General features: G+C 43.2%; 1 protein-coding gene and 1 pseudogene across 1 annotated transcript; both read right to left on the bottom strand.

The window, feature by feature from the left end:
- Positions 1 to 19,328: 19,328 nt before the first annotated feature.
- Positions 19,329 to 20,224, bottom strand: LOC122106296 (annotated as a pseudogene).
- Positions 20,225 to 21,935: 1,711 nt separating this feature from the next.
- On the bottom strand, positions 21,936 to 53,754 carry LOC122106225 (plakophilin-2-like). Its single transcript, XM_042677517.1, has 3 exons — positions 53,532 to 53,754; positions 27,522 to 27,699; positions 21,936 to 22,301 (listed from the first exon to the last, which is right to left on the bottom strand). Exons 1-3 carry the CDS (start codon positions 53,752 to 53,754, stop codon positions 22,286 to 22,288), a joined length of 417 nt encoding a protein of 138 aa, XP_042533451.1. The 3' UTR covers positions 21,936 to 22,285.
- Positions 53,755 to 72,089: the final 18,335 nt, after the last annotated feature.

Raw genomic sequence — 72,089 nt, 5'->3', positions numbered from 1 at the left:
CAGGATTAGAAGAAAGGTGATTTATAGGAAAATTATACAATGTTTTACATGTCTTTTCTCCAGGTGTAACTTGAACAGGAGAGTAGACTGCCACTGGCACCCAGGGTGTTGGCTTGGCAGCTCCATTGTCCCTTGAGCAGGTGACACACACACAGCACTGTCACAACCTACAGCAGTACAGTGGAGTGGGGAACTGTCCCCAAGGGGATCACAGCAACACTGTTAGAATGAGGCAACAGTACACACAACAAAAAGGAAGAGGAAACTTACAACATTTTGCTGGCAGATGGAATCTGTGTAAAAGGGAGCTGAATAAATATAAAGTGTTCTGTCACATAGACTTCTTTTTTTATTTTTTTGTGTTGGTTGTGGGGCTTGAACTCTGGGCCTGGCAACTGTACCTCAGCTCTTCAGGTCAAGGCTATCACTCTACCACTTGAGCCACAGCAACACTTCTGGTTTTCTGGTGTTTTATTGAACATAAGGGTCTCACAGACTTTTCTGCCTGGGCTGGCTTTGAACTGCAATCCTCAGATCTCAGCATTCTGAGTGGCAAGGATTAAAGGCGTGGGCCACCAGTGCCCAGCACACATAGACTTTTAATGAATTTGTTTATATTTGTAATCTATATTTTGAACCATATAAAATATTTACTGTTCTATCGTTTTTGGTCACTGATATGTAAGCATGAATGCTTCTTTGTATAACTTGTAATTATTTTAGAATGTGTAGTTGTTTAAAGTTAAGGCATTGTTTGAATGTTTGAAATAGGTCAGACATCGAAGTATAGACAAATTTCAACTGATGGAAGGTAAATCAATATTTAGAATATACTTGAGATATTTCAAATTTAGGGAGTATGTAGTTTTAATTAGTATCTGAGTTTATTTTGATCTATATTATTCACAATAAATTGAAAGGAGACTCACTTGCTTTTATGTAGTTTTTAAAGAAATAAGTCACAAGGAGAAAATGAACATTTTTAACTAGTGATTTGGAAAACATTATTACTTGCTTAATACATAAAAATATTATATGTATGTATATATATATATATATATATATATATATAATCAAGTAGTCATACAAATTGGACATGTCAGTTTCCTACTTGCTTGAATGTGTTTAAATGTCCAGCATTCCAGTTTTTAAAATAAGAAGCTGTGGAGGAGTTGGCTAAGATCTCTTCATTTTTGAATGGCTGATTTCACACAGGTACCTAGTAGGGGCTACTTCCCATGTCTAGCGTGGTTAGGTGAATAGCACTGCATCTTATTATATCGCCCTCTGGTGGCTATACATAAAAAGCACAGCAAAGAATCCCAATTTCTCCACAGAAATGTCATTTAGAGAAGCCAAAGGGCCAGGAATGAAAGACAGTAAATGAGCTAGACAGTGAGAGGAAAATTAAAAGAGGGTGCAGGGGCAGACTGCAGGAAATACATAGATTAGTGGCTCACGCCTTTAATTCTAGCTACTCAAGAGGCTAAGAACTGAGGATTCTGGTGTGAAGTCAGTCCAGGCAAGAAAGTCCATGAGTCTCTTCAGTAAACTACCAAAAAGCTGGGAATACAGTTGTGAAGCACTAACCATGGGCCAGAAAAGTTCAGGGACAGTGCCCAGCTCACCCTGAGTTCAAACCCTAGGACCAATGGAAAACCCAAACTACTGACAGTCAGTATTTCCTGAGCAGGTTGTGGGCAGTGAGCTTTCATGTATTTGCCCACTTCATCTTCACAAAAACTCCATATAGCTACTATCATCCCTATGCAGAAACAAAAATTAAGGAAAAAGAAAAAATAATGTGCAAATAATATAGTTAAAACCATCCATGAAGGATTTTATTCCAAAGTTAATTCCCTTTTAATACCAGGTTATAAGTGAAGTTGGGAATTTGAAGACAAGTTGGAATGAAGTTGTCCTTTATTCCTTGTTGGGTTGCAACCTCTGGCTGGATCAACAACTGGACAAGCAGAGCATGATGATGTGACAAGGCTGCCACTCTACTGCACACCTGTCCACCTTCTTAGGGTTCTTGTGGAACTGGAAGGAAGGGATGGAGTTTGCCGATGACTCCTAGGTTTGTAGCTCACTCTTTCTAGAATGCATTAACTCAAATGTGTAGAGGGGGAAAACCTGGAAATACCGTTACAATTTTTCTGAAAGGAGTTGTCTTTGTAGCCTGAGTTCTGCAATACATACCATCTACCTCTAACAATTCTTTGTCACCTTGAGTAGAGAAAGATAGTTGCTTTATTTCTTCCCATTTTCCTTTATTTCAGGGCCTGCAATAGTGTATCTATATCTAAAGGCTATGGATGGGCTATGTTTGGTAAAGTATTACTCTAGTTTGAGGCAATACATCAAAACACTGAATAATTTTAAAGGAAGTACTTAGGCAATGAAACAAGAAATGTGACAGGGAATGCCTGTTAAGTTCTAGATGCTGTCAATTTCTTTTCAAAACCACTCTTCTAACATCATATACATATTTTCATGCACTGGAGAACAAACCCAACAACTTGCACCTGGATGGTAAGCACTCCATTATTGAGGTATATCCTGAGACTTTTCAAAGTAATACATAAGAAATGCATGAATGGCTGGGCAATAAGAGAAAGCTCACAGATTGGGAGAAGACCCTCACTAACCATACAACAGACAAGGGGCTCACATTGAAAATATGCTTAGAACTCAAAAAATTAACTCCTCCAACAACAAATCCTCAAAGAAACAACCACCTGATTAATAAGTGGGCTAAAGACTTAGAGACTTCTCTGAAGAGGAAATAAGAATGGCCAATAGACACATGAAGAAATGCTCAACTTCTCTGGCTATAAAAGAAATGCAAATCAAAAGAACATTGAGATTCCACCTCACCTCAGTTAGAATGGCTACATCAAGAAATCTAATAACAACAGATGCTGGAGGGGTTGTGGCCAAAAGGGAACCCTACTGCATTGTTGGTGGGAGTGTAAACTTGTCCAACCAATTTGGAAAGCAGTATGGAGGTTCCTCAAAAGACTACACATAGAGCTCCCTCAGCAATCTCTCTTCTGGGCATTTACCCAAATGACCACAAACAAGGCCATACCAAAGCTACCAACACAACTCTGTTTATAACAGCATTATTCACCATAGCTAAGATATGGAACCAACCCAGATGTCCCTCAGTAGATAACTGAGTCAAGAAAATGTGGTACATATACACATATATTGGAGATCTTCGCCGCCATCAGAAAGAATGACATTGCCCCATTTGTTAGCAAATTTGATAGACCTGGAAAAACTCTATTAAGTGAAGTAAACCAGGCCCAAAGAAACATAGGTGTTATGGTTTCCCTTATTTGCAATAACTAGTATATGTCTAGGACAAGCAGAAATGCTCAAAAGCTATGTACATATGACCATATAAGATGATGCTAAGTGAAATGAACCCCAAGATAGAGACACAAATCGTTGTATCTTTCTTGCTGTTGTTTTTAAATGTATTTCTAATGTACCATGTGATTCTTTTTGTTTCTTTTGTATGTTCTTTCCCCATGGTATTACCCTTATTTTCACTGTATTTGATTCTGGTGCCCTGAATCTTGTATATACATTGATCTAATTCAGGGAGGGGAAAGGAAAAAACAAAATAAGGATACAGGTTGGCCCCTTGTAACAATGAGATGTACAAGACAGTATGTTGAAAATGAACTTTATAACTTCTGGGAGCGGGGAGGGAGCATTTCAGGAGGAGGTAAGGAAAGGGATGGTAGGGGAAAAACAAAGGAAGAGGTAAATGTACTCATTATCTTACTCATGTAACTGTAATTCCTCTGTACAGTATTTCTACAATACAAATATATACAAAAAAGAAAAATTCTTGAAACTTATTGCAATTTTATATTATGTTCTCAGCATATCACTATTTCTTATCTCTTTTCAGTCCCAACAACTATCCTGCCTCTTGATACCGTTTGTATATTTATTTTGTCTCATTATATACTTGTACTTTGATTTCAGGAAATAGGTTGTTTTACTCATCATGATAGTTTTATCTTTAAAAGTAATTCATAGACATTGTCAGGTCTCTTTCCAACAGATAAGGGCATTCCTTCCAGGAATGTATTGATATATATGTACTTAATTTGTCCCCAGAGTATTTTATTATTAACTATTATTATTATTGTTGTTGTTGTTCATTTGAAATGGGGTCTGGCTATATTTCCCAAGCTGATCAGTTGAAGCTCAGCTGATCTCCTGCCTAATGTATCAAGGAGCTGAGATTAGAAGGTCATATAGCCACGTTTGCCATTCAATTATATTTTGCTTTGCACTTTCCCGAGTACTGGAATACTAGATATCTTTTCCAATGTCAGGTTCTCTGTTCTTTTGTTCTATTGTGCAGGGCAAATGAATTGATCATCAACCAGGTAAGGTAGGCAACTTACCTGAACCCTAATTCCCAGACATACTTGTAAAAAAGTTCTATGACCCAACACTTTCCTACTGTCCTGTCCTAACATCATCCCCAGCCTTTTTAATTAATGGATGAACCTATTCTTTTCCCTCACCCCACTCTTTTGTCAATACTGAGGTTTGAACTAAGGCCTCACTTGTGCTAGGCTGGTCAGCTCTACCACTTGAGTCATGACTCTAGCTCTGTTTTCTGTTTTTGACATAGGCTTTCTCAAATGTCTCTGTCCAGGTTGGCCTTGAACTATGATCTTCCTATTCTCATCCTCCCACGAATCTGCAATTACAGGTGTGGGCTACTGGGCCAGAAACCCTCTTCATTTCTAAAGATATTCCTCGTCGCATATGAAGCCATGTATTTCTACAGCCACCATGAAATCTATGATCCTCTAAAATTGCCTGAACTTCTGAACTCAAGATTCACACATGCCATTCAGCACACATCTAGTATTTGTTTCTCTTTCCTCTGGGTTCCCCCAAAAATGTGTTAATCTACCTAAGTGATATTTCCAGCCCTCTCTGTGCAGTCTCTGTAAGTTGTTCATCCCAAGTCATTAAAGAATCATCCTGGGCTGGGAAGGTGGCTCAGTGGTAGAATACTTGTCTTGCATGCATGAGGCCCTGGGTTAGATTCCTCAGCACCACATAAGCAAAAAGAAAAAAGCCAGAAGTGGCGCTGTGGCTCAAGTGGTAGAACACTAGCCTTGAGCTTAAGAGCTGAGGGACAGCGCCCAGGCCTAGAGTTCAGGCCCACGAACGGACCCAAAAAAAAAAAAAATCATCCTGAAATGAAGCAAATATAGCTTAAGAAACAAAGTTTTCAAATCTTCTTTCAGATTATGTATTATTCAGTGATTTTCAATCCAAAGGACTCTGGCCAGCATCTGGTGTATGGAAATTACATTGGGGGTTAAAAAGACTAAGAAGGCACACTGGGTTTTTAACATGCAGGTTTCTGAGGATGCCATGAGTCCTTCAAAACCTGGACCTAGTAGCACTGCCTCCCCCTCATGTAAACAATGGCCCATGGGAGAAACACTGATGCTCTTTAACAATAATCTAACCACAGCAAGGAACACAAACACATATAAAATCCTGTTTCTTACTTAAGGCATTCTGATGAGCCCTGAAGCCCATCCATAGAGCCCAGAATTTAGAACTCCTGCTTGCTGTTGCTGATGGGAGATGCCTGTAATCCTAGGTACTCAGGAGCCTGAGACCTGAGGATCAAATTTCAAAGCCAGTCCATTTAGGAACATCTCTGAGACTCTTATCTCCAATAACCACCAGAAAAGGTGGGAGTGGATCTATGGCTCAAGTGTACAGCACTAGCCTTTAGGAAAAATCTTCAGGGATAGTGCTCAGGCCTAGAGCTCAAGAGTGAGTATGAGCACATACAAAAACAAAACAAAAAAGACCTCCTGCCTATGGAAGTAGAGCTTCCTCTGAAATGGTAGAATGCCAGCCTTGACCAAAAACGCCAAGTAAGAGCATGAGGTCCTGAGTTCAAACCCCTAGTAGTGGCATGCACACACACACACACACACACACACACACACACACACACTACTGTGTGATGCACTTCCCTTTACCTTTTGAGGATACAGGAAGAAAACTGACACTAAGCAAGAGATGATGAGGCCTTGGACTTGAACTGAGAGAAAGAAAATATACATTTTTAAAAAGTTGCATGAGGTCCTTCTTATTCCTCATAAAATTGGGTGGAGTGATTTTTCCCTTTCTCAATTACAGAAATAAAAACTGCTTTTAGTCCTGCTAGGCCTAGGTCTATCTGTGAGGTCATCTTGTTTTGTTTTCTCCATATCCATCTCTTCCTTTGCCTCTAGGTATGAGATGACTCATCATTGCCTGGACCTGAAATATCATTTCTCTCTTTCATGCCTCTTAAATTCTTTTTACTCAGAATTCTATCAGTTAGCAATACAACACCTACCCTGAAAAACCCATTGAAAATATTATTTTGTCCATAAATATGTGTGAAATAACTCCAGTCAGAATTACTGTTATTATTACTCACTTCAATATTGTATTACTTTTATCTTTGACATGTCAAAGATAAAATTCAATCACATGTAGTACTAAGTATTGATATTTGTCTAATTGTTTTTATTAGGAATATATATTTTTATTATTCATCTTTGGATCTGTGTTCCATAAGACAGAACTCTTTATGCTATTTTTAAACTACCTGCCCCTAAATTTCTTTTAAGTACCCTATTTGTTTTCCCTTCTTACAACTATTACAACCTATAATGATTTTACTTAACTATATAGTTATTGTCTGAAGCTTTCTTCAACAAAACGTAAATGTACACGATAAGACCAAAGTAATGCTTCCATTGTTGTGTCTCTCTCTTTTTTTTTTTTTTTTTTTGGGTCCGGTCGTGGGGCCTGAACTCTGGGCCTGGGCGCTGTCCCTCAGCTCTTCAGCTCAAGGCTAGCAATCTACCACTTGAGCCACAGCGCCACTTCCGGCTTTTTTCTTATGTGGTGCTGAGGAATCGAACCCAGGGCCTCGAGCATGCAAAGCAAGTGCTCTACCACTGAGACACCTTCCCAGCCCCCCATTGTTGTGTCTCTTGTGAGACAAAAGTATCAATAAGTGATTGCTTTTGCAGTAATTCAATCTCCAGACTGTCAATTCTTTGAAATTCTTGAAATTACTGCATGATTCATTTTCTAGTGTCTCAATAATTACAAAGTACATGCAAGTTTGTGGCACGGTACCAACAAGACCAGGCCAAATATCAGCTTCTGGCTAATGCTCTACAGGATTCTCCAAGTGTTTCCAAGACCAGCTTGCCAGGTCTACCTTGGACAAAGCCTTCAGGGCCCTGCTTTAACTGTTCTTAGTCTGGACATTGTGCTGAGCCTGCTCAAAACCCCAGACCACCTCCTGGATTCCTGGGCCACGCCCTCACTACTGCCAAGCATGACACTGGGGGATCAACTCTTCCACTCCTCAAAGGGTCAAAGGACTGGTAGACCACCACCCTTTCTAGGGAGGGCAGCTCCATTTCCCAGAGAGGTTGGGAGCCTCTCCCCAGCCTGGGTTTTTAGGCCTAGCCCACGAAGACTCTGCTGAGGGTCCCCAGCCCCAAAGCACATCAGGGGCTCAGAACCCATCGTAATGATATTGGTGTCAAGTAAGCTGATTTCCTTTGGAATAAATACTGGGGCCACCTCTTTTTCCTTGCCTGAATATTGAGAACCACCATGCCCTATTTGTAACGGTGGTGGGTATTGATAGCATCATCTAGCATCCTAGCATGATACCCCTCTACTCTACCTTTCAGGGCTCACAGTTTTCCCATTTGTTTTTAGTTATTTCACACTGCTCCATGCCCTTTTTGGACTGCCATATTCTCTCCAGATTCAAGGCTACGCTTACAACTTTCCCTCTGTGACTCTCTACCTCACCCATAATGTCCCTGACTTGCTCCTAAATACACATCCTTCATTCCCTCCTTCAGAAGTAAACCCTGCCATGCAGAATATCAGGACTTCCATTATAGCCACTCCCCTCATACTGGTATTGGTCTCTCTTCCTGGCCTACCTCACCTTCCCTCCACCCCCAAACCTATTGCTCTTAAGCATCTTAGGGGCCTTAAGCTCATTATTACCAGGCTTCTCACCTCAGGACTCACCAACTTTCTGTGCAACACCCCATCCTTCCTGTTATCACACTGAGGGCTCCTTTCGCCTTGTTCAGGACCTACACCTTCTCTATGAAGCTATCCTTCCCATTGACCAAATAGTGCCCAATCCCAACACCCTTTTATCCACCATCTCCCACAAGCCAAATACTTTTCCAACCTAGACCGTAAAGATGCTTCTTTCACTGTTCCCCTACACCCACAATGTCAGGACCTTTTTGCCTTCACCTGGACAGATCCGGACATGTCATTCACAGGAGCTCACCTATGTAATCCTTGCTCAAGGCTTTTGGGACAGTCCACATTTCTTTGGCCAGGCTTTTGTTTCTGATTCACTCCACCTTGCCCTGTCCCCAAGTTTTCTCCTCCAGTACATGGATAATCTTCTCTGTAGCCTTTCTTTCCAACACTCCAGCACTGTTTGTCTCCTTAACTTCCTGGCTGACCATGGCTATTCTGTTTCTCCAAAAAAGCCCCAGATCTCTTTACAGTCAGTTACCTTCCTGGAGGTGTGTGTGTCTCACTCCAACCACCTGTTCTACCAGGACAGACCACAAAGCCCTCCTTTCTACCCTCCCTACCCCAACTTCTAAATTGGAGCTTCTTTCCTTCTTAGAGCTGGCAGGTTACCTTTGCATGTGGATTTCCAAATTTTCTCTTCTTGCCAGGTCCCTCTAAGAAGCATGTAGTGGCGACCTTTCTGAACCCTTAGACTGCACAAAACCTATTTCAACCCCCTCCCACACCCTCATAAAGGAACTTCCCTTAGCCCTGGCCCTTACTCTGCCTAACCTGTCATTATCCTTTATTTGCTGTGTGACCCAGTCATGAGGCTTTTTTTGTTCAAGTTCTGTTCTTGGGTTCCTTAGCCCCAGTATCATATCTGTCCAACTGGATATGTCCATGGACCCAAAGTATGCCTTCCTCATTTTCTGCTCTTGTGCAGTCATCTAGCAGGAACAAGGATTTCTGATCACACAAGGGGGTTCCATTAAAAATGGATTCCTCACTAAGTCTCTCCTGGAGGCAGCCCAACTCCCATCCCAGGCTCCTTTTTAAAGGACACCAGGCCTTCACAGACCACATTACCAAGGGGAGTAATTTTGCAGACCAGATGGCTAAACTAGCAGCCCAGTCCATACCCACACCTACCTCCATTCCAGCTCCTCAGCTTCTTGAGTTTCCAACTCTTCTTTCTACATACTCTCCTCAGGAACATTGTGATCTCACTACCCAGGGGGCAACTATGTCAAAGGGCTGGTTCATTCTTAATGGGTTATATGTCCTCCCTGACTCCCAGGCCCATTTCTTACTGACATTCACACCTCTTCCCACATGGCCTTTAAACCCCTGCTTTACACACATCACACAGTTTACACTTACCCCTTATCTCAGCTACTATGATCTATTGTCCATGCCTGTCTCCTTTGTCAAAAATGCTCCAGTCAAGGGGGACTTCATGTTCACCCCTTCCTACCCATCAAGCCCAAAGCCATGTGCCAGGTAAGGACTGGCAAGCTGATTTCACACAAAAAATCAAATACCTGCTTACAATGGTAAACACCTTCTCAGGATGGATTGAGGCATTCCCCCCACGACAGAAGATGCTTCCAATGTCGCCTCTATTTTATCCTCGGGAATCATTTTCCATTTTGTTGTTCATACTTCTCTCCAATCTGATAACGGGGGCTGGTTTTCCTTCTAGGCTCACCGAACTCACAGCTGAGGCCTTCCACATAAAATGGAACTTTCACATCCTCCAATGCCCTCAGTCTTCTGGCAAGGTTGAGAAGGCCAGCCACATCATTAAAACTCATCTTAGTAAACTCTTGTCTCTTACCCTTTGCACTCACTTGCATTAGGGCAGCACTCCTCTGGCCTTAGCCCTTTTGAGCCAATGTATAGCTTCCTCTTTTTATTCCTTTCTTCTGCCCGGCCATCAGACTATTCACCTCTAGCCTCATAATCCCTACCTTTCTGGTCTTTAGATAACTCCTCCAGAAACAAGTAGATTCCTTCTCACCCCAACCTGTTCTGACCAGTCCAAATGACCTTAAGGTCCACCCAGGCAAAAGGGTCCTCCTCAAAACTCACTCTCCCAAGTCCCTACAATCAAAATGGGCTGGTCCCTACATGGTCACCCTAATTACCCCACCACTGTAAACCTTCCAGGAAAGTTCCCCTGGTACCATCTCTCTCTAGTCAAGCCCTTCCATGAACTACCACTCCCTTTTCTGACCCATACCACTCCCTCTCTCTCTTCTCCTACTCTCCCACCACACTGTCCCCAACCTAGCTTAAAATTTCACACTCCTCTTCTACTCTACCTTTTATTCTGGAGTCACCTAGTGACTCCAATCTCATCTCATTTTCTCCCACAGGCCCATTGCCAGCAACCTTGGTGGATAAACAACAGCCCACCAGCCATGTCAATTGTCACCCTTTTTTGGCCTTGTTCTCTCTTCTTCCCTCCCTCTCAAGGGAGTAGCAGGCAATCCTCTCCTTCAGTCCACAGGCCTGAAAAGATCCCTCAGCTTCACTTTATCTCCAAGTCACAACATTTCTCATATGCAGATGGAGGCTGGATTTGTTGGTTTCACTCCTCATCTGCTTACTCTGCCCTCCCTATTCCCCTCAATGCCTTTCTTACCCAGCACATCTGCCTAGCCTATTCCAAGATTAAAGGCTCCTCCTTCTTTGTTCAATCTAATGCATACCTCCAATACTACACTTCTCCCAGGGAAGTGCAGCTTACCTTGCACTATTCCTACTTTGACTCCTTCTATCACTTGCACCTAATTCTACTCCCACTTTTGGACCCATCACCGGTAATACTCCTTTATTTACCCCAGCAGCCCTCTGCTTCTCTTCACTTCCTACCCCTCTCTCTACCCTGGTAGGAATCTTGCTGCCAGACGCCTGTAACTGTACCATTTCTATCCATTACCACCATCATCAAAATATCCAAGTAGATCAACTGTGTTCCTGGAGGCCAAGGGCAAGGTTTTACAAACCGGCTACTTCCTGGGAACCCCCTCCCGTTCCCCCTGACAAGATTAATGCCTCTGGCCTAAACTGTTCATGGCTGGTGGACAGATCCTACCTTCCTTCTTTTCCCTGGGCAAAGTAACACTATGTCCTGCTGGCAAAGTCTCCAATCTTCTTTTGCCTCCAACTCAATGCCCTTCTCCCAGGCATTGCTCTGTTGTCCTCATTCCCTGTGTGCAGGGCTGAGCCTGAATGTCAAGGTGTCTATCCTTTGCTCCATTTGTTCTCTTTTCACATGTCCTCATGATTGCCTGGAGATGGCTCCTTTTTCCTTTGTGGCTCAAACTCCTACTTTTACTAGCCTACCAACTGGATGTGTGCCTGTGCCCTTATATATCTTTCACTGTTTTGTCTTTTCGGCCCCTGCAGATGCCTCATTTCAGGTCCCCTCCATCCTCCCTCTCAATCCAACCCCTCCAGCAGGGCTGTCCAGCTGGTGCCCCTTCTAGCTGCCTTGGGGATAAAAGTAGGTACTGCATTGGGCTCAGGGGTCTGGCTACATCTCTTACCAATTACAAGACCCTCTCCATTGAGCTTGGAGACTCTTCAGGAAATTGCAAAACAATGTATTGAGGTACAAGACCAATTGGGTTCTCTAGCAGGTATGGTTCTCCAGAACCTCTACCTGCAGAAAAAGGTGCTGTGTATCTGGCCCTTGGGAACAATGCTGCTTTTATCATAACAAGTCTGGCCTGGTGAGGGAGGGGACCAAGAGACTACTAGACCAAGCTCCAAAACTTGATTAATTACAATCACAGTCCCTGCCCTGCTCCATGTGGGAGTCTCTCCTCCTGTGGATCCCACTACTCATGGGAACCCTACCACTCCTCATCCTGGTTCTTCCTTTTGGATCCAGTCTATTCAAGTGTGTCAGCTGTTAGTGAAATAGCTCCCTTCCCATAGCTTAGTACACTCCTTTCCCTCTCTACAGCTTAGCATGCTCCCTTCCTAGGCAACACTAGGCCCATTTTGTAAAGGCAGTAAATATTCAGCCTCCAACCTCCTTCACCTTGGGGTGGCACTCCTCTGGGGGCAGCTACCACCATATAAGTAAACAAGATCCCCTTAGAGTGACCTTCAGGTTTGGGCAGTTGCAGGACCCCTTATCTACTATTTGGACAGCAGCCATAAATCCTAGTCTGCCATGATGAAGCCCCTGGCCCACATGTCCATATCAGGGTCTCTGCCTCCTAGACCTTACTAGCCCCTCCTAAACTTCCTAGGTTATATAGGTCACCTCAGACAATAGCTAGTGCTTCTTCTCACTTTTCCCTGTGAGAAGTGGTCTTGTCAGTCCTTTCTCGGCAATGCAATACACCTTTCTTTCTTCTCTGTACCTGGATGTCTGTGTGGTGTTTTGGCAAAGTCCAAATAATCTAACAGTAGCAATTTCTTAAAGGAACGTATGGAAGCTTTCACCAACCAAAAGTTCACCGAACTCTCCATGGCAGGATACCAGGTCCTGAAAAAGGAGAACCTCAGGACACCTCCACATGCCCCCATGTTTAAACCCTAATGCCCCAAAACAACAGGAAACAGCTAGACAGTGTCTTGCCCACCCTCTGCCTCTTACTTTTAAACCTATGCATAAAAAGCATAGGAATCAGGGGTTGGGGTGGGGGGAGGATGGGAAGGGATGGGAGGGGAGGAGAAACAAAGGAGGAGGCTACAATGCTTGATAAGAAATGTACTCATTATTTTGCCCATGTAATTGTAACCCCTCTGTACAGTACTTTCACAATAAAAAAAATAAAAAATAAAAAAAAGCATAGGAACTAAGGACTTAGAGTTAGCTTGCCCATCCTGGCAAGTCCTCTCCCTGCATCCCTTCCTGTTTACAAAAACCTGCTAAGTGTCTATTTCCTGGATGCTATACACTTTCCCTGTGGGACACAAGAATCCCTGTCCCAGTTGCATCAGTCCCCCTACACCTCTTCTCCTACACCTCTTTTCCGAATTTAACTCTTCCCCCAATTCCCAAAGCCCACTTAATGTGACCCATGACAGTCCCCTGAATTTTGCTTAAATTTTGTCCATACCTGTCCAGCTCTACTGCCTCCATTCCCAGTAGCAGCATTCCATTTCTGCTTGGAGCAGGCGGGCAGATCTGATGCCCACTAAAGCCTTGAGCCTGTATAAGTTGCTGGGCTCTCATTTCTTAGAAAATGCCACCTTTCAAACTAGACATCAATGACCACTGCGCTGTTACTATCTGGTCCGATGGGCAGGGATGTGTGCACTGCGCAGGACCGGAAGTTCGGGCGTGTTCACTACCCAAGCGGAGCTGACAAGCCCAGGCCTCCACGGCCCACTTCACTCACCCTTCAGAGTAGTCTTCCTTGGGTCCTCCTGTGTGGTCCTCCCCCTTCAGGCCAGGCTCCCCGCGTCTCCTTGTCTGTGTCCTCCACACTGAGAGGAGAGCCCGGGCAGCGGCGGTGACCAAGGCGGCAGCTGAGCCTCCGCAGCCGCCGGGGTCCAACATGGCACCTATGTCGCACGCGCTGGGTGACCTGATGACGGCGGCCGCAGCGTCCAATTCCTGCCCGCGTTTCCCGAGCGTCAGGCCCCGGAGGCTCCCACGTGCTCGCGTCTCTCCAGGCCAGCAGAGCACAAAGCCAGACCAGAAAGCCAACCTCGCCTGTCAGTCCTGCCGGAAGCCCCGCCCCCCGCTCCTCGAGGGCCTCAGGCCGCTGGCGCCTTTGGAGGGACGCACACATCCTCACACACATCCCCATGGCAGAAAGGAACCCGGCTTTCATTACCTCCTAAACAGACAGGCCCGCGCTCTGCACAGTAGAGAAGCCCAGCCCATACACCTTCAGCTACAGAATGAAACCCCACAGGCTCAGAGATTGTGCTCATTGAAAGGAAGTAGGAAGCGTGTTGAGACAATGTCTTGGGGTGGGAGCGCCATGAATGTATCTAACAATAGATGTGGTAAAATGGCGCCTGTGTCCATCTGTCACATAGGAAGGGGACTGAAGTGATTTTACACGCGCTGCCCACGTGAGCATGTGAACTTGCTCATAGACTGAACTGTATAGATCTAAAACCCACCGGGACGGGAGACATTAGTCACTCACCACAGTGAAACCAAAGGAGGCGACTCTTCGAAGGACCACAAAGGCTAAATGCCTCTATCTTCTGATCAGATAACAGGGTATCCATGAAAATGAAAAAAAGAAGGAATGGTTTTCAGTTAACTCATTTTGGTGGTGTTGTGCAGGTACTAGGCAGTGAAATCAGGGCATGAATGCAAAAAAGTCCACACTAAAGCTACCAGCACAACTATGTTTATTGCAGCATTATTTACCATAGCTAAGATATGGAACCAACCCAGATGCCCCTCAGTAGATGAATGGATCAAGAAAATGTGGTATATATACACAATGGAATTCTATGCCTCCATCAGAAAGAATGACATTTCCCCATTTGTTAGGAAATGGAAAGGCTTGGAAAAAATTATATTAAGTGAAGTAAGCCAGGCCCAAAGAAACATAGGTCCCATGGTTTCCCTTATTTGCAATATCTAGTATAGGTATGAGTCAAGCGGAAAAAGTCAGATAATGTGATGTTAGGAAAACGAACCCTCAAATATGTATTTTAAGGTTTTTGTTTCTTTCATGCATGTGTTTCTAACGCATTTATAAGATTATTTCTTTGTTGCTTTGTATGTCCCTCCCCCTCAGTGTAACCCCCGCTTTCACTATATTTGATGTCAGTATAACATGTGGAGGAGACAGGGACAAACAAGTCGTTTAAGGATTCAGGTGGACCTGTTGCAACAATGAGAAGTACAAAATGTCATGTCAAAACCAGCTTTACAATGTCTTTGTGGGGGGGGGGAGGGGGGTATGATTAGGTGGGGGGGAGGGGGGAGGCTGCGAAGGGAGGTGAAGGGTAAACAAAGGAGGAGGCTGCAATACTTGGTAAGAAATGTATGCATTATCCTGCCCATGTAATTGTAACCCCTCTGTACAGTATGTTCTCAAATAAAATAAAATAAAATTTAAATACAAAAAAAACAAAAAAAACTCACCAACATCCTTTGTATATTTAGGTTCATGCATGGTTAGAGAATGCCTAGACCACAGAACTGCTTCAATGCAAGCCATTTGCAAAATAAATCAGGACAGAGTCTGTAGGAGTGGTTTCCATTCTCTGATAAAGAGTTCCTTGACTGGCAGACAGATACTTTTGATTTGGGTTGTGAAAAGTCTTTTTCTTGATTCTCTGAAGCCTTGTGTCGTGACATATCCATCAGGCCACTGGCAACAGCAAGGCCTGGGGGACACCACATGATCCTCATGGTAGAAAAAGAAACACAGTCAGAACAGCAGCACCCTTTCCAGCATATGGTTAATGGCTATTGGTCTGGGAGCCCCCTCTAATGGCCCTGGCAGAAAGCTTGTTTGTTTAGCTCCTACTTCAGGTTCTACATCACCAGAAGCAAAGGGACAGTTCGCTATTAGAGCAGCTCCTTTAAATAATATCATGGACACCTCTTTTTTTTTTTTTTTTTTTTTTTGCCGGTCATGGGGCCTGAACTCTGGGTCTGGGCGCTGTCCCTCAGCTCTTCAGCTCAAGGCTAGTGCTCTACCACTGGAGCCACAGCACCACTTCTGGCTTTTTCTGTTTATGTGGTGCTGAGGAATCGAACCCAGGGCCTCATGCTTGCAAGGCATGCACTCTACCGCTGAGCTACCTTCCCAGCCCCATGGACACTCTTTCGATGGAGAACACAACAAATTTGCTTGATCTTCTATACCACAGGCGCTGTAAGTAATAAAGATAAAACACAACTGAAAAGTGACAAAAAAAGAAAAAAGACACAAGATCTAGGATTGTCTTGTGTTGTGAGAATTTTTGCAGTCTGTATCTTAATAGACAAAAGTTGCTGACATACACATAGAATGTAATATTAGGGTTGCATCTAAGTTAAATTTTTCATAGGAAAATCTATTTCTGTAATCCTTTTGATTAGTCTTGGAAGCTCTACGAGTCTCTTCCCCATGTATTGTTCTACCTGCTGAACGCATTGATCTTGGGATGTTGAGATTAAAGCTGTTTGATGTGTTCACTGAAATATCCACATTTTGGCAGGCTTCTTCTGGATTTGCTATGAAATTTGTGGCAGTGTGGTGGCAATCATCTTCCTACAATAAGGTAAACTGATAGTCCATCAAAAGGCCGAAGTAACTTGTTCCTCTAAGTGGATTGCCAACCCAATAATTTTAAAGTCCCATAATTAGCATAGATCACCTTTTATTCCTCGAGATGTACAGAAACATTTTTTTTTTTTGCCAGTCCTGGGGCTTGAGCTCAGGGCCTGAGCAGTGTTCCTGAGCTGCTTTTTACTCAAGGCTAAAACTCTACCCCTTGAACCACAGCACCACTTCTGGCCTTTATTATGCACATGGTACTGAGGAATCAAAGCCAGGGCTTCATGCATGCTAGGCAAGTACTCTACCACTAAGCCTCATTCCCAGCCTTACAGAAACATTCTGCTGTGTGCTCATGAGAAATCATTGTATGGCCACTACATGCACAAGCTATACAGTGTCCACCACCAGTTGGACCTCCATAATAACTTAGCATGTCATCTTGATATTGTTTTCCTGTGGGGAGATATTTTACACTGTTCAAACACACTATTATTGATAGAAATACTATGTCCATTACACTGGCAAGCTTGACATTAGATAAGGGACCACTCATAGTTCTTTACTTTGGGGCAAAGATTGATGTCAAGAATTTTCTCTGGGCTGGGAAGGTGGCTCAGTGGTAGAGCGCTTGCCTTGCATGCATGAGGCCCTGGGTCCGATTCCTCAGCACTACACAAGCAAAACTAAAAAAGCTGGAAGTGGCACTGTAGCTCAAGTGGTAGAGCACTAGCCTTGAGCTGAAGAGCTGAGGGACAGTGCCCAGGCCCAGAGTTCAGGCCCTGCGACCAGATACCCTCCGCCTCCCCCCCCAAAAGAATTTTTTCATTGAGCATTCAACAAACCTCATTAGTCCTTGCCAAGACCATTCAATGCAGTGTTTTCTTCCTGCATCACTAGGATAAATGCATAGGGTTCTAAACAATGTCCACAGGTTTTTTTTTTTCTGCCAGTCATGGGGCCTGAACTCTAGGCCTGGGCACTGTACCTCAGCTCTTCAGCTCAAGGCTACTGCTCTACCACTTGAGCCACAGTACCACTTGCAGCTTTTTCTGCTTATGCGGTGCTGACGAATTGAACCCAGGGCCTCATGCATGCAAGGCAAGCACTCTACCACTGAGCCACCTTTGCAGCCCTGTCCACCAGTTCTTAATGCAGAACAATTTTGAGGAGAGTGGGTGACAGTTTGCCACTCCAGACATTGCCCATATGGAAAAGAGATTACATAGGCATTATGGTCAGCACATGGCTTTGTATTGCTGCTGTATATATACTAGTTTGTACAATTGCTTGGATAATTGGAAGATGATGTAGACCATGGATCTTGACATTGCCTTACATTTTGGTTTGGACTATTGACAGGCCTTTCATAGACATAGATGTGTAAGAATTGCTCTTAAGCCTACCTCAGCAGCCCTTTCTAAACAAGCACAGGACCCAGAATCCTTTAGCTCTCCAGCCATTTGTTATAGGGGATATATCTTCCCATACCCAGTGGGATATATTGATGTAGCCCAGCCCAACCCAAGGTGATACTTTCTGTTGTGTATATTTCTGTTGTTTATCAGTACAAAGTCTGCCTCCTTTCAAGTTGTTAATGAAGCAAGATTCCCACTGAGATTATAGCAACAAAGATGAGCTGGCCAAGCCTGTCATTGCTCTCCTCACTGAACCCACTGGCAATTCAAGTTTAGTAAATGGCTTTTACAGCTTGTGAGTTTGTTACAAATCTGCTCACAGGACAATTGGTCTCTTTTTCTGACAGGCACACTGCAGTTACTGCTTGCTGAAATGGGTTTCTTGCCATCACATTATTGGCTCCCTTTGTATTGGCAGCACAGCTGGCACACTCTGCTTATCTATTACATCTGTCATCAGAAGCAGCTGTTTTAGGAGAGCATTTGCCTCTAAAAATATTATTTCCAGATTCCCAAGATTCACAGTGAGTATTATTATTCCAAAATACTTTTTACCCATGGCCCAACATTTTACAAAGTTCTTCCATCTCTGAAACTTTGCAATTTGGAGGTTTGTATACAAGGATATAATTAGGGAATACACTAGAAAAATCCACCAAATGTAAATGTGGACTCATTAGGGGCTATGGCAGAGTGTCCAAAATCTGTTAACATCTCTGAAGATTTAATTACAGTAACATTTTGCTGTCATCACAAGCTATGGGCAGAAAAACATTTTGTACCATTACTCAAGTGTCATTATGGATATGTCCTCTAAAGATAAGCATAGCTCCATTGATAAGAACAGTTAATGAAGGTATCTGGAAAACACACTTTTTTAAAATAAGTTTTTTTATTGTGAAAATACTGTACAGAGGGGTTACAATTACATGAGCAAGGTAATGATTACGTTTGGTTTTCCCCTACCATCTCTGCCCTGCCTTCCCATTTCCACGACTACACTCCCCCCTCCTCTCCCCACCAAAGTTGTAAAGTTCGTTTTTCAACGTAGCATTTTGTACATCTCATTGTTACAATGGGTCCACCTGTATCCCTATTTAAACAATTTTTTCCCTTCCCCTCCCCAAATTATACCAACAATTATATTAAGTGAAGTAAGCCAGGCCCAAAGAAACATAGGTCCCATGGTTTCCCTTATTTGCAATAACTAGTATATGTCTAAGACATGCGGAAAAGGTCAGATAAGGTGATGTTAGGTGAAATGAACCCCAAGATAAGGACACAAGTGGTTTTTTCTTCCTTGCTATTGTTTCTAACATATTTATAAGGTGATTGTTTTGTTGCTTTGTATGTCCCTCCCCCATGGTATAACCCTTGTTTTCACACTTTCTTTCAAATTAGTCTGAGTCTTAGTGGTAACTTCATACATATCAAGATCATCTGTCAATCCATCCCCATGGCCTGCTAATGCTTTATAACCCCCATGAACATAAATGGAATTTGGTATTTCATTCTACACACTCATGTGGCTGCATCCACCTGGTATACCAGTTCCTTTCATTTCTGGACAAAGCTAGGTGTTGGATGATATATGATATTCCTGCCTGCTGCTCGTAGACACATACATTGCAGAATATCCAGGTATTAGGATCATTACATCTCTCCGGTCCAGCTCCATATATGTACTGAAAGTCTCTCCATAGCAAACTGCTGACCAGGTCCAAAAACAATGGGAGTTGTCCTCTAAGACTGACTTGTATATGTTGAAAGCCCGTAATTTATCTGTGATATTGCTATCATTTGTTTCAATTCTGCCTCCACACATTAAAGACATTTTCCTACAAGGCCAGACGGTGTCCCTGTCTCTGGAGAGAATCCCTTGCTAGAGCTCTGATATTACATATGCTCCTTTCTAAATTGCAATTCAAGTCCATTTGAAAAGAACCATAGTTAAGGTATATAAACCAATAACCTACATAAATTTCCCAAGCAAAACTGCTTTCTGTGAAGCCCTAGCTACAGAAGGGCTGAAAGGTTTAATGTTCAGCCAAATCCAGTAGGACTCTGTGGAAGGAACATGCAAAGAGCAATGGGGACCTTGCCAATGATCATTGCAGACACACACTTTTCTCTGGCCATGATCTGGGCTGCTGCCACTGGAATATCACATGCTCCACCCTTCCAGTATGTATCACACTCACAATACACTTAACTTGTAACAAAGATGCCAGTGGTACACACCCCAAAAACAGAGCAATTGCTAGGGCAAGAACTGATTGAAGGCAACATATGGGAACCAGTTAGCTTATAGGCAGCCTCACTAAAAAAGTATAACAATAACAATGCACAGCCAGATATTGTAATAACTTTGGGCACAGTTTCATTTCCCCTTGGTTCAGGGACTATCAACTCACTCAGCACTGCTATTAAGGGTGCATATGTTGAATCTCCACTCATTACCTTACTCATGTAACAGTAACCCCTCTGTACACGGTTTTTACAATAAAAAAGCATAAAAAGAATTCAGCAATTAACTCTCAAAGGCTTCACTAAATGAAAAAATTATAGGGGCAGGGTCCTTTTAAACAAATTCAACATGCTGCTGTGACTGTTCAATTGAGAGCTTGAAAAGGGCTAAAACAAATAATCCTGGTAATCCTGATCAGTTTCATTCTGTTGTAATTTACATCAAATTCTCTCAGGAGCCTATTAACCAATTTATATAGATAACTTTTGGTGTCATGAAGCAACAGGCAAGACCAGAGCTGTCCAAACAAAAAGACATCGTAAGTCACAAAACATGTTCTGCATGTAACCTTCAGTTTTCTTATAGCTTAAATCAGGAAATGGAAAAGATAACAGGAGAAATAAAATTTAATAGTTTATTTTAAAAACACATGAAGCAGTACATTTCAGTGAAAAATATTGATTTACATGATATTCTATAGATGTTCTATAACAATATTTTGTGACGAGGACAGTTCTGTACCCCATTTGTTGTTTTGTAATTCCAGCACATCTCCAATTGGTACACTCATATTTCCTTTTCCCCAAACATTGAGCATTAAGACCCCTTCTCTTGTTTTCAACAATCTGTCTTATTTTCTTATCTCAATATTCCCATCATGGCATTTTAATATTCAAACAAGAAAGTTTACCATTGCTGAAGCAGATTTCAGAACATTTTGACTGTACCCTGAATATGCCAACATATAACCTGAAACGAACATATACAATATTGCAATATCAAGATTTTATCTCAAAATGAAGGTAATACCATGTATTGAAATTCAGATATTATCATATTATGAAATTATTCCATAACATATTTACCATCGCCATCATCAAATAGTAATATGAAGTGATGGCGTTGCTGCCAGCTTTCTTTGTAAAGGAGTTAGTTCTTGCACTAACTTTTGCCTGGGTCCCCTTCCTGGACCCCATAGACTCTTAGAGGTCCCTAGATCCTCTGCTCTGTCTGGCTTACAGGTACCCTTTTTTCCCTCCACCCCATTATAATGAAACTCTCATGCCCCAAAGTATCTTTTGGAGGACAGTAGTCCAATCTTTAGATAGTAATGATCTCGAATGCATCCTCTGCTGCTGGCTTGTAGAAGAAAGGGAGGCAGGACTCTTCACTCCAGACTGCAGGCTCTTGGTGGGGCTGGATGGCAGACAGCAGTACCACTTGAGACACACCTCCACTTCCAGCTTTTTGCTGGTTAAATGGATATAGGGTTTTCTTGGATGTGTCTGCTCAGACTGACTTCAAACGGTGGTTGTGATTCTCAGATCTCAGCCTCTTGAGCAGTTAGGATCCCAGGGATGTGCCATCAGTGCCGGCTGGGCACAGACTGGCAAGTGCAGACCAGTGACAGTTCTCAGTTGTCTTTTATCAACTGAACTCAATTCTTAATAATAATCCTTGTTTTTAGATATTTGACACTTGGGGTGTAGCTCAGTGTTAAAATAGCTGGGCTTGATCCCTAGCACCCAGAATACAATAATCTATAATTCTTCTTTTTGCCAATCCTGGGGCTTGAACTCTTGGTCTGGACACTGTCCCTGTACCTATTTTCCTAAAGGCTAGAACTCTATTGCTTGAGCCACAGCAGTCCTTCTGGCTTTTTCTGTGTATGTGGTACTGAGGATTGAACCCAGGGTTTCATGCATGCTAGGCAAACACTCTACCACTAAGCCCCATTCCTAGCCACTCACTGACTTTTTGTTTGGTTTTGGTTTTTAAGAAGTAGTTTTGACTATGAAGATAATCTTGAAATTTTTGGAAAAAGACTTCTGGTGTCATAAAACACAGTTTATAACTCTCACTTCCAATTTAAGCTCTTCCAGGTGACTTTCTCCAGAAGTTTTCCAGTTCTCAAGCAATAAGTCTGGCAGCCCTGAGCCTCCACATAATCGTTCCAACTTCTTTTACATGTCTCATCAAATGCAGTCATTACCTCTCCAGGTAAGGTCTCTTCTACTAAAACCGGAATCCCTCCAGGGCAATGACAGATCTCAATCTCCTTTGAAACTGCAGAAATGTAAACAGTATTTGGCCAATAGTAGGCATTTAGTAAGCACACAATGGATAATGAAGGGGTTGGACAAGAGCAGGAATCAAGGCCTAACTGTGGTCCAGACCCACTGGACTAACTCCCGATCTCAACTTCACAAAGATAAATGGTTTATAATGGAAGGATAGGCTGTGGGGCTTAATTTCTTCAATGAAAGAGTGAGGCTGTTAGCTCAGGTTGCCTAGACACATTTGTGTTTGGCCTGAAGTGTTTTCCAAAACTCTGAATCTCACTGCTCTTGGGGCAAGCATTTTTTTTCTATTCTCTAGTCAGATGGAGCTGACTCTATTCCCCAAGGACTAGGACTTATCTACTGAAGTACCTGCTGAAGGGAATTTTAATTTCTTACCTTTGAGTTTCTTCTATCTCCTGTCCTTTAAGAGAAGAAAAAAGACCAGGGCAGAAGGATAAAAGAATGATTTAGAGGACTAAAGGAGAAATAATACATCTTTGGTAGAAATTCCAGACTTAAAGTAAACAGGCTGAGAAAGAAATCAGAAAAAGAACTGCATTCACAACAGCCTCAAGGAAATATAAATTTAGGCATTTTTTATAATCAAACATACTAAAGACTTCTATAAATCCAGCAAACACAGAAGAAAGAAATTAAAGATACTAGATGATGGCGAGATTTCCCATGTTCATGGATAGGAAGAATTACATAGTCTACATGGCCACATCAGCAAAGACAAACTCCAGACTGAAGGGAATCTTTATGAAAACCAAATGCATTCTTTACAGGTAACAAATTCCTATGAACTATGAGCTGGGGACTGGGGACTGACATTTGTAATCCTATTCAGGAGGCTGAGAGGTGAGGATGGTGGCATGAAGCCAGGCCCCTCGACCGAAACTTCAAGAGGTTCTTTTTTTTTTTTTTGTCGGTCATGGGGCTTGAACTCTGGGCTTGGGTGCTGTCCTTCAACTCTTCAGCTCAAGGCAAGCACTCTACCGCTTGAGCTACAGTGCCACTTCCTCCAAGAGATTCTTTTTTTTTTCTTTTTGCTTATGTGGTGCTGAGGAATCGAACCCAGGGCCTCAGGCATGCAAGGCAAGTGCTCTACCACTGAGCCACCTACCCAGCCCCTCCAAGAGATTCTTTTTTTTTTTTTTTTTTGGGTCCGGTCTTGGGGTCTGAACTCTGGGCCTGGGTGCTGTCCCTCAGCTCTTCAGCTCAAGGTTAGCACTCTACCGCTTGAGCCACAGCGCCACTTCCGGCTTTTTTCTTTTTGCTTATGTGGTGCTGAAGAATCGAACCCAGGGCCTCACGCATGCAAGGCAAGCGCTCTACCACTGAGCCACCTTCCCAGCCACACTCCAAGAGATTCTTATCCCAATCGTTTAGCAAAATGTTGGAAGCAGAAGTGTGGCTCAAGCGGTAGAATGCTAGCCTTGAGATAATAAGCAAGTGTGCAAGAGTGAGTCTGAGAAAGCTAAACAAGAATGTGAGGCCATGACCAACACACACACACACACACACACACACACACACACACACACACACACAGAGCCAACAACTTCACCATAAATGACTGAAGTCATAGTAAAGAAGAAAGTTCAAACAATGGGCTTGATACAATGATAAAAATGACTAATGAAATGAGAAGCGATATGTAAACCTGAATAAATTGCAAGAAGACACAAAAAATTGAGCTCAAAGAGAATTCAAGCAATCCACTGATGAAATAAAGAAAACAATGCAAGAGTGAAAGAAGGGATGACACTGTCCTTAAAGAAATACATTCATAACTTCACTCATAAAAGTGTAAACTCTCTGTACATCTCTCTTTTATAACAACAAGAAAGAATATTTCACTGGATGTTGGTGACCCATGCCTGCAATCCTAGCTACTCAGGAGGCTGAGAGCTGTGGATCACTATTCAAAGCCAGCCTGGGTAGGAGTCTCCATGAGACTCCTATGGCTAATAAACCACTCAGAAAACTGGAAGTTGCACTGTGGCTCAAGTATTAGAGCGCTTTCTTGAGCTGAAGAATTGAAGGATAGGGCCCAGGCCCAGAGTTCAAGCCACATGACCATCACCAACAACAACACAAAACCAAAAAAGAATATTGGATTAGAAAAGAAAACAATGAGGATATGAAAGAGGAATTTAATGAAGATATAGAAATCTTGGAGGAAAAAAATCAAACTGAGGGCTGGGAATATGGCTTAGTGGTAGAGTGCTTTCCTAGCATGCATGAAGCCCTGGGTTTGATTCCTCAGTATCATATAAACAGAAAATACTGGAAATGGCACCATGGCTCAAGAGGTAGAGTGCCAGCCTTGAAAAAAAGAAGTTCAGTATCAGTGCCCGGGCTCTGAGTTCAAGCTCCAGGACTGGCAGAAAGAAATAAAGAAAGAAGAAAGAAAGAAGGAACAAAGGAAGAAAGAAAGAGAGAGAGAAAGACAGACAGAAAGAGAGGAAGAAAGAGAGAGAGGAAGAAAGGAAAGAAGGAAGGAAGGAACTAATTACCTGAGTTATATAACTGTAACTCCTTTGTACATCACCTTTACAATAAAAATGAAAAAAGAAAATTTTTAAAAAGGAGAAAACATTGAAAACACACTATAAATTATGAATGTAATTTACAAGATTATAATACTTGTTGGATTTCATCAAAACACTAAACAATAATTCATGGGCACCGAGGGAGAAGATTAAAAGTATGGCAAGTCTATCCAATAAAATAGCAGAAAAGTTCCCAAGCCTTGAAGAGAGGGCAACCCATGCAGAGGAGGTTTACAGAATACCAAACAGGCAAGATCAGAGGAGAAACACCTTTAGATATAGTATAGTTAAAGCACTAAATATACAAAAGAAAGAATATTGAAAGCTACAAAGGAGAAGACAAGAAAAGATATACAATGGTAAGCCCATTAGTATAATAGCAATTTGTGTGTGTGTGTGTGTGTGTGTGTGTGTGTGTGTGTGTGTGTGTGTACTTGTGCTTGAACTCTGGGCCTCATAGTCTTGCTTATTAGCCTTTTCTCCTCAAGGCTGGCACTCTACCATTTGAAACACAACTTTACTTCTAGATAGTAGCAAATTCTATATTCAAGGAGGAAAAGGACAGACATAATCTAAGCCCTGAAGATCATAATTCTCAATTTAGATTAATATACCCAGTGAACCTATACTTCACAATTGAGGAGAAAAAAAAAACTTCCATGATAAACAAAAGCTAAAGAAATTTCTGACTCCTACAACAACACTTAAAGGAATCTTACCTATAAAAGAAAACCAAAAATAGTAAAATTGCTGAAAGACTAAACCCTACTGGATGAGTAGATTACTAGCAAGTGACTCCCCAAAGCAGGAAGGAGAAGCCATCCTTTAGACATCTGACTTTAAGCAGCCATCATTGAAGACCTAAAGGAGAAATAAAAAAGTTTCTGGAATTCGAATGAAAACAAAAACTCAATGGACCAGAACCTTTAGGACACAGCAAAGGCAGTTATGAATGTCTACATCAAAAAACAAAAGCAAGCTGGTGCTGATGGCTCACGCCTGTAATCCTAGCTAGTCAGGAGGCTGAGATCTGAAGATTATGGTTTGAGGCCAACCTGGGCAGGAAAGTCCCTGAGACTGTCATTTCCAATAAACTACTCAGAAAAGTCTGGAAGTGGAGCTGTGGCTCAACTGGTAGAGTATTTGTCTTAAGCAGAAGAAGCTCAGAGACAGTGCTCAGGCCCTCAGTTCAAGCCCCAGGACCAAAAAACAAAACAAAACAAAACACACAAAAACGCCAAAACATAATAGAGTTCCCAAACAAATGATCTAATTATGCACCCCAAACTTCTAGAAAAGTATTAACAAGCCAAACCAAGAGTTAACAGACTGAAAGAAAGATCTGGGCAGATGTTAATAAAATAGAGACTGAACAAAGAATCAATATACAAAGAATCAATGAAACAAAAAGCTCGTCTTTAAAAACAAAATCAAATGGATAACTTCTAGCAAATTTGACCAAAAGAAGGAAGGAAGAAACTAACATCAATAAAATCAGAGATTTAAAAAAAAGGAAATATCATTAGCAAGTTTCCAGTGGCTCACACCAAGCTACTCAGGAGATTGAGATCTGAGGATCCTGGGCAGATTGAGTCCATAACAATCTTAAAATCAATTATCCAGCAAAAAGCTGGAAGTGGAGGTCTGGCACAAGTGGTAGAACACCAGCCCTGAATGGAAAACAGAGTGCCCTCAGTTCAAGACCCAGTACTAGAATGTGTGCACTCACACACACACACACACACACACACACACACACACACACACAGAAAGAATGATTTATATAGAGTAGTAACTGATGTGTACTGTATTTGCATTTTGGTGAATAGTAGAAAATTCAATGGCATTAAAAAATATCTTTTTAGGGCTGGGAAGGTGGCTCAGTGGTAGAGTGCTTGCCTTGCATGCCTGAGGCCCTGGGTTCGATTCCTCAGCACCACATAAGCAAAAAGAAAAAAGCCGGAAGTGGCACTGTGGCTCAAGTGGTAGAGTGCTAGCCTTGAGCTGAAGAGCTGAGGGACAGCGCCCAGGCCCAGAGTTCAGGTCCCACGACCAGACCCCAAAAAAAATTAAAAAAAAACTTTTTATTATTATTGAAACAAGAATTATTTTTTTATTTTATTTATTTATGTTGGTTGTGAAGTTTGAACTCGAGGCCTGAGTGCTATCCCTAAGCTCTTCAGCTCAAGGCTAGCGCTCTACCACTTGAGCCACAATGCCACTTCTGGCCTTTTCTGCTTATGTGGTGCTAAGGAATCGAACCCAGGGCCTGATGCATGCAAGGCAAGCATCCAACCACAGAGTCATCTTCCCAGCCCCTGAAACAAGAATTTATTATACATAGAGTAAAACAGCAAAATGGAGTTTGAAGGTCAGTTTTGAAATATCTTCGTAAATATCATATGGTTTTAATAATAGCACAATGAGATTTGTAATATATTTCAGAAAAACTTAAAAGACAGTTGTGGCAAGAAAAGTTATGTTTCAGAGGAAATAACTGTAAGGCAGATAAAATACTGTAGTGGTAATCATGTCTTTTGTCAAAAAAGGCCAAACTCATATTCTTGAAAAACATTATCTTATAATGAATCATGTGGTTAGAGGAAAGACTGAAAGGCAGACTTCTCATGGACTTCCAGGGGTTAGGGGAGATGGGATGGCTTTACCTTAAGCATCCAGTGACATTGTAGAATATATCAAAATCCAGCAGGCCATTTGATTTGGGGTAATCTCCTTCAGGCCACCCGGAGAAGGGGATGATGATATTCTCGGTTAGAGTGAGCAAGGCTTCTGTTATCATGAGATTCTTGAGTTTGTCATTGGAGGACAAATTCCACAGCAAACCTAGGAAAGTGGAGCTAGCATGAGAGTGGTGCAGGGTGGGGCCCCATGGAGCTATGAAGTCCACTGAAGGCATCTGCTCCAGGACTGAAGGCATCTGCTGGAGCCATAAGGCTGTGGGGGTGAAGGGCGTGGGGGTGAGGAGAAAGAGCATGTTGCTTGCTGAATACATGACAATGGGAGCTGCTCCCTAAAAACAATTAAACACACACCCTTCATGACAGGAAGCTGTGCAGGGTTTGTCAGGACAAACAAAAGCACCTGCCCACTGTTCACTGTAGCCCAGATTACAATAGCCAAGCCAAATGCCCCACAATAAATGAATGGAAACCAAACCAAAACAAACAACAAAAAAACCCCATAGTAGCTGGGCACCAGTAGCTCACACCAGAAATCCTAACTAGTTACTCAGGAGGCTGAGATCTGAGGATTGCTGTTGGAAGTCAGCCCAGGAAGGAATTTTGCTGAGACGCCTATCTCCAATTAACACCCAAAAAGCTGGAAGGGGAGATGTGGTTCACGTGGTAGAGTGCTAGTCTAGAGCAAAAAAGCTCGGGGACAGTGCCTAGGCCTTGAGTTCAAGCCCCAGTACCTGAACAAAAACAACAACAGATAGATAGATAGATCATATAATATATATATGTTATGTAATCATATATATGTTGTTATATATGATATATATCGTATATGTTAGATATGTATTATATTTATGTATATGTAAAATGAAATATAATATGTATAGAAAAACAACACACACACACACACACACACACAATGGAATTTCATGTATCCATTAGGAAGAAATTATGTCACTTGCGGGAAAATGGAGGAATGATGAACAAAGTAATTCAAGCCCCTGAAGACAAGGATGCATGTTTTCTCATATATAGATCTTAAACCCCAAGTACAACTTCCCAGGTAAACACACATAAAGGCATACACTTGTTTATTTTTGTTGGTTGTGGGGCTTGAATTCCAGGCCTGGGCACTGTCTCTGAACTTATTTCACTCAAGGCTAGCCCTCTACCACTTGAGCCACAGTGCTACTTCTGGTTTTCTGGTGGTTAATTGGAGATAAGAGTCTCCTGGCCTTTCCTAGCTGGACTGGCTTTGAACTGAGATCCTCAGATTTCAGCCTCCTGAGTAGCTAGGATTACAGGCGTGAGTAACTGCCAGCAGCTTGGCATGTGTTTACATACATGATGTGGTTGACTACAGTATAGAGGCCATTTCTGAGAGACTCTTATCTCCAATTAATCAGCAAAAAGCAGGAAGTAGAGCTGTGGCTCAACTGATACAGCACCAGTCTTGAGTGACAAAGCCACGTTAGAGCACAATGCCCTGAGCTCAAGCTCCAGTACCAGCACCCAAAAAACCAACAAACAGGGCTAGGAAGGTAGAGTACTTGCCTTGCATGCATGAGGCCCTGGGTTCGATACCTCAGCACCACATAAGCAGAAAAAGCTCCACCTGGCACTGTGACTCAAGTGGTAGAGTGCTAGCCTTGAGCTGAAGATCTCAGGGATAGCGCCCAGGCCCAGAGTTCAGGTACTATGACTAACAGAAAAAGAAAAAGGAGCCTTCTTCTGCTTGTGTCATCTTCTGCTTGTGTCATCTCCTCTGGTGCTCATGATAGCCTGTGTCCTGGGCTTTGGTGGTCTTTGGCTTCATTAGAATGGGAAAGGGAGAGAAACAGAATCTTCCTCACCAGAGGGAGTTCCTACTTTCCTTTTTTCTTTTTCTTTTCTTTTTGTGCTGATACTTGGGACCTCTGAGCTCTTGCTTAGCTTTTTGCTCATGGCTCGTCTATTGTTTGAGTCACACTTCCCCTTTTAGCTTTCTGCTGGTTAACTGTATCCTCAGATTTCAGCCTCTTGCGTAGCTTACAGGATAGGTGTGAGATATCAGTACTGGCTCTCTTAATTTTCATGATGGCCATTATAGTTAATACAGTTAAAAGCTTACTAGTTACATTTGTACTAACGCACCTTAGACTAATGTTTGCATTATCTGCTTTTGTATTTACTTTGGTTTTTTTTTTTTGCCAGTCCTGTGACTTGAACTCAGGGCCTGGGCACTGTCTTGCTTTTTCTGTGTATGTGGTACTGAGGAATCAAACCTTGGGTTTCATGCATGCTAGGTGAGCACTCTACCACTGTGCCACATTCCCAGCCCTTGTCTTTTTTTTTTGGGGGGGGGGGGCTTTGTTATGTGCCAGTCCTGGGGCTTGACCTCAGGGTCTGGGTGCTGCCCCTGAGCTTTTTTGCTCAAAGCTGGTAGTCTACCACTTGAGCCACAGTTCCACTTTGGGATTTTTTCTTTTCTAGTTCATTGGAGATATGAGTCTCAGACTTTCCTGCCCATTGGGCTTCGTACCTCCATCCTTCAATCTTGGCCTCCTAGGATGGTCCTAGGATGACAGGCATGAGCCACCAGTGCCCAGATCACGTTTCAGGGTTCAAGAGTGTGCTTTGGCTACACTTGGAAACATTTAACCCAATTTTCACTGCAGCCCACACAAAGTTTCCATTAACCATGGAGACAGTGGGTCAGCTGTCCAACTAGGAATGGATTTCTGGCTTGCAAAAGTCTTTCCCTGATGAGAAGAAAAGTCTTCTCCTGTGTCTGGGGTGAGTCCTGAGCAGGGTCTCTGAGCCATGGGTTTTGCAATACATTGATCTCATCCCTCCTGCCCCATCTTAAGAGGGTTTGGAAGAGAAAGAGAGAGCATTAAACCTCAGAAGCCAATTGAATCCAATCAAAGGCACATCTGAAGTTGAGTCTGGGTTATTAAGCTACAAAAGAAAGATAGAAAAGAGAGGGAGCTGGGAGAGAAAGCTTTCTTTCTTTCTTTCTTTCTTTTCTGGGTCCAGTCGTGGGGCCTGAGCTCTAGGCCTGAGCGCTGTCCCTCAGCTCTTCAGCTCTAGGCTAGAGCTCTACCACTTGAGCCACAGCACCACTTCTGCCTTTTTTCTTTTTGCTTATGTGGTGCTGAGGAATCAAACCCAGGGCCTCATGCATGCAAGGCAAGCGCTCTACCACTGAGCCACCTTCCCAGCCCAGAGAGAAAGCTTTCTAAGTTCTTAAATAAACAAACAAATTAATAGTGTCTGCCTGCCAAAGTTAAAAATGTGAAACATAAAGACAGGGCATTTCCTTTTTTATAAGAAGGGCCAAACAGGCATTCAAAGGAAAAGTACACTTTACAATAAAAACCAGCCAGGATTAATTTAAACAGAAGGAGTAGAATTTTCCTTTAATACAATGTTTTTTTGGTTTGGTGCCAGTACTAGAACTTGAACTCAAGGCCTCATGCTCTCTCTTAGGATTTTTCCACTGAAGGCTGGAGCCCTACCACTTGAGCCATACCCTCACTTCTAGCTTTTGGCTGGTTTGTGGAGATCAGAGTTATACAGAATTTTCTGCTTCAGCTAGTTTCAGACTTCAATCCTCAGATCCTCCGGTGTAGCTCAGGTGTGATCCACCAGGCAAGAAAGCAAATTTCTTGTAAAGATGGGAGGTAAGCCAAAAACAACAAGTGGACTTTTCTAAAAGAAGACAATTCTGGTTGACTTTGAAAAAAACAACAAGCCCACATAGCTCTAGATCCAGCTTTATTACCAGGCGTGGGAAGAAAGGATAGAGATGGGACAAAATTCAGTTCATCCCTCACCACAATGTCAACCTGAAATTATCGCTACACTAGCACATTTCCAATGGACTGGTAACAAAGCAGAATTACATTCTTGGGCTGCAGCCCAAATCCATCTTAGAATGGATCTCAGGAATCTGTAAATTTTCTTTTGTGCATATGTCTCTACTTCAAGTCCTGGGCTTGAACTCAGGGCCTTGCACTCTCTGTTGGCTTTATTGTTCAAGACTGGCACTATACCACTCGAACCACACCTTTACTTCCAGCTTTTTGTTGGTTAATTGGAGTTCAGATTCTCTTGGATTTTTGTTCACAGGGTGGCTTTGAACCTTGATCATCAGATCTCAGCCTCCTGAGAATCCCAGCTACTACAGTAGCTATTATAATCCTCAGGATTATAAGCTTGAGCCACCAATGTTGGGTGGGAATTTTTGTTCTTTTAATTAATTAATTATTATTTTGGTATTGGTTCTGGAACTTGAACTCAGGGCCTGGGCACCATCCTTAAGCTTCTTTTGTTCAATGCTAGAGCTCTAACACTTGAGCCACAGCTAAACTTCAGGTTTTTTGTTGTTGTTGTTTTGGTTTGTTTTTGTTTTGCTAGTCCTGGGGCTTGAACTCTGGGCTTGGATACTGTCCTTGAGCTTCTTTTGCTCAAGGCTAGCACTCTATCACTTAAGCCACAGCGCCACTTCTGAGTTTTTCTGTTTATGTAGTACAGAATAATCGAATCTAGGGCTTCTAGGCAAGAACTCTGCCATTAAGCCACATCCCCAGCCCAAGGTTTTGGGTTGTGTTTAGTAGTTTATTAGAGATAAGATACTCATAGACTATCCTACTAGGGCTGGCCTTGAACTAAGATTCTCAGATTTCAAGCCTACTGAGTAGCTAGGATTATAGCAATGAGGCCCATCTTTGAAAAATTTTAACATAATTTTATTGGTATTATTAAGGTGTTATACAGAGGTATAACAATAACATGGTATACTATGGTATAACAAGTATTATACCATTTCATATATCAGATGAGTACATGTCCTTTTTTGACAATATTGCCCATTCTTCCACTTTCCCCCAGTTTCTTCCTCCTGTCCCTACCCATTTTTGTTATTTTTTCATATAATTTCATTATTATTATTATTATTTTTATAATTTCATTATTATTAAGAGTTACCATTTCATAAGTCAGATAATGACTACATTTCTTTTTTGGACAATGTCATTCTTACTTTGCTTTCTGCCCAGATTCCCCATCTTGTCCCTGCCCATAAGATACATGGTTCATTTCCCAGATAGTACATACTGAAAGTTTTATTAGATTTTTAAATTTTTTCATTATAAAGATGATGTATAGAAGGGTGACAGTTATATAAGTCAGGTAAAGAGTACATTTCTTTAGTTTTTTGTTTGTTTGTTTGTTTTGGTCAGTTATAGGGCTTGAACTCAGGGCCTCTGTACATGAGCATTTCTGCTCCAGCCAATGCTCTACCACTTTGAGCCACAGCATCAAGTCTGGTTTGGGTTTTGGTTTTTTGTTGGAAGTAGGGCTTAAACTATGGGCCTGGGAGCTGTCAGCCTTGCATTCTTCAGCTCAAGGAGAGAGGTCTACCACTTGAGCCACGGTGCCACTTCTAGTTTTCTGGTGGTTAATTGGAGATAAGAGTCTCACGGACTTTCCTGCCCACTTTCCTGTCCAGGCTGGCTTTGAACCACAATCCTCATATCTCACCCTCCTTAGCAGCTAGAATTACAGGCATGAGCCACCAGTGCCCAGCCAAGAGTACATTTCTTTTTGGACAATGAAACCCCTTCCCTCGTTCTCTCCCAATTTTTCCCTCCTGTACTACCAACAAGTTGTACAGTTCATTTACAACATAGTGTCTAGTGAGTGCTACTGCTTCATTTGCTCACCGTTATTCCTTCCATTTCTGTGCCCTCCCAAAGACAGATAAACAAACAGAAAAAAAATGAAGAAAATAACCTAAAGTCCATTTCCTGAAGTTCAGTTCAATAAATATTATTTTTATATGATCATAGATATATTGAATATTTTTTGTCAGTCATAGGGCTTGAACTCTGGGCCTGGGCACTGACCCTTAGCTCTTCAGCTCAAGGCTAGCACTCTACCACTTGAGCCACAGTGCCACTTGCAGCTTTTTCTGTTTATATGGTGCTAAGGAATCGAACCCAGGGCCTCATGCATGCAAGGCAAGCATTTTACCACTGAGCCACCTTCCCAGCCCCCTGAATATATATTTTAAAATATCCAGACATGGTGGTGTGTGTCTGTACCTCAACTACCAGGGCAAGGGGCTTAGTTGAAGTAGAAGAGCACTTTCTGAGCTCTCCTGAGACCCTGGGGTCAGTGTGTGGTGGGGAAATGTAGCTGGATGTGATGGCTCCTGCCTATACTCCCAAGACTTCAGGAGGCTGAAGCAGAAGGACTGCAAATTCAACCACAGCTTCTGGTACACAGTGTGCTCCTGCCTCAAAAAACTAACCACATCTTCCTGGCCTTCAATTAGGCACCAAGAAACCTCTGACTAGAGATGCTTCATTCTCAATCCCATTTGAGATTCACTCATATGTATGTACATATAATAAGATGTATATATGTAGCTATGTATATATAATAAGATAAAGGTTCTAAGCAGTCTAGAAAGACAAGTTTGTGAGACTTTTCTCTCCCAATTAACCAGCAAAAAGCTGGTATTGCAAAGATGTGGCTCAAGAGGTAGTGCACTCCCTTGAGCTAAGGGAGAGAGCAAGACCAAGTTCAAGTCCCAGTACTAGCATTAAAAAAAAAGAAAGGGCAAATGAGCTGGGCACTGGTGGCTCATGTCTGGAATCCTAGCTACTCAGGAGGCTGAGGTCTAAAGATTGCAGTTTAAAATCAGCCTGGGCAGATAAGTCCTTGAGACTCATACCTCCAATTAACAATCAAAAAGGCCACTGTGGAGCCATGGCTTAAATGGCCAATCATTAACTTTATGCAAAACAACTGACAGACAGGGCCCAGGCATTGAGTTCAAGGCCCAGGACTGGCACAAAAAAAAAAAAGAAAAAAAGGAGGGGGGAGCAGGCATTGGATCTTTCTAGCCTTGTTTTTTATTGTTTTTTTTTTTTGGGGGGGGGGTCCGGTTGTGGGGCCTGAACTCTGGGCCTGGGCGCTGTCCCTCAGCTCTTCAGCTCAAGGCTAGCGCTCTACCACTTGAGCCACAGCGCCACTTCCAGCTTTATTCTTTTTGCTTATGTGGTGCTGAGGAATCAAACCCAGGGCCTCACGCATGCAAGGTAAGCGCTCTACCACTGAGCCACCTTCCCAGCCCCTCTAGCCTTGTTTTTTTAAAGTGGTCTCAGTGGAACTTGTTTTTTGATCTCTCTAGCATGTATAAACTCCTTGTCATAAATTTTAGGATATGAGACTATTGCAAAGATCCTTTGTTCCAAGTTGTCTACAAATTCAGGATATTGGTGGCCCATTTTGAATACAGAATAGAACAATATATGGGATAGGAAGCCTGGCTCCAGTTGAAGAGTGCCAGCCAATGAACAAATACGAGCATTAGATAAGTTTGAGTCACAGCCTTGGGGGAAAAAACACAACACAACACAACACACACACACACACACACACACACACACACACACAAGCCACAGGACTGGGAAAAAGTGTTTGTGTATGCACAATGAATATTTTATGGCAAGGTATGTTTGGTATTAAAGTAACAATCCAATTAGATGAAAACAGGTAAGAGGTAAATACACATTTTCAAAACTCACAGATTACCACCCCTGACTTACCTTGTGCCTTATGCACAAAGCCCCTTGTTCCATTTGTGTATGTATGAGAGAGTGAGAGAGACAGAGACAGAGAGAAACATCGAGAGAGAGGAGGAGAGAGGGGGAGAGAGGAAGAGAGAGAGAGAGGAGAGGGCACTTGTGCCCATCCTGGGGCTTGAATTCAGGACCTAGGTGTTGCCCTGATATTTTCTGTTCCAGGCTGGCATTCTGCCACTTGAGCCACAGCTGCACTTCTGGCTTTTTGTTGGTTAATTAGAGATAAGAGTTTCACAGACTTTCCTGCCCAGTGGGGCTTCAATCCCTGATCCTAGGATCTCAGCTTCCTGAGCAGCTAGGATTACAGGCGTGAGTCCTCAGTGCCCCTTACCCTGCTCCATTCTTACCCGATATGTCTCTTGTACCCCAAGGCATGCCAGAACATGCTCACTATTTAACAAGTTGAAGGTGCACCGATCTCATGTCAATTAAAATAATAGAACCAACCATACTCCCTCAATAGGGAAAACCATCTGGGGGTGTGAGTGGGTGGAAGGGGTCTTTAATCATCAAAGTTTTCATTGGGGTGAGGGGAGTTTGCCCCTTAAGCTGGCACTGAAAGGTCAGAGTTTACATTCTCGCCTAGTGAATACAATGATGCAGAACTTACTCATATATTGAGGAGGCTGCAATGCTTGGTAAGAAATGTATGCATTATCCTGCCCATGTAATTGTAACCCCTCTGTACAGTATGTTCTCAAATAAAATAAAATTAAATTAAAAAAAAAAAAAAGAAAAAAAAAACTTACTCATATATACAAACAAATAGGTTCACTTTTTGTGAGCTCTTACTTACTCTTGTCTACTATAAGCTGATGCTTTACTACTTGAGCCACATCTTCATTTCCGGCCCTTTGCTGGTTAATTGGAGATAAGAGTCTCTTGGACATTTCTGCACGGGCTAACTTCGAACCATGATCTTCCAGATCTCATCCTCCAGTGTAGCTAAGATTATAGGCCTGAGTCACCAAAGCCCAGCTGGGTTTGGTGCTTGTTGTTTTGCATTTGGATGTCCTAGCTACCAGAGCCTCTGAACCCTACACATTCTTAAATTACAAAGCTGGCTCCGAAGTGAATTTCATAGACTTTTCAGGTGAAAAATCTTGCCAAGAAGTTATTTTAGAGACATTTAGTCAAAGAAGAGAGAATTTCTAATTTAAAACATCAAGCAGCTGGGCACCAGTGGCTCATACCTATAATCCTAGCTGCATGGGAGGCTGAGATCTGAGAATCATGGTTCAAAGCCAGCCAGAGCAGGCAAGCCTATGAAACTGTTATCTCCAATTAGCCACCAAAAAGCTAGAAGTGGGGGTGTGGAGACACACACATACACACACACAGGCATGCACACATACACGTACACACACATACACACCAAAACTGACCTCCATCACCAAAAAAGTTAAGCAAAAACTTCAGAATATTTTTCCGTTCAGGAAAAAAAAAGTTCAGACATGGTAGATGCAGGGCTGTAGGCCAGCATGGAATAACATTCCTTAAAGCTATCTTTTGGATGACAATGAGCCTATCAATCATCTGCTCCAGGAAACGTAAGGAAAACACACAACCTCAGGAAAACACACAACCTCACCCATCTGCTGGGGTTCTGTGTCAGTGCGCACTACCTGTTACTTGCTTCTTGGTCTCCAAGTCTCCCGTTTGCTTCAGCATCTGCAGCAGCCAGGGAACCCCGTTGAGTTCAGCCACCTCCACCTTGTCATTGTCCTCAAACACCAAGTTCCTCAAGGCCCCAAACACGGCTCGCTGAACATCTTCATTCTGAACCTTCAGCAGCTGCAGCAGCTTGGGTATGCCACGGAGCTGGTAGACCTGCACAAGTAGATGCACATTTCCAAGATTTACGTGTGTGTGTGTGTGTGTGTGTGTGTGTACTGGGGCTTGAACTCAGAGTCTTGCACTTTTTTTTGTTTTTTTTTTTGTGGTCGGTCGTGGGGCCTGGACTCTGGGCCTGGGCACTGTCCCTCAGCTCTTTAGCTCAAGGCTAGCGCTTTACCACTTGAGCCACAACGCCACTTCCAGCTTTTTTCTGCCTATATGGTGCTGAGGATTCGAACCCAGGGCCTCATGCATGCGAGGCAAGCACTCTACCACTGAGCCAACTTCCCAGCCCGAGTCTTGCACTTTTACATGGCTTTTTCCTCTACCACTTGAGCTGCATGCTTCACTCTGGCTTTTTGGTGGTTAATTGGAGATAAAGAGTCTCACAGACTTTCCTGAGCAGGCTAGCTTTGAACCATGATCTTCACATGTCAACCTCCTGATTAGCGGGGATTACAGGTGTGAGCTATAGGCACCTGTCTTATAACTTTCTATTTCTGCTGATGCCTTCCCTGCCAACTTTTACTAAGTACTTATGTGATTGTTTTATGCCTGTACTGGAACTTGAGCAGCTCCATTTCTAGCTTTTTGCTGGTGAATTAGAGAGAAGAGTACCAGGAATTTTCTAGCTTCCAACCGCAATTTAGCCTGAGATCTCAGCTTCTGGAATAGCTAGGATTACTGGCATGAGCGATAGGCACCTGGTTTATAACTTTCTCTTTTGGTGACAGCTTTCCTCTGCCCACTTTTTAATAAGTGAGTGAAGAGGACTTCAGGTGGTACACGAAGCAAAGGCTGTGTGTGGCACAGGAGCCTTGTGGTCACAGCCTTCCTGGTCTGCTTGTTTCTCCACTCTCTCTTCAGGCAAAGCCCTCCTTACCCTGCACCAGGCAGCTCAAATGCCACCTTTTTCGAGAAGTGTCACTCCTCTCCTCTCCTCTCCCTCCCCTGAGATTGAATCTCTCAGTAAATTGCTCTAACCTTTCAGGAAGGGAAGTGGCCACGTGTGCCAATATTTTGAACCTAAGCACATATGGTAACCATCAGAAACTAATTTGCAGTAGAGACAGGCTCACGTACACAAATAGTAACTACATTATCTATCATGATAAAAATGAGGAACCATACATGATAACAAAGGGGAGGAAAGCTGATGGCTGCCGAGGACCCACGTGTTAAGACAGAGTTTGAATGAACAGACAGCTAGACATTTTCTTACTCATACAATTCCCACATCATTCATGGGAATTGTGTAAGGTTAGCAGCCACATGGAGACTAGTTTCTTAACACGTGGCACTTCCTAGTGTTACCATCAAACTATCACCATTAGCTGGGTACTGGAAGCTCACACCAGTAACCCTAGCCACTCAGGAGCCTGAGATCTGAAGATTGCCATTCAAAGCCAGCCTGGGCAGGAAAGTCCAGGAGACTTTTATCTCCAATTAATCACAGAAAAAGCCAAAAGTGGCGCTGTTGTTCAAATAGTAGAGCACTAGTCTTGAGAAAAAGGAGCTTGGGGAGAGCACCCAGGCCCAGAGTTCAAACCCCAGGACTAGCCCTGCCCCCACTCCAAAAAAAATCACTATTTCTTTCTCTTCCCACCATTCTTTCTTCTTCCTTCTTTCCTTCCTTTCGTTTTTCCTTTTTTTTTTTTGTTTTAGACAAGGTTTTGCTGTACCTAGGCTATAATCACTAGCCTTGAGCAAAATAGATAGTTCAGGGACAGCAGGCAGGCCCTGAGTTCAAGGCTCAGGACTGGTCCCCCCTACCCATCCCACTCATTAAAAAAAAGTAGTAGGTGATTACAGGACCAATAAAGATAGAATTTATAAATGATACAGGGATAGATGGCTTTAAGTCCTAAAAACAAATAAAATAATGACTGACAAGTGGTTGTTGGTTTTAAAAGTATGATGATCTAAACTATTGTTTTATGTCCAAATTATAACTGTCATTCATAAATTCAAAAACAATAGCATCATGCTAGTACTAGCCAGACTTTGTTAATGTTTGTAGAGGATAACAACATAATTCTTAGATTTTTTTGTTGTTGTTGTTCAGTCTTAGGGCTTGAACTCAGGGCATGGGTGCTGTCCCTCCTGAATAGCTAGGATTACAGGTGAGAGCCACCAGCACCTGGCTAGATTTTTTAAACAAGAAAATCCATTTCAAGTGTGAATATAATTTTAATTATTAAGTCATCTTTCACTTTGAGGTCATATTTTCTTTCTGGGCTGATAATGGGCCTTGAACTCAGAGCCGCTCATATTTGCTTGGCTTTTTTGCTCAAGCCCAGAGCTCTACCACTGAAGACTCAGTTCTACTTCCAGCTTTTTGCTGGTCAGTGGGACATAAGAGTCTCTTGCCTTTGTCTACTTGGCCTAACTCTGGCCTAATTCTCAGATATGAATAGCTCAGATTATAACAGAGAGCTAGTGTCTCCTGGCTCTGAACACTTTTTTGAACTGTGATTTCCTCCTTGCTCCAAATATATCACTTTTTATATACAATGACTTATAGGTGCCATTTCTAGAGGTCTGTCCTATAGGAACATTAGTAGAAGTATCAAAGATGTATAAAGCTAGACATTAAACAATGACTGCAGCATAGTAATGAAATAGTTTAATGAAAGAAATTACAAAACATGGTTATATTTAAATGCAATTTTAAAAACAGAAGCCAAGCCCCAGTAGCTCAGGTTTGTAATCCTAACTAGTAAGGAGGCTGAGATCTGTGTATCGTGATTCAAAGCCAACCTGGGCTGGGAAGGCCATGAGACTCATCTCTAATTCACCACCAAAAAGTCAAATGTGGAGCTGTCGCTCAGATGGTAGAGTGCTAGCCTTGAGAAAAAAAGGTTCAGGAATAGCACCCAAGTGCTCCGTTCAAGCCCCATAACAGCACCCCATTCCCCCAAATAGAGAAAACTAAAGGCGAACCCTAACTCAGGAAAAATTGGGAAGTACACAGACTCTCACCAATTGCCTCAGGGGAGGATGAGAAGATAGGCCAAGGCTTGTGTAGTGACTTATTTTCTTAGTTTCTGAACTTCAGGAAATACTTTGTATAATGACTTTATTTCCTTTTTATTTTGAAATGTGTTATATTATTTTTTATTAGTATTGGGATTTGAACTTGGGGCTTTGTAATTGTGTACTAGTGCTCTTAGACTACATGGCCCATGACTACAGTCCTACTTTTTGCTAGTTACTTTGGAGATAGGAGTCTCATGGACTTTTCTGTCCAAGCCAGCATCAGAGAACGCTGAGCCTTTGGCTCCCAGCCTCCCACTCAGCTGGGATGACAGGTGCTACCAATGCCTGGTTAAAAGATTTTTAGATATTAAATAAATTTGCATTTATTAGTTGTAGAAAAGGGGGAATCACATGACATTTCCTTACATGCATACAATGTACCTCATGAACTTTTCCTTGGTGCTAATGCTGGGGCTTGAACTCAACTTTGTGTTCTTGCTTGGCTTTTGTACTCAAAGCTGGCACTCTCTCACTTGACCCAAACTGCCACATCCAGCTTATTGCTGGTTAATTAGATTAGAGTCTCCTGGATTTTCCAGCCTGGCTTGGAAAAAAGATCCTTGGAGCTCAGTCTCCTGAGTACCTAGAATTATAGACCTGAGCCACCAGTGCCCAGCTAAGTCCCCATAACTTCTGATCGCTGTTTTCTTTGACTGATGAAAAACCAGGGTGCAAATGTTCTAGATGCTTCTCAGTATTGCTGAGTCACATCTGTTAGATCAGGTTGGTTGGCCAGAAGGCCAGATTCAGAAGCCCACTGATCCTGTGACTGCCTATCTAGGAATGCTGACTTGGAGATGAGACTGGAGCGGGCAGTGAGCATGCTCGATGCCGACCACACAACCCTGGCCAGGATTTCTGCAGCTGCAACCTTCATACAGCATGAATGCTTCCAGAAATCCGAAGCTCGGAAAAGGGTGCGTATCTCCTTTAGTCTAGTCACCACCCACCACGTTGTCTGTCCTAAGTTACATCGAAATACCACCCCAAAACCGGTCATTTACTTACATTTTTCAAAATCTTTGCAATAGTTTTCATTTAAAAGGAGATAGGCTGGGCACCAGCGGATGTAGCACCTCTCATCCCAGCTGAGTGGAAGGCTGCCTTAGCCTCCTATACATTGCTGGACCCACACCTAGCCAGGAAAATTCACAAAACCTTTTCATCCAATAACTTCTTAATCAGTGAGTTTCAGCATTGGGATTGTTGAAGTAAAATGTTTGTTTAGTTGTGCTCATATTCTGGCTTGAATTTAGGCCCTCATATGTTTCACTCAAGCCTATCACTCTAACACTAGAGCTACAGCTTGCTTCTGGCTTTTTGATAGTTGATTGGGGATAAGAATTGCACAAATTTGCTGGGCACCAGTGGCTCACGCCTATAATCCTAGCTACTCAGGAGGCTGAGATCTGATGATCATGGTTCAAAGCCATCCTGGGCAGGAAAGTTTGTTAAACTCTTAATAATAATATTAAAAAAATAATAAATAAACCATTCAGAAAACCAGAAGTGGCACAGTCGTTCAGGTAGTAGAGCACTAGCTGAAGAGCTGAGGGACAGCGCCCAGGCTCAGAGTTCAAGCCCCATGACCGACTGAAAAAAATAATTTCACAAAGTTTTCTACCCAGGCTGGTTTCAAACTTCAGCTCTCAGCCTCCTGAGTAGTTAAAATGACAGACATGAGCCACCAATGCCTGGCAGAAGTAGAATATTTAACTCAAATTGAACATTACTATTTTAAGGCAAACTCTATGAGTTCTTTACATTTCAGTCTTAAAGGAGCTGAAATCATTTCTGCTGAGCCAGCTGTCACCACCTTCACTTACAACCATGGCAACTTAATGGACTTGCCTCTAATTGCAGAGGGTTGCACTGGATTCTCCTTCCCACTGCTGGACGGCAAGCTGGGGATCCCAAATTGTCATTTACCAAAACCTTGTCATATTATTAGCATGCTTTTCATACCAGAACCCAAACCAATCATTCTGTCTTATGGTGCCTCTCCTGAGCCATTCAAAAAGCTCTGTAACAGTTCTTTACTGCTATCTTAAGGAAGTTTATAAGGAAGCTAATTTCTCCTTCTGTTTTCAGATAAATGAACTGAGACAGGTTTAATGGTTTCTAAAATAACTAGAATGTAGCTGGCATCAGAGAAAAAATACAATTTTCATTTTTTTTCACAGCTGAGGATTGAGAGCCTTTAGGAAGTGCTATAATTCAACTACATCCCAAAGCCCATGATTCTATTTGTGCACGTGTGTGTGTGTGTGTGTGTGTGTGTGTGTGTGTGCGTGTGTGTGCGTGTGTGTGTGTGTGGTGTGCTCACACACTGCTTGAGCTCAGGGCCTTGCCCCTTTGTTTGTCTTTTCTACTGGTGCTCTACCATTTGAGTCACAGCTTCACTTCTGTCTTTTTTTTTACATATATGCTTTTCATTGTTATTGTTAAGGTGATAAAGAGAGGGGGGGTTACAGTTACGTAAGTCAGGAAATGAATACATTTCTTTTTGAACAGTGTCACCTCTTCCCTCATTTTCTGTTTTTCCCTCCCATCTCCCTTTCCCTTATTTTTGTCTTTTGCTGGTTAGAAATAAGACTCTCTTCAATTTGTCCACCAGGGTTGGCTTTGAACCAAGATCCTCAAAGCACATCCTCCTGACTAGCTAGGATTACAGGCAGGAGACTCCAAGGCCTGGCTTCATGATTGGATTTTAAACCCTGGGCTTTCCTGCAGAATACAGAAAAAAGAAAAGATGCAATTTCTGATACTTCACCTGCTTGATGACACATAGATTTCTTTGTTAAAGAATGAATCTCAAACAACAAATAATGCAGATTAATAGAGTAAGCAGGTATGTGTTTGGGATCAGTATATTAGAATTATAACCATGTTCTAAGATTTAAAGCAATTCCCCCCCCCCCCCCCCCGCCCCACTCCCCCCCCACTCCCCCCCCCCCTCCCCCGTCAGCCATGGGGCCTGAACTCTGGGCCTGGGCACTGTCCCTCAGCTCTTCAGCTCAAGGCTAGTGCTCTACCACTTGAGCCACAGCGCCACTTCTGGCTTTCTCTGCTTTTGTGGTACTGAGGAATGGAACCCAGGGCCTCATGCTTGCAGGGAAAACAATCTACCATGGAGCCACCTTCCCAGCCCCAATTAAAGGCAACTAAATATCTTTATGGGTGGAAACTAATCTCTAAGGCAACTCATCTTCCATTCAACCAGATATAAAATAGTTAATGACTGCTGAACATACAACTCAGCCATGGCTTTCACTAAAATCACACATTTAAGCAGTTGCAGCTATGGATGAATGATTAAATCAGCTACGACTAAAATAATAACCTGGTCAGGTGCTGATTGCTCATGTCTGTTATCCTAGCTACTCAAGGGGCTGAGATCAGAGGATTGAAGTTTAAAACCAGGTTGGGCAGACAAACTGAGCAATTCTTATCTCCAATTAACTAACAAAAAGTACCATCCTTGAGAGAAAAAGTTGAACAAGAACAGTATAAGGCTCTGAGTTCAAGTTCTAATTCCAACAGACAAACACACAAATCAAGCTAAGCTCCTTAAGTCATAAAAATCATTCCAGAAGGATCTGAGAAATGTCTCCCTAAGGAATATGTATAAGAAAGAATCTGAACAACCAGGCCTTGCTCAGTTTCCCCTAGTCCATCAGCATTAGATCATAGCTACAATGTCCACTTGTATTCTGCCTGTACACATTGGCCTATTTCTCATGGTCTTCATTTCTGAAGGCTCCATGTCATCTAAAATGTACACTAAATAATGTTATATACTTTTCTCATGTTAAATCTGTGTTCTGTTAGCAGTGTCAGTCATAAGCTTAAGGTTGAATAAGGAAAGCAATCTTTTCTCCCCTACAAAAGGAATATGTAGGTGAGCATGGTAGTGAATGCCTGTAGTTCTAGCACTTGGAAATGAGAGTAATTTTGGATAGAATCTGGAACACAAAAATTTTTTCCATACTTTTATTGTTTGGGTTTTTTTTCTTAACTGTATTTTTTTGTCTTTTCTTTTTTGGTACTGGGGATCGAACCCAGGACGTTACGCTTGCTAGGCAAGCGCTTTGCCACTGAGCTACATCCCAGCCCTGCATACTTTTAAAAATGAATGCCTTCTACAAAGAGAGCTAAGCTGTCATTCATGTTTAATGTATGCTGTGTTTGATTAACTCAGAGCTTTTACTCTGCTAAGTTTACCAGTCCTGCTGCATTGGACATTTTCTGTTTCTGTTTTTGTTTTCTTGGCTGATGCCCCTCCTTTCAGGATGGTGGTGACATTACTGTGCTTTCACCCAGTCCCCTTCACAGGGCACAATGTGCTTTCCATGTCTCCGGAGGTGATGATTACTAGGAATTATTTCAATTAATAATGACTCATGAAACACCTAAACCTTTTCATGTAATGATACCACAGACCTTTGATGGAGTCCACTTGAAGGGAGAAGTTGGGAGCTGAGGGCAACTTTACCTTTCTTCTTTGGTGCAAGCAATTGTGGGGGTGGGGAGGGCAGTGAGGGGAGGATGGGGAGAGGGAGGGAGGACAGCGGGGACTGGGAAGGATGAGGAGGAGGGGAGGACCGCGAAGGGTGAGAGGAATGGAAGGGGGTGGGAGGATGGTGGGGAGAAGGGGGGAGGCCTCTGAGGGGGGAGGACAATGAGAGAGGGGAAGATGGTGAAGGATGGGGAGGAATGGCAAGGAATGGGAGGAGGGTGGGGAGGGGGAAGACTGGGCGGGTGGGGAGGACGATGAGGGTGTTGGTTCAGAGGGTTGCAGAGGTATAGTGCTCACAGGAAACAGCAACCTTCTGTCTTACCTGGTCTGAATACTCTTGTAAAAAAAAAAAAAAAAAAAAAGCTGGAATATAGAGCTAAAATGGTAAATTATCACCCTGGATCCTCCCCTCAAAAAAATTAAGAGAGGTGCAACAACCTGAGTTAAAACCCCAATATGGCTTTTTTGTTTGTTTGGGTTTAAAAACACTTTTGTGGGTACCAGTCCAGGGGCTTGAACTCAAGGCCTGGGCGCTGTCCCTGCTTTTTCTCAAGGCTAGCACTCTACTGCTTGAGCCACAGTGCCTCATTTAGCTTTTCTGGCAGTTTAGTGGAGATAATTGTCTTACAGATTACAGGTGTGAGCCACCAGAGCCGTGGTGTGTGTGTGTGTGTGTGTGTGTGCGCGCGCGCACGCGTGCAAAGAATCTGAAGATGTGAAGAGATTAGTTAGCAATGGCAATGTGGCTAACATTCCACACCACTCTAATTGCTATTCCTTCACTCACTTCACCTAACCTGCCAAATGTATTTTCACAACCTTTGCAATTTCCAATGACTCAACCCGGTTCAAACACCTTCTGAGCAAGGTATTGGTGGTGTATGCTTGTTATTCCAGCTACTCAGTACACTGAGATCTGAGGATCCATTTCAAAGCCAGCCTGGACAAACAAATACAAGATACTCTTATCTCCTATTAACAAGCAAAAAGCCAAAAGGGCAAGTATGATTCAAGCGATAGGGTTCCAGACTTGAGCTGAAAAAGCCAAGTTACAGTGTGATGCCCCAAATTTAAGCACCAGTCATGTCTGCAATCCTAGCTGCTCAGGAGGTTGAGATTTAAGGATTATGGTTCAAAGCCAGCCCAGGCAGAAAAGTCCATGAAACTCTTATGTCTAATTAACTCCCCTCCACCCCCCTCCCCACACACACACAAAGCTGGACACAGAGTTGTAGCTCAAGTGGTGCAATGCTAACTAGCCTTGAGCAAAAAAGGTTAGGGACAGCATCCAGGTCCAGAGTTCAAACCTCAGCACTGCTACACACACACACACAAAATCTCTCCTGAAAATATATGATGGAAGCCGGTGGGGAAGGCCTCTTTTAGGGGTCTGCAACTGGGACATGTATGAGTTAACCAGACAAAGAGGAGGAGGGTGCTGGAGGAAGGAGGCAACCCTTAGAGAAATTGCCTGTGTGTGTTTGGTGGGGAGGGAGGCCAGGGAGGTGGAGGTGAAGTTTGAAAAGCTGCAGGCAGAGTGCCATGCCATGCTGAACAGGGATTTGCCTCCTACAGATAACAGCAAGAACCCCGAGCAATGCCAGCTGGGGAAAAATGTAGTGAGATTCTACAAAGTTCATTCTAGTAGCTATGTGTGGACAGATGAACAGGGCCAGATTCCAGTAGGAAGAGGTTATCTTATCTCCCAAGTCAATTTTCAACTTTTAGAGGAGCACTTCTAGCTGAGTCCTGTAGGACTCTTGACAAGTGAATTAGTCATATCATCTGGACATTCAGAATACCCTAGTTACACAAATTGGGATTTCATGTCACCCTCCAAGCTGACAGGGGTTTCTGTGGGTGGGGACAATGGAGCCAAGCATGACGATGGGAGGCACACACATGCATCTGTCCCCAAGTGGGGACAGTGTCACATACTTGCCATACTCTGTCCTGGGCATGTGGAGAGGAAGAGAGCTTGTTTCCTGGGGAATGCAGGCACACTCTCCCTGAATTAATTACCCACACTAGCCATGTTCATTTTGAAAAGGTTGATTCTGCATTTAAATGACTTACTCATTCACTTATTCATTCTCTCACTTAGTCATTTCTTTAGTGAAGGTACAAAGGCCTGAACTCAGGGCCTGCTGTTTTGCTTGGCATATTCTGCTCTACCATTAAAGCCACAGCTCCATTTCTGGCTTCAAGCTGGTTAACTGGGCATAAGAGTTCCAAGGACTTTTCTGCCTAGGTTGGCTTGGAACTGTGATTCTCAGATCTCAGCCTCCAAAAGAGCTAGGATTCTAGGCGTGAGCCACCAGCTTTGGAACTATTCTCTTTCTATATGACGTTTATCTATATGATTTGTGTTTGTGTTGAATCTTTTGGTGATCTATAATGATTTCCTCTCACTTGTTAAGAGTCATGGCTAGAAACCTTATTCAAGTGGTAGAAAGCTTCCTGAGAGTCAGAAAATCAAAGTAGTTGAGCACAAGGCTGAGTTCAAATCCCTGTTTTACACACACACTGCAAAGTTATTATGTCCAATAACCATTATGTAAAATGGTACTATGTAATAGATGTGTAATTAATGTTTTAAAAAATATTTCTATCATAAGAGGCTCTTCTAGTCTATTATTCTTAGTGTAGTAAGTCAGGAAAAGCAGGAAGTTCACTTAAATAGATTGAATGTTTTCCAGGTGCTGGTGGGTAATGTTGTCAATAATAAGTCTGTCCCCTCAGAATACAAAAAATTAAAACAATAATTTTTTTATCAATCAGACCAGAAATTCAATTTTAGAGTAAAACCAATGTCAAACTGTCCAAAAATAAAATTAACGCAAGTGTATATAACCTTATTTTAATACTTGGGGGGGAAGGGGAAGAACTATGCTTTTCTTGTTTTGTCAGCCATAGGGCTTGAACTCTGGGCCTGGGTGCTGTCCCTGAGCTCTTCAGCTCAAGGCTAGTGCTCTACCACTAGAGCCACAGCACCACTTCCCTTTTTCTGTGTATGTGGAACTGAGGAATCAAATCTGGGGCTTCATGCATGCTAGACAAGCACCCTACCACTAGGTCACATTCCCAGCCCTGCAGTTTTATTTTGAGGATGAGCTACTACACAGCAATTATGTAGAATATCTCATTCAATCTCACTGTGGAACCCCTCACCTAGGGTGTGGGGGATACTACAGAATCTCTTAAACAGCCCAAGCCAAAGGTCTTCTCTTTATAGTAATTTCCCATATCTTTTTTTTTTTTTTTGTCTGTCCTGGGGCTTCAACTCTGGGCCTGGGCGCTGTCCCTCAGCTCTTCAGCTCAAGGCGAGTGCTCTACCACTTGAGCTACAGCGCCACTTCCAGTTTTCTGGTGGTTTATAGGAGATAGGAATCTCACTGTCTCTCCTGCCCGAGCTGGCTTTGAACCTCGATCCTCAGATCTCAGCCTCCTGAGTAACTAGGATTACAGGCGTGAGCCACCAGCGTCCAGCAATTTCCCATATCTTAACCATTGCATACAGAACAATATACTTGCATAATCAAATTCTGTTACCATAGATCTTTGTGATTTCTTACAGTTTCATCTGACTAAATATAACCAGAAGAGTCTCTAAAAACTAAGAAAACAAAGCTGCATGCCGGAGGCTTGTTCCTGTAATCCCAGCTACTCAGGAGATTGAGACCCAGGCATCATAATTCAAAGCCTGCCTGGGCAGAAAAGTTCATGATACTCTTTTGTTGGTGGTGGTGGTTGTGGGGCTTGAACTCAGGGCCTGAACTCTGTCTCTGAACTTTTTCGCTCAAGGCTAGCTAGCATTCTACCACTTTGAGTCACAGTGCCAATTCTGGTTTTCTGGTAGTTAATTGGAGATAAGAGTCTTAACAGACTTTCCTTCCCCAGGTTGGCTTTGAACTATGATCCTTAGATCTCAGCCTCCTGAGTAGCTAGGATTCCAGGCGTGGTACTCTTCTCCAGTTAACCACCAAAAAGTTGGAAGCAGGGCTGTGGCTCCTTTGGTAGGGCACTAGCCTTGCACACCAAAGCTCAAGAACAGCACCTACACTCTGAGTTCAAGCCCCAGCACCAAACAGTAATGAAGAGAAGTACATTACATTCTGGCACACTGACCCTCACATTCCAAACAGCTCCAGGGCCAGGTCACCCACCTACTCACTTTTCTTTCCCTTTCCCAATCCCTCCTACTTTCTAAATTCCTGGAATTCCTTTTGTGGTAGGGAATTCATCCAGAAGTTGAACAGTGTATAATTTTTTGTTTTCCCAGAGCACCTTTAACTGCTTTTGAATTATTTTTTTTTTTTTCTTTTTTTGGTCAGTCCTGGGGCTTGAACTCTGGGCCTGGGCGCTGTCCCTCAGCTCTTCAGCTCAAGGCTAGCGCTCTACCACGGGAGCCACAGCGCCACTTCTGGCTTTTTTTTTCTGCTTATGTGGTGCTGAGGAACTGAACCCAGGGCCTCATGCATACAAGGCAAGCACTCTACCACTGAACCACCTTCCCAGCCCCCTGAATGAATCAGAATTCTCTGATCACAAATACTCAAAGCATTTTCATCACAGATAATATAAGGACAAAAGATGCATTATTTTTAAGAGTAGATTTCCAAACAAGTTTTAAATTGCATTAGGATATATTCTCCATTGTGTTCTAAGCATTATATACCATAATTTAAAAAACAAATGCTACCCATTTAAGCACACTTGGGGGGATTGTAAGAAATAAAGGGATACTTTTAAGGTGTAATATAAAAGATATGGGCTATTTTTAATTCTCTCTTTGCTATGACTTTCAACTTTTTCTTTCTTTTCCTTTCCTTGTTCCAGTACAGAGACTTGAACTCAGGGCTTGGACATTGCCATTTAACTTTTTTGCTCATGGATGGTGTACCACTTGAGCCACAGTTCTACTTCCAGCTTTTTGCTGGCTAATTGGAGATGAGTCTGCGTTAGCTGGCTTTGAATCAGGATCCTCTAGATCTCAGCACCTCGAGTAACTAGAATGACAGATCTGAGCCACTGGTGAAGGGCTGACCCCAACCCTGTTTTCCCAGGTGCATACAGACAACAGGCCAGCCACCCAAGATATGTGCAGAGTGCCTGATACAGGAGGGCGATCCACCTAAGCCTGGCTGCAAACATTCCATTGTGACCCAACCAAAAGCCCCCCACCTCTCTAGACCTCTCATTAACCTCTACCTCCTTACTTAGTCCTCACAAATAAAACCCAACTCCTGTCCCACTTCTTTGCACAGTCTCCAAGCCTGAGGGAAGGCTGTGCCCCTCGATGCTCTATCTCAATAAACAGTCCTCCTCTGGGGAAGATTGAGTCCGGCCTGTTTCCTCCTTTCTCCTCCTCCTAACAACTGGCATCCAACACAATGCCATACCTTCCCTCACCAGAGTAACAGCCAACCTTAAAATGCTCAGCATAACAAATTACTACCAAAAGTCAATGGGTGATTTATAAAACCACCCACGTATTTATGAAGACCACGGAAAGAAGGTTAAAGACTCTTTTGTAAGTTTTTATCTACACCTTAGCTATATTCATGTCACTCTAATTTTTTTTAGATTAGCCACAGCTAATTCATCCTTTCTGGTAGGCCAGCAACTGGGGCTTCTCTAGGGCTCTGTGGCTGCCTAACAGCAGTTGAACACTGGGTCATTCCAGCCCAGAAGCTCTTCTGTTGATACCCGAGACCCTGTTGCTTTCAACAACTGCTTTGTCTCTTGCAACTTCAGAGACAGGTATGCAGCAGCAGCAGCAACAACAACAACAACAAAGTACAACTATGAAACTCCAGACCTTTTCAAAAAGCTTCAATTAAAGAACATTTATGAACAACCCTGATAATCACTGCATGGCGTGTGAAATGTTAAATTCCTTCTGGAGTCTCAGAAGCCCGGCTTGCATGCACGCATTCTGGATTTCTTCTTCCTCATGCTTGAGTTTTCTTCCCGTGTAGGCTGCAAGGGAATGGCAGCTTACAGGGAAGCTGTTGTTGAAATCTAAGGCTTTCAGAGGCTTTGTTCCTTAGTTGGAAGAACTACCCCCAGCATTAGCACAAGTCCTAAGATGGCACACCTTTGTTCTCCCCCAACAATTCTCTGAACTATGGATTATTCTTGGGATTTTTCAAGAAGGATCTGTCTTTACTGACCACTTTAAGACCAATTCTATTGATTTTTTGAGAGTTAGAAATACCAATTATTTGTTCAAAGCCAGCCTGGGCAGGAAAGTCTGGGAGATTGTGATCACATGACTGAGTTTCTTTCTCTCTCTCTCTCTCACACACACACACATTCACACACACACAGAGTACCAATTACTTCAGAAAGTTTTCCATATTCCTTATAGCTTCAAGAAATTTACATGTCTAGATTCCATGACTTAGCTGTTCTTGTGGCTTGCTTAGGATTATTTCCCGTAAGACAACCAGTCTGTCCTTTGTGAGTTTTTTGGGGGGTAGGGGTGGTGGTGTTGGGACTGGGACTAGAACTCAGAACCTGGATATGGTCTCTTAGCTTTTTCACTCAAGCTTGGAACTCTATCACTTGACCCAAGTTCCACTTCTGTCTTTTGCTGGCTAATTGGGGTAAGAGTCTCTTCCTGGGTGAGCATGTTTAATTTGTGCCCCAGTTTAGTTTCAGCTTAACCCTGGACCTGTGGGTCTCCAGGCTTCAGGCTGTCATGGCTCTGCTGCTCACAGGTGGGCCTCACTCCTAGCAACTTAGCCTGGGCGCTGACCCTGAGCTGTTTCACTCAAGGCTAGTGCTCTACCACTTTGAGCCACATTGCCACTTCTGGTTTTCTGGTAATTAACTGGAGATAGCAGTCTCTTGGACTTTCCTGCCTGGGCTGGCTCTGAACTGTGATCTTTAGGCCTCAGCCTCTTGAGTAGCTAGGGTTACAGGAGCGAGCCACCAGCGCCAGGCTGTTGTTTTTAATCATGTACCTTGGCAGATATTTGCAGTCTATATCTCCTTAGCCTTTCAAATTGTAATTAAAGAAAACTGGAGGGAAGCCACAAACCGACTCCACATTCTAACAATTCCTACTTCATACTAACAATCAAAACCGTTAATGATATAACTGATGAGCAGTTGAAAAGGTCAGGTTCGGCATGCACAAGGTCATCTGCACATACACAAAGGAATTGACTAAAGGATGGTAGTATACTCAATGGATGATTCCAATGGTGTAGCTCCTTTGAACAACTAAAAGTTTAACAAAATGAGTACCAGAAAACTGAAACATGTGTTACAGGGGAGGTCACAGGAAGGGGCAGACAACTGGAGGGAGGAAGGATGGGTGAATAAGTGATAATATTCAACAGTACAAGTGTGAAAACTGAACCAGGGAGGGGTGGGGTTGGGAGAGATGGGGGAGAACAGTGGAAAGGATGACACTGAGCAAATGCATTGTACTCAGAAACTAACAGCTTGAATTGAGACAACATTGAACAACTACATGTTTTGTTAAACAATACAGATTTGGAAATTAAACAACCAGCTCTGCCATTTACTTAATCTAGGTGGAAATGTGAGGGTTACTGGGCTGCTTATATAGTGAAATGGGAATTAACATACCTAGCTCCCAATTCTCTTTTTGAAAATGCACATCACAGAACATGATTCTGGACCCAGTGTAGTCACTCAGCTAACACTGGCTTACAATCCTCAAACATCATCTTTTTTTTTTTTTTACTTTTCAAGCATGTAAGTATTAATGCTGGCCTGATGGTTTAGGTTTCTTTATAGAAAGGCTCTACAGCTTAGGTTTATGTCTATAGTCTGGGTATTTGTATACTTTTTTAAACTCTAGTTGGTCATTGACCAAGTTATGTCCATAGTTCAATAGTGTGGAAAAAAACTGATAACCCAATTTAAACTTCTGTTTCTTAATCTTCCCTTTTCTCTGTAAGAAACCTACAGCACTTTAAAATAATGATTTAAAACAAAACCCACATGACACATGTTGGTAGCTCAAGCCTGTAATCTTAGCTACTATGGAAGCTGAGATCTGAGGACTGCAATTTGAAGACAGCCTGTGCAGGAAAGTCCATGAGCCTCTTTCATCCAATTATCCAGCAAAAACCTGGAAGTGGAATCTGTGGCTTAAATGGTAAAGTGCCACCTTTCAGTGAAAAAGCTAGAAAGACAGCACTCAGGGTCTGACTGAGTTCAAGCCCCAGTACTGGCACAGGAACATCCCAAAACCTCACTAAAGCTTCACGCTGTCTTTCTGATCACTTGGGCAAGGGAGAAAAGGCTGCATGACATTCAGCTAATTTTCACAACTGGTTTGCCATCCTCCCCTCCTAACTCTCCCTAACCTACAGCTAAAACTGTGGGTTTCATGTTTTGGATACAAGCCCTGCACCCACACGTACATGCGTGGCACTGGGTGGGTGGGGACAAGCAGCCTGCACTACAGCACAGGATGCTGCCAGCCAGGCCAAAGTCCCCTTCCTCCTCCTCCCAGGAGTGGGGCAGCGCCAGGGCCAGAGCCTTTTACCCAATGGGATCACTTCCTAGGTCAGACTGCTCTGGACTACCTGGGAGAAGTGGCACTCTCCTGAATTACAGGGGATAGGAAGGGCAGTGGGGTTTTGTCTTTCAAAAGAATATTCATGGAGGTAAGGATTTTATAAAGAAAAAAAAACACAGATCATGCACAGCATTCTGCTTAGCTGCAGGCAGACACTCCGGTCTCCGGATGAACTCCTTTGCCTCGCGTTCTTCCACATGGAGACGCGCACGTAGCATGCACACCGACGACGCCCTGGGAAGACCCCGCCAGGGGCATGGCGGGACCGCCGCTCCCCGAGTGTGCGGGTCCCCAGTCCGGAGGTGGCACCGGCAACAGGTGGGCAGAAGCCCGGGGCCGCACCCCGGAGGGCGGCGGGTCCGGACGGGGTGCGTTCCACTCACCGCGGGCCACGGAGCCCCGGCCCTTCCTCGCCAGGGTCTGCTGCACCTGCTCCTGGATCCGCAGGCTCCGGGCCGCCTGCCCGCTGCGGCCGGCGCTGCCCACCAGCTTCAGCTTGGCGTCGGAGGGCAGCGCCAGGCTGGAGCTGTCCAGCTGGCCCAGGATCTGCTGGCCCAGGACGGTCCGGATGTAGCCGCACTCGGCCAGGGAGCCGGGGGCCGCCATGGCGTCGATGGCGGGCGACGGAGTGAGAAGCCTGGCCCAGGACCGACCCGCAGAGCCGCGGCGGAGCTGGGGGCCGCGCCCCGCCCGCTCGGACACGCCCCGCCCCGCCCCGCCCCGCCCCGCCCCGCCCCGCCCCGCCCCGCCCCCTGGCGGCCCGCCCCGCCCCCTGCGCGGGGGTGGGGGTCGGATGGGAGCCTCCGCGCACGGCCGGCCCCGGGGGCGGGGCGCGGCTCCGGCCCGCGGGCGCGCTCACTCAGGTCGCGAGGGGCGGGCGGGGCGCGCAGCGTGGGGCGCACTGCGGGCGCGGCCCCGCCCCCAGGGCCGCGGGCGGGGCGCCGCGCTGTCGGGCTCCGCGGGCCACGCGGGCGGCCCTCCCGCGTCCGCGGGCCGTGAGGGGCCCCGGGGTCGGGGGAAGCCGCGGGAGGACCGCGCGCCCGGACGGCGAGGTGAGGCGTGGGACTCCGAGAGGAGTCTCCCTTCCTCCCCGCACAGACGCAGCCCCGGAAGCCAGTTCCTCCCGCAGCGCTGCTGTTCTCCCCGCAGACACACGCTGTACCCGGCGCTCGCGCTTGTCCTCCTCGCCTGGGAACAACACCCACGCCGGGAACCGGGGAGAGGCGCTGGCAGGGCCGACTGTTCCAGGCGATCCTGTTGAATAGCCCTGCCGACCTTGATGCGCCCGCTTCACCCCCAGCCTCGGGGCGAGGACCGGTGCCCTGGCGCCTCTGCCCTTCCACCGCAGCTCCCGCAACTACTACTTATCACTCCTCCTCGTGTTTCACACGCAGTTCAGTACCGAAAGTTCGAGAGCCAAGCTCCACAGAAAGGGCCTTCCACCTTAATGTCTACCACCTGAGCCATTCCCCCGACTTTCCTCTTTGGACTTGAGAGGCAGAAAGGAAAAGATTCGTTCTTGGCATTGAGCTGCTCTTCCCTTGGAGCACGTGGTCGGTAGGTCCACTTTCCTTAAAATAGTTGAATGGTGCTGGGCTCTGGTGGTTCACAGGTCATCCTAGCTGCTCAAGAGACTGAGATCTGAGGATCGCAGTTCAAAGCCAGTCCCAGCAGGAAAGTCCCTGAGCCTCATCTCCCAATAAACCACCGGAAAACACGTGGTAGCGTGCTAGCCTTGAGTGAAAAAGCTCAGGGACAACGCGCAGGCCCTGAGTTCAAGTTCCATGAACACCATCACCACCAACAAAAATCAGTTGTTGAGAATGCACCTTTCCTCCACACCTCTGGGAAGTACATGGCTTCCTGTTTCCTGCCAGCAGTAAGACAGTATAGAGCAAACCAGGGCTAAAGGTCTGGACAAGTGAGAGATGACCATGTCACCACTGTTTCTCAACAAAACCACATGGCCAAAGGTTGTGTGGAATGTGGATCTTGTAAGCAATTTCTCCCAGCTCCAGTCCTACCAGTGTTTACGTGATGTATACCTTGTGCACAGCCCCATTATGCAGCCAGATGTAAACGTCCAACAGCGATGCTGAGATTTAACTGAAAACCAAAAGAGATTTAATTGAAAACTGAACTTGAGGGTCAAATAATTGTAGACTCTGACCAACGAGCTCTGTTCCTGGTCCCCTCTTTCCCAAGGTCTCTTTTGGCAGCCCCAGGTCTGCAGCTTTGAAAGGTGATTTCAGTACCTGCCCCTGGGGCTGGGGACATCTAAGTCATCACCCTGATTTCATGTGCCTGCTGATAGTGACTTAAAAGCTCAGCTCTGACTCCATCACTATCCTGCACTGGGAAATGGAAAGGAAATTTTCTTTTTTATTTTCTTTGTTGGTACTGGTCCTGGAGCTTAAAATCAGGGCTTTCTCTCTCTCTCTTAAAGCTGTGTTCTACCACTTTGAGCCACAGTGCCACTTGTGGTTTTCTGGTGGTTAATTGGAGAAAAGCCAGCCTCGCTTTGAACCACGATTCTCAGATCTCAGCCTCCTGAGTAGTAGAGATTACAGTTGTGAGCACACAGTGCTGGCTCTCTCTTTTATTTTAATTAGCCTAACTTCGCTTTGTTTGCTCTGTGTGTGTGTGTGTGTTGTCTTATTCCCTTTTTTAAAGTGTGATGTTGTATGATACGACATGTACCTATTAGGTAAGCTCCAGTCACTGATCACAGGAAATCTTGTTCACATGTACTTGGGTGACTGCATGGGAGGAAGGGGCACAAAACATAGCGTTGGCTTACCCTCTGCAAACGTCCTGCTTTCAAGAAGTCTCTATATTGTTGAATGGGTGCAATAGAAGTAGGGATTCTCCTAGCTAGCTACAGATCTGTGATCTCAGTTTGAGGCTAGCCCAGGCAGAAAGGCCTATGAGACTCCAATGAACCAGAAAAAAAAAAAAGCAAGACGTGGAGCTATGGCTCAACTGATAGAGTGCTAGCCTTGAGCAAAGAAGTCAGGGTCATCACTCATATCCTGAGTTCAAGCTCCAGTACTGGCATGCGTGTGCATGTGTGTGTGCACACAAACTCGCAAGTTCTATGGGAAAAAAGTTCTCTATATTCAGTGATGAGTAATCATGGAAATGTCCAACATCCCACAACATCTCCTGTGGACTCCCTGCCTTCAGGCCTGTGGTCACAGGTCAGCCTGCCACATGGATCAGCAGTGACACACACCTCCTGAACAAAGAAGTCCCTCTGGTGACCACCTACCTCCCATCTCTGCTCCAATTTTCTCTACAATGCTGATCTTTAACCCATATGTGCTATGTTCTTATGTCAGTACTGTCAGCCTAACAAGTCATATAACATGTACAGCAGATAGGCTTAGTTATAGTCTTATAAGGGAAAAAAACCCCAACCAACCAAGGTAACATTTAAATTTGTTATAAATGTGCCTGTCCTGGGCTTGAAGTAAAGACTATGTGCTCTTGGTTAGGTTTTTGATTCAAGGATGGCAATCACAATTTGAGTCATGGCTCCATGTCCAGGTTTTTGGTATTTAATTAGAACTAAGTGTTTCACTGAGTTTCCTGCCTGGGCTGACTTCCTGCCAATCTCGGCCTTCTCAGTAGGATTACAGCCACCATAGCCTTGTTCTGAGATAACTTTTCAAGAGAGCTCTGATCACCTAGTTGGAGCGTGGAAACAAAATGCTAAGAATCCCTTTCTGGCATCTGGCTGTTCTGTAAGTTGTCTAGTACTTAGATTCACTTTGGAAAACATGTCTATTATTTCTTTTCTTTCATTTACCAACAAAATCTGATAAAAGAAAAAAAAAGCAAAACCACAGTAAGTAGCATCAATTATGATGCTGTGGGTTCCGTTCTTTTTGCTGGGACCCTAAAATAAAGGATTTTCTTTTCAATTAGTTTTAATCAATTTATCTTTTTGAGCTGGTACTAGGGCTTGAACTCAGGGCCTCATGCTCTTGCTTAGATTTTTGCTCAGAGCTGGTGCTGTACCACTTGAACAACATCTCCATTTCCAGCTTTTTGATAGTTTGTTGGAGATAAGAGTGTCTTGCATTTGACTATCTAGGCTGGCTTTGAATTTTTTTTGGGGGGGGCAGAGGGAGGAGGTTGTGGGTCTTGAACTCTGAGTCTGGGTGCAATCCCTCAGCTCTTCAGCTCAAGACTAGTGCCCTTACCACTTGAGCCACAGTGCCACTTCTGGTTTCTGGTGGTTTACTGGAGATAAGAGTCTCATAGACTTTCCTGCCTAGGCTGGCTTTGAACTGTGAGCCTCAGATCTCAGCCTCCTGAGTAGCTAGGATTACAGGCATGAGACATTGGTTCCTGACTTGGCTTTGAATCTTGATATTTAAGTCTCAGCCTCCTGATTACAAATATGAGTTACTGATGCCCAGCAGGATTGAGTTTTGACCTAATTTATACACTCTAGCTTTGAAACACTAATCCTTGTTTTCAAATCTACAGTTAGGATTTCCTTAGAATGATTTTTAAATTTCGGGGAACACCACTATGCAACCAATAAAGTTCCAAGAGGAGTAAATAAATATAGCTTAAGGCTTAAGGCAGAAATAACACTTTAGTGGAAAATATTAAAGAACATTAATGGCTCTCAAATCTTTGATTTATGTTAAGAAAACAAAATCCTAACCTTGGACTTACTAAAAACATGACAACATGCATCAAGCTGTTTCCTACACTTCTAGGGAATTAATGTCAATTGCTTTCCAAATATTTCCTAAATCAGTCTAAGGGGCCTGGCAGAGAGAAAATCTAAAATAACCTTCTGAATTGATTTCCACTTTTAGCAAGTGGATATGTTGCCAAGGCAATCAGTAGCAGTTTTGTCATCAGCTCTGTAAACTGAAGCTGGATCAGGTCTCCAAAAGGAGGCTGTGAACACTGAGGTGCTGAAAACCACTCTCCATGGGTACTGAGGGCTAAGGTGTTTAATTCACATGTTCATCTTATCTGCCATTTGGGGTATATTGTGAGTATATAGGTCTGCATCCTATTCTTTTTGAGAGGAACTCAAATTTGGTGTGGGAGGTGGAGACTAGGTGAGCACTGGGCAGTAGGCTGGCAATGAGTAATTTGTGCACAGGAAGGCAGGAGTTGAGTAGCTCCTATAATCAGGACTCTGACCTGGGCACTGGTGGCTCAAACCTATAATTCTAGCTACTCTTGAGGCTAGGATCTGAGGATGTGGGTTTGAGGCCAGTCCTCAGAGACAAATCCAAGAGACTTATCTCCAGTTAACCAGCAAAAAGTTAAGGAGTGGCTCAAGTGGGAGAGTGCCAACCTTGAGCAGCAACAACAAAAAGCTAAGTGAGAGTACTAGGCCCAGATTCAAGTCCCAATATCAACATACACACAAATTTAAATATATATAAATATAAAATAATATAAACTGTATAATTGTTACATATAATATTTGTATAACATGCAAAATATTCACATGTAAATTTAAAATGTAAATATGTAATCTATAATAAAATATATGTACAGGAATATGATATATATTGCACTTCATATATTTGAAGTATTTGGGAGTTGAATATAAGGCCCTGTTTTACATAAATGTACATTCACTCATGAATAACCTATTTGCATTTCTGGTTTCTTTTTTTGTATGCACAGTAATCTTTTTTAACTCCCCAAAGTAAAGTATTACTTATTTATAATCTTAAAAATTGTCTTTCAGTATATATACAAAGGAGTTTTTATTTATTTGTTAATTAATTAATTAATTTTTTGTTGGTCCTGGGGCTTGAACTCTGGCCTGGGTGCTGTCACTGAGCTCTTTTGCTCAAGGCTAGCATTCTACCACTTTGAGCCAAAGCACTACTTCCAGTTTTCTGGTGGTTAATTGGAGATAAGAGTCTCATGGAATTTCCTGCCCAGGCTGGCTTTGAACCATGATCTTGGCCTTCTAGGTAGCTAGGATTACAGGTGTGAGCCATCAATGCCCAGCTGAGGAGTTTATATTTTATATAGGAAAAATAAAGCTAAAAACCTGGCCTGGGTTTTAGAAGCCCCACCTCCTCATCCCTTCTCTTCTTCTCTTTCACTGCTCATGGTGATGAGCCATCACCATCACCTCTGCCTCTCTCATGGAAGAGGGAAGGAGATAAGGGGAGTGCATGCAGGTGTGGAAGCGACGCTGGCACCTTGGCTGCATTTAACATGATTTACACTCAATAATGGGCCAATTGTTATTATTTAGAATTAGCATCTCTCTCAGAGACTGGCAAAATGTTCATCATTACTATTTTATGTGTGTGTGCCTGCACTGGCTGCTTAAACTCGGGTCTCTTTCTTAGGCTTGTTTATTTTCCACTCAAGGCTGTCTGACACTCTACCACTTGGGCCACATCTCATCTTCCTGCTTTTTGCTGGTTAATTGGACGTGAGTTTCTGTCCAGGTGATCTTAGCTTTCTGAATAGCTAGGATTACAGGTGTGAGCCACATTACATAGCACACACACACACACACACACACACACACACACACACACACACACATATTTTGTCAGTCGTAGGGTCTGGGCACTGTCCCTTAGCTCTTCAGCTCAACGCTAAGGCTCTACCACTTGAGCCACAGTGCCACTTCTGGTTTTCTAGTGGTTAATTGGAGATGAGTCTCACGGACTTTCTTGCCCTGGCTGGCTTTGAACCTCTATGCTCAGATCTCAGCCTCCTGAGTAGCTAGGATTACAGGCATGAGCCTCTGGTGCCCAGCCCTTTTATATTTTTTAAAGATAGTTTCTATGTAGCTAGGATATGGAAACAACCCAGATGCCCCACCACAGATGAATGGATCCAAAAATTGTGGTATCTATACACAATGGAATATTATGCAGCCGTTAGAAATGACATAATAATGGCATTTGCAGGGAAATGGATGGAGCTAGAAGGAATCATGTTGAGTGAGGTAAGCCAAGAGCAAAGAGACAAACGGTACATTGTCTCCCTGATAAGTGGATGCTAAATCCAAAATGTTAGGTGATACGACAAAACTAACAGGACTTAAAAAACAAAGAACTCCCACTCATCTGGTCGAACCACTACTAAATATCCCCATGCTGCTGATCACATGTATGGTGTATAACATGTGAACACTGTTATATGTTACAGACTGTGATACACAATTTGCTCCAGGAAAGTTAGAATGAACTTGTGACTTTAAATGAGCATCATTATTTCACGATACTGTGAAATTTGGGAAATTGTGTAATCACTTAATCACAATTAAAAAAAAAAAGAACCTGGGGAAGGGAGGGAGGGAAGGGTTGGTAGGGGGAAAACAATGGAGGGGGTAACAATGCTCAATAGGAAGTGTACTCATTACCTTGCTCATGTAACTGGAACCCTCTGTATAGTATATTTACAATAAAAAAAAGATAGTTTCTATTGAAAGATAAGATCTGAGGAATTTGATTGCTAACATTATTGTTATTTTTTTAGAGAACGCTGTAACAATGTGTTAAGTGCAGGAAAGTTTAAGCAATCACTTGTTTTCACAATTTCTTTTGCTCCTGGAACCTGAAACCCAGAAGTTCTGGCAAATCTCACATAGTCAAGGCTGTTTTAGTCTGGGCTTCTGTGGCAGTCCCCTTGCAAAGAGGCCTTAGGGAAGCCCCCGGGTCTCCATGGTGACAAGGATGGGTCTGGGTAGAACACACATTGCTGCATGCCTGAGCTCACTCGCTTAGTTGGATAGCCCAAGCTTTGCTAGCAACCAAATTTCCTCAACATCACTGCTGGGTTCATGTTCAAATTTAGAATCTATCTGAACATTCTGCTCTTTTAAAGCTCCAAGTGTTCTATCTCAGATCACAGGAGTTGTGGTTTTGAAGAAATCCTGGCCAGAGAACAAAAGTCAAATAGAAACCTTAGGGGTTGCTGGTATATGCAGAGGAGGAAGGTCTTGGGAATTTGTGACTGGGTCAACAGCTTCTATGAAGATGCTTTACTGACCTCATCCATACTTTGACTAAACTGTGAACTCTGTGTGTGTGTGTGTGTGTGTGTGTGTGTGTGTGTGTGTGTGTGTGTGTCTGTGTGTGTGTGTGTGTATTTGTGTGACCATAATAGGACTTGAACTTGCCTTCATGCTCTTCCTTGGCTTTTTCCCTCAAGGCTGGTGCTCTTCCCCTTGAGCCACTGCTCTATGTCAGCTTTGTGCTAGTTAATTAGAAAGGAGTGTGTGTTATGGACTCTTCTACCTGGAGTGCTTTAAACTGGGAAACTTAGATCTCAGCCTCCTGAGTAACTAGGAGTGAGCCAAGGGCACCCAGCTAGTACTAGGGTTTGAACTCAAGGTCTCATGCTTTCTAGGCTAGGCAGGGGTTCTAGGCACGGGTTTCCCAGCACTAGGACTGACTTAGATTCTGTCACCTGTTGAGTTTCCATGAAATATCCAAGAGAAATGCCTACAATTTCAGTAATTATCTGAAAATTACTCGTCCTCCCAACTACTTCTTAGAGGATTGCTCTGGGGAGTAGGTTTCAGCATGAAATTTTGGGGGAGGGGCTGGGAAGGTGGCTCAGTGGTAGAGTGCTTGCCTAGCATGCATGAGGCCCTGGGTTCAATTCCTCAGCACTACATAAACAGAAAAAGCCAGAAGTGGCGCTGTGGCTCAAGTGATAGAGCACTAGCCTTGAGCTGAAGAGCTGAGGGACAGTGCCCAGGTCCAGAGTTTAAGTCCCATGACCAACAAAAAAAAAAAAAAAAAAAAGAAGAAATTTTGGGGGAGGGCCAAAATATTCTGATCAGAGAAGGTATATGCCAAACGGAACTGAAAACTGATACTAAAACAAATACCTGAAACATGTATTTATTCTTCACAGCAGCACTATTCACAATCACTCAAGTGTGAATCAATGGATGAACATGTAAACAAACTGGTATGTGTGTGCATTAAAATGCTTTTCAGCCACAGAACTCCAACACTCATATATACTACAGCCTGAATGAAACTTGAAATCACAATTCTAGAGGAGTGTTGATGGCGCATGCCTGTAATCCTAGCTACTCAGGAGGCTCAGCTCTGAAGATTATAGTTCAAAGCCAGCCCTGGGCAGAAAAGTCTGAGAGACTCTTATCTCCAATCAGAAAGCTGGAAGTGGAGATGTTGCTTCAGGGATAGAGCACCAGCCTTGAAAGGTAAAGCTAAACAAGAGCATGAGGGCTTAAGTTCAAGCTGCAGATCCAGCACATGTACTGACACGCACGTACACACACACACACACACACACACACGTACACACACGCACACACACACACACATCATTGATCTTACATGAATTTCATATCAAACATCATAGCTGAATGCTCACCAGATGCAAGCCCCGGTAGTAGGCAGGGATTCAGAATTTTTCAGTTTTTACTCATGTAAACAAAATGAACAATATCTGTTCAATATCAATTTCTAAGGCAAGTAAGTATTTAAGTGAGAAAGTGAAACAAGTCAAGGTATTTGTTAGGAGTTGTTCTTTGATATTGAGTTGTGGGAGGGGCGGAGACTATTTTTGGCTTAGTTTTTTTAGTTGAAAAGGTACGCTAATAGAGCTTTGAATGAGCATATGATTTTTTCTTATAGAATAAGGCTTTTTTTTGGGGGGGGGGAGTGGTGGATGGGAAAGGTTGGCAGTATAGGGACTGAATTTAGGACCTTGTGCTTGCTAGTTAACATTTGAGCCATAACTCCAGTCTCTCCTGCTTTTAATCTTTCTTTCTTTGTTTCTTTCTTTTTCTTTGCCTCTTTCTTTTTTCCTTTCTTTTTTAAAAATAAGGTCTCATGCTTTTGACAAAGGTAGTATCAAGTAAGATCCTCTCATGTCTACCTTCTGTATAACTGGGATTGCATATATGTACTGCTACATCTGGCTTGTTTTTCAGATCAGGTCTTGCTAACTTTGTCTGATCTGGCCTTGAAACAAAATATCCTCTAGTATTTTGGAGAATTATCACAAATATGTGATATTCTTATCTCTAATTAACTAGCAAAAAGTCATAAATAGAGGTGTGGCTTAAGTGGTATTTTGCCAGCCTAGAGCAACAAAGTTAATCAGAACTAAGAGGTCATGAGTTCAAGTCCCTGTACTGGTATTAAACAAAGAAAGAAAAGGAGAAACAATCCAGAAATTCTGTTATCTTAAAAATGTTCAAGAAAACTATAACTTTTCTCATTTTTCTTTTCTGGTGATCTACTTGGACAGCATCACCTTGTCTCCTGCAAAGCTGGCATTGAGCTACAGCGACACCATGTGGCTTTTCTGGGGCATTGGCACCCAAATAGGACTGATTTTTTTTCCCCCCACTGTACTAGTACTGAGGCTTAAACTCAGAGCCTTGTACTTTTAGAATTTTCTCTCCAGGCTGGTGCTCTACCAGTTGAGCCACACCTTAATTTCTGGCTTTTTTCTGGCTATGATTATAGGTGGGGGCTGGTGGCCCCTGGCCAACAATGTATTCTTTACTTATGTGTCACCACATATGGAAAACAACAAGAAATAATAACATTTTAAGCCTGCCAGGGATCCTCATCCTCTGATTGCTATCTGATAAAACCATTTTTGTTTTTTCTAGAATGGAGTGGTTTCAGTAGAGTGAAAGAAAGCCTAAACTTTGAGAAAGTAAAATCTATGATAGTGCTGATAAAACTGTCAGTGCCCTTAAAACAATGTGATTCATAAGGCAGAGAGAACGTGTCTGGTGCCAGTGGCTCATGCCTGTAATCCTAGCTACTGGGGGACTGAGGCAGGGGCATAGGGAACTTGAAACCAGTCTGACCTGCAGAGCAGGCTTCTATCTCATATTCCTGCAGCTTCAGAAATACTCAGAATGTCTTGATTGAAAACAAGAGGAGGAAAGAAAATTTGAAACAAATAATAAAGTAAAAGTAGATTTGGCAGCATACAAACACATACTGTAGATTCGAAAGGGTAGGTTGTTCTAGTTGTGAGAAAAGCCATCTTCCTTCCTTCCTTCCTTTTCCTCCTTCCCTCCTTCCTTCCTTCCTTTCTTTCTTTCTCTTTCCATTTCCTTTCCTTCCTTTCTTTTTCTTTCCTCCCTTCTTTTCTTTCTTTCCTTCCTTCTCTCCTTCCCTCCTCCCTCTTTCCTTCCTTTCTTTCTTTTTCTTTCCTCCCTTCCTTCCTTTCTTTTTCTTTCCTTCCTTTCTTCCTTCCTTTCTTTCTCTCTCTCTTTCTCTTTCTCTCTTTCTTTCTTTCTTTCTTTCTTTCTCTTCCTTTTAGTCAATCTCTTGGGAATTGTTTTTCTGAAAAGTTCCTGCTACAAGCTCATTGAGTTTTAGTTACATCCAGTTCTATTATAAGGAACATCTTTTTGTAGCTGGTGAACCTGAGGCTAGTCAATAGGACAGAGGGGCAGGGCCTTCTGGGTTAGGAAAGCAGCATGTCTGGTTTGTTTGTTTGCTTCCTGGGTTTGGGGGATGGAGCATGGTTTTGTAGAAGCAAACTTCGCCTTGCTAAGTTCCTTTACATTGGTGTCCTTACTCCTATGTGAATCATGAGGTATATCTAAAATAGTTTAGTGCATTATAACCAATTACTTGTTTCTTGGGGTTTTTTTTTTTTTTTGGCATTGTAGGACTTGAACTCAGGGCCTGGGCACTGTCCCTGAGCTCTTCTGCTCAAGGCTAGCACTCTATCACTTCAAACGACAGCTCCATTTCTGGTTTTCTGGTGGTTAATTGGAGATGAGTCTCATGAACTTTCCTGCCTAGGCTGGCTTTGAATGGAGATGTTTAGATCTTAGCCTCCTGAGTACCTAGAATTATAGGCATGAGCCACCAGCACCTGGCCCCAATTACGATTGGAGGGCTTATAAAACCAGACATTGAAGCTGAGTGCTGGTGACTCACTCATGTAATCTTAGCTGATCAGGAGGTGGAGATCAAAGAATCACATTTCAAAGCCAGCCTGACAGATTCTAGTCCAAGAGACTTTTATTGCAATTAACCAGCAAAAAGCTTTTTTGGAGGTGTGTCTCAAGTGTTAGAGCACCAGCTTTGAGAAGAAAAAGCCAAAGGACAGAGCCCAGGTACTGAGATCAAGCCCTAGCATTAATGTGCATGCATGTACAAACACACCCAGAAAGCAAAATCTAAAAAATAACAGTAAACAACAACCCCTAGAAACCCCTAGGAATGTATTTCTTGCAGCTCTGGAGAAGGCAGTTCATCCTGGCTGCGGTGCAGGCAGGTCTGCTGTCCTGTGCCAGGCTGTGGCTAGCAAGAGTGTGCTTTCCCAGCTCCTTTTTGTTAGGCCTGACAGGAAGACACTGAAGCAGCTCTGTGGGTTCCTGATCAGGAGACCAGTCGGGTTCATGAAGGCTCTGCCCTTGGGAAGGAATCACCTCCCAAAGCCCCACTGCCTAAGACCACGTACTTGGGGCTGAGAATTCCAGTATGTGAACTTGGAAAAACCTAAATTTCAGTCCATTGTCATTGGTTTACTCTAGAGATGGTAATATTTATACATACATCCTAATTTTTTTTTCCCTGCCAATACTGGGGCTTGAACTCAGGACCTTAGCATTTTGGCTCAAGGCTGGTAGCTCTACCATTTGAGCCACAACTCTACTTCCTGCTTTTAACTGGTTAATTGGAGATAAAAGTCTCACAGATGTTTTTGTCGGGGCTGGCTTTGAATTGTGATCCTCTGATCTCAGCCTCCTTAGTAACTAGGATTATAGGCATGAGGCCCCAGTGCCTGGCCAGATGAATCCTCCTTAATATAATTCAAAAAGTGGCAATTCTATTTAATGGGAAATGAAAAGGTGGTGCTCCAGAATTTTTCCTTCTCATCAAAGATTTCTTTTTTTTTTTTTAATATTTTTTGGGCGTCCGGTCGTGGGGCCTGAACTCTGGGCCTGGGCGCTGTCCCTCAGCTCTTCAGCTCAAGGCTAGCACTGTACTACTTGAGCTACAGTGCCACTTCCAGCTTTTTTCTTTTTGCTTATGTGGTGCTGAGGAATCGAACCCAGGGCCTCATGCATGCAAGGCAAGCGCTCTACCACTGAGCCACCTTCCCAGCCCCTTCATCAAAGATTTCTATGAAACAATGATCTTACATTTATACTATGAGTAAGTATATACATATACTCCATATTCATGGCTTCAAGAAATGCACTAGCTAAGCCACACCTTATTTAGTTGAAAGCAAAGGAAGTTAAGTAATTGACTGGCACATGGACAAGATTTCATTGCACTAGATTGTGACATTTCAGAACATTAACCTTCAAAACACTGAAGGGGGGGAAAAAACGGGCAGAGGGATTCCTCTCTATCCTATTTTGAAGATTTGGACAACAGACTTGGTTAAAACCAATGTGTGTGCAGCACAGAGATTGGCCACCAATCACAGGCTAACAGGAGAACAGATTCACCTCTTCACTGGAAGGACTCCTTGTTTTTCTTCCTTGAGCTTCTCCAATGTCACTTTATCTTTACTCGTGTGTCCAGTGCTTCTAAAATCTGAAAAGAAGATTTGGTGCTGGTGGCTCAGGCAGGCCTCTAATCCTACCTGCTCAGGTTCAATCCTAGGTTCAAAGCCAGCCCAGGCAGACATATCTGAAAAAGTCTTATCTACAATTACTCAGCCAATGATGAGAAGTGGAGGTATGGTTCAAGTGGTAGAACCCCCGCCCCAGTACCAACTCACATGCAAAATCAGAAAGGAAGGAAACACAAGTTATTTTCAAATTGTGGTGTTTTTTCACCTTCCAAGTAGGGTAAGGAACGGCCCCTCAGTTTAGCACTTTGATGACTACTAATGTGAAGTCACCAGGAGTGGGCAGATACATTTAAAAACTGTCAGGGGAAAATACATATGAACTAATCACTGCAGGCAGCTATCTGGTGGGTTATAGATTTGCTGCTGCAGACATTGTGATGATCAGAAATAAGACACAGGAGAGAACTTTGGTGAGCTGTCATCTATTTTCAAGCTGAATGTTCTAACATTTCTGAATGACTCAGGGATGAGGCATCAGTCTAGAATGCCGCAGCATATCACATGCCATGTGAATGATGAGGGGGATGAAGGAGTGCTTTCCTTCAGTGTTTGAGCAATAAACAATTCTGACAGAAGAAGAACATAGCTGGGTGTGGTGGCATGCACTTGTGAGACAGGTAGGAGGCTTATGGTCCGGGGCAACCTGTGCAAAAGCATGAGACCCTATCTGAAAAATAACTAGAGCAACATGTGCTGCCGGTATCACTGGCGTGGGAGAACACCTGCCTCCAAACAGGAGGGACAAGTTGAAACTTCAGGAATCCCACTATATATGTATGGCTACAGCCATGTTCTCTGTACCTCTTACAGTCTGTGCATGGCAGTCACTGTCACTCAGCTCTCCTTGCCCCACGTAGGCTGGTGACACTGGAGAGGTGAACCCTGAGGGAGCTCAGCTTCAGGGACCAGTTCACTGAAACCCAACTTATTGCTCACAGTACTGTAGGTACGTAATGTTTTCCACAAAGTAATAACCAGCGGAAGGACTTGTGATTGACCATGGAATGGATGAGTGTGCTGTGGGTCTGCTTTGTTGATTTAGTAAACACAGTTGGAAGATGTGGTTTCTCTGACCACATGCCTTACATTTTTGCCTCTTGTTTTTTGGATATCATTGGCACCTTTTCTTCTTCATAGCTAAACTATTGTATTATACCTGTACCAAACCATTATTTATATTCTGCGACTTGTATGTGATGTAAATTAATACTTTGTTTTTTAAATTTTATTTTATTGTAAAGATGCTATGCAGAGGACTACAGTAAGGCAATGAGTTCATTACTTGTTGATCATTGTTACCTCTTTCCTTATTATTGTCCCACTACCCCTTTCCTCCCCCAATACTTTGTTTTTACCTTTTTTTTTTGCTGGTCTTAGGGCCTGAACTCTGGGTCTGGGCGCTGTCTCTCAGCTATTCAGCTCAAGGCTAGTCCTCTACCACTTGAGCCACAGCACCACTTCTGGCTTTTTGTGCTTATGTCATGTTGAGGAATCGAACCCAGGGCCTCATGCATGCAAGGCAAGCACTCTACCACAGAGCCATCTTCCTAGCCCCTACCTTTCTTTTTTTCTTTTTCTTTTCGTTTTTTGAGACAAGGCCATGCTATGCAGCCCACACTGGCCTAAACTTGAGATCCTGTGTCTGCCTTCTGAATGAGTGCTGGGATAATAGTCATGTGCTATAATACCCAGCATACTACTTAGTTTTGATTAAGTTAAATCAGATAGATATGAATGGGCAGTTCAAGAGTAGTGGTTCTCATGGAGGAAGAATTGAGTGTCAGAAAATATTTGGGATACTAATTTTTTTTTTTTTGGGTCCGGTCATGGGGCCTGAACTCTGGGCCTGGGCACTGTCCCTCAGCTCTTCAGATCAAGTCTAGTGCTCTAACACTTGAGCCACAGCACCACTTCTGGCTTTTTTCTTTTTGCTTATGTGGTGCTGAGGAATCGAACCCAGGGCCTCAGGCATGCAAGGCAAGCGCTCGACCACTGAGCCACCTTACCAGCCCCCTAAATATTTTTTAAATGAGGATTTCTAATATGAGGATTAAAGCTGGCTATTTGTCTTTTGTATTTATGTCAGTATGTGTTTATTAACTGTGTGTTCACAAAGTTCTGGAGTCAAGCTACAACAACCAGATCTAGAAGTAGGACATTAAGGTAATTTCTAGAATGGTAATAAGAGTGAATGTGCTGGGGGGAGGAGGGTTGGGGGGGGAGGGGAGGATGGGATGGGAAGGGGAAACAAAGGAGGAGGCTACAATGCTTGATAAGAAATGTACTCACTATCTTGCCCATGTAATTGTAACCCCTCTGTATAGTATTTTCACAATAAATAAATAAATAGAGTGAATGTGCTAATATATCTAAGATTAATGCCTGAAGTCAATATTAGATCTTATTTCTACTGATGTTAAAATGACTGTTGTTCAGGGCACTGTGTTTTATGCCTGTAATCCTACCTGCTCAGCAGGCTGAGGTCTGAGGATCTTGGCTCCAGCCAGCCTTCTAGAAAAGTCCATGAAATGCTTATCTCCAATTAACCACTCTACAGCTTAAAGCAGATCTGTGGCTCAAGTGGTACAGTGCTAGACTTGAAACCTCGGGGACAGTGCCCAAGTCCTGAGGTCAAGCCCTGGATCAGCACCAAAGAAACAAAACAAACCAAGAGCAAAACAACTAAAAACCCACAAAACAGCCCAACCAACCCCTCAAAAACTCAAAAACCAAAAATTCTATGTTTAATGGTTTCTTAAGCAGTAGGAAATGAGAGATAAGTAAATCACTAGAGCACTAGCGATTCCTAACAAGGAAGAAAGCACCAACTCTGCATATCACACCATTTACTTCCCTAGAAATCTATCCATTGCTGGCTCCCAAATACCATCCTTGCTGTGTTTCAGAAAACGATGGTAGTTCAATCTGAATTCCAAGACACTTCTTGAGTTTCCCTCTATGGGTCTCCCATGAACAGCCTGCATCAGTTCTTTTTTTGCTTCAGTGAAATACCCAAAGCAGGCTAAGCTCTGTGATTTAGCTATAGTTTGGACAGGGCCCTGGCTAGGTTCTGGGGAGGATCTCACAGGGACAGGACAGCAGGAGGGGTGATGATGTCATCACCCAGGAATGGACACTACCATCTCATTCCTGCCCAAGGGAAGTGTCCTCAATGACTAGAAATGCTAGATGATAATATGGTGGCCTTGCTGTCTTTAGAATAGGTCCTAATGGCTCTCGGTCCAAATGCTGTCTAGAGCTGCTGAGGTCTACTTCATGACTATGGCTTCCACAAAACGTGCACAAGGAATGAGGACACACAAAGGAGGATGGGATTTGAGAGGATGGAACAATGGTACCAGGTACCTTGGTGGCACCAGCAAAGGAAGGTCTGCTGAGAGAGGAGAGAAAAGCAGGGCCTCTTGAGATTTAGACCTTCATGTTGTCTGCAGCCTTCTCTCCCTCCCTTTTGTCTTGGTGCTGGTCCTGGGGCTTGAACTGAGGGCCTGGATGCTGTCCCTGGGCTTTTGTGCTTAAGGCTAGTGCTCTGCCACTTTGGCCACAGCTCCACTTCTGGCTTTTTGGTGGTTAACAGGTGACAAAAAGTCTCATTGATTTTCTGGCCTGGGCTGGCTTTTCAAGCATGATCCTCCTATCTCAGCCTTCTGAGTAGCTAGTATTACAGGTGTGACCACCCTTGCCTGCTTTTATCCCTCTTTTCGGGGAAATTTCTTTCTCAGAGAAATCTGAGGTTTGTTTCTAACCAAGTTTTCCTTATAATAGATGAAAGGTGTTTTTGTTTCTCTCCCACCCCAATCTGTTTTTGTGTTCTGTTTGGCTTTGCTTCTTTTCTGAGACATAGTTTCACTATAAAAAATAGACAAGGCTGGCCTCAAGCTCAGGTGCAGCAGGCCTCTCTGTGGAAAGGAGAGGGATACATATGGAATGTTCTTTCTGAATTTGGTTTTTCACAGAGATTTTTTTCCTTTATTTGTTTTCATTCAGAATCTGTATTTTTAATAGAAGAAAATATTTACTATTACATTGTTTCTACTTATTCCTAAGTATGTATAAACATGTTTGTATAACTTGTATGTATTTTATTTTATTTTTCAGTTATGGGGCTGGAACTCAGGTCCTGGGTGCTGTCCCTGAGCTTTTTTGCTCAAGGTTAGCAGTCTGCCACTTTGAGCCATAGCGCCATTTCTGGTTTGTTTTGGTGGTTAGTTGGAGATAAGTGTTTCACAGACTTTCCTGCCTGGTCTGGCTTTGAACATTGATCTTCAAATCTCAGCCTCCTGAGTAGTTAGGATTACAGGCATGAGCTACCAGTGTCCGGCTATATATATTTTAGAATGTGTGGTTGTTTAAAATTAAGTCATTGTTTGGATATGTGAAGTAGGTCAGACATCTAAGTACAAATTTCAATTTTTTGCAAGGTAAAAAAAAATTAGAATGAACCTCTGATATGCTGTTAGAGATTATAAATTTTTAAGGAATATGTGGATTTATTTTATGTTATTTACAGTAAATTAAAAAGAATGGTCTACAAATGAGCTTGTGTGTAAAAGAGATTCATTTGCCCTTCATGTCTTATTTAAAGAAATGGGTCATAGGTGAGAAAACAAAATGTATTTTTAAGTATAGATTTGTAGTGAGGAACTAGTGATTTGATAAACATTATTACCTTCTTTAAAAAACTGTATTTTAATTATTCTTGTAAAAAAGGGTCTCAAGTCAAAATGCCAGGGTAATTTCTGCCCAAATGTATTGAAATGTCCAGCATCCCAGCCTTTAATATGAGGAGCTGTCTGAGGTCTCTTCAACTTTGAATGACTGATTTCACACAGGTACTTTGGTCCTTGGCTCCTATTTTGGCCGAGTTGTCCTGCGCTTTATTATATCGCCCTCTAGGGGCTACACATTGAGAGGAAGGAGAAGAATCCTTTTTTTTTTTTCTTTTCATGCAATTGTTTCTAACATATTTATAAGATGATTTCTATGTTGCTTTATATGTCCCTCCCCCACAGTATAACCTCTGCTTTCATTGTATTTGATGTTGCTATAATTTGTAGATGGGAAGGGGAAAAACAAATCGTTTAACTAGGGATACAGGTGGACCCATTGCAACAATGAGATGTACAAGTGGTTATGTCAAAAAACGAACTTTACAATTTTGGTGGGGGGTGGAGGGAGAATCAAGTGGGGGGACGGAGGAAGTATGGGAAGGGGAAACAAAGAGGAGGCAACAATGCTTGATAAGAAATGTACTTGTTATCTTGCCCATGTAATTGTAACCCCTCTGTACGGTATTCTCACAATAAAAAAATAAAAGAAAAAAAATTAAAAAGAAAAGAAAAGCAAAAAGG

This window comes from Dipodomys spectabilis, unplaced genomic scaffold (genome assembly GCF_019054845.1).
Source record: "Dipodomys spectabilis isolate Male_0828 unplaced genomic scaffold, ASM1905484v1 ptg000039l, whole genome shotgun sequence".
NCBI lineage: Eukaryota > Metazoa > Chordata > Mammalia > Rodentia > Heteromyidae > Dipodomys > Dipodomys spectabilis.
Note: the sequence above shows the minus strand (reverse complement) of the source record. Positions and strands in the feature narration are given on the sequence as shown.

Excerpts from the sequence above, each read along its gene's own strand:
- LOC122106225 (XM_042677517.1), bottom strand. The coding sequence starts at position 53,754 with ATGGCGGCCCCCGGCTCCCTGGCCGAGTGCGGCTACATCCGGACCGTC. Across the intron at positions 27,700-53,531 it reads CCGGGGCTCCGTGGCCCGCG|GTTTGCTGTGGAATTTGTCC; the intron begins GTGAGTGGAACG and ends CCACTTTCCTAG.